At 34.7% G+C, this 72,089-nt stretch overlaps 2 protein-coding genes across 2 annotated transcripts; both read left to right on the top strand.

The window, feature by feature from the left end:
* Nucleotides 1-523: 523 nt before the first annotated feature.
* Nucleotides 524-8,278, top strand: LOC140145318 (uncharacterized; the record flags this gene model as incomplete). The annotated part of the gene is made up of 5 exons (XM_072167075.1): nucleotides 524-605; nucleotides 1,279-1,368; nucleotides 5,880-6,041; nucleotides 7,509-7,600; nucleotides 8,208-8,278. Coding segments are annotated over 4 exons (420 nt in total), but the record flags the coding sequence as incomplete, so codon positions are not given.
* Nucleotides 8,279-17,952: 9,674 nt separating this feature from the next.
* On the top strand, nucleotides 17,953-51,623 carry LOC140145317 (uncharacterized). The gene is made up of 14 exons (XM_072167074.1): nucleotides 17,953-18,008; nucleotides 19,247-19,924; nucleotides 22,889-23,008; nucleotides 23,840-23,979; nucleotides 26,000-26,180; nucleotides 28,335-28,518; nucleotides 32,237-32,452; nucleotides 34,511-34,778; nucleotides 38,022-38,162; nucleotides 39,704-39,853; nucleotides 42,120-42,170; nucleotides 45,559-45,679; nucleotides 48,891-48,959; nucleotides 50,890-51,623. The coding sequence occupies exons 4-14, from the start codon at nucleotides 23,849-23,851 to the stop codon at nucleotides 51,007-51,009; spliced, it is 1,632 nt and encodes a 543-aa protein (XP_072023175.1). The 5' UTR covers nucleotides 17,953-18,008; nucleotides 19,247-19,924; nucleotides 22,889-23,008; nucleotides 23,840-23,848; the 3' UTR covers nucleotides 51,010-51,623.
* The last annotated feature ends 20,466 nt before the right edge of the window (nucleotides 51,624-72,089 follow it).

Raw genomic sequence — 72,089 nt, forward strand, 5'->3', positions numbered from 1 at the left:
AAATAGTATGGATTAATAATTTTTAACATGGATCCATTTTGTTTGTTTACTATAAAGTTTTGCCATTTTCATGAATTTTTTTGTCCGTAAACTTACGTCTTCTAGACTTTTCATTTCTTATAAGGCTAAAAAAATACTATGTCTCAAAGCCCATGGCAGTTTCAAAAACGAATGCAGAATGAGGTTGGTTTTTTTAGAATTTTTTAAAACAAAATTTTGAATTAAGATGTCATTTTAGAGTGTTCAAAAGTACACAGCATGAAACTGTGGTTGATATACACAATTGAAGTACAAATATCAATTGTTTTATACTAAACAATGCGAGTGATGAATCAAGTAACTTTTATTCCAAATTTGTCTTAGAATAAATAAAAATAAATTTGCCATTTCAGCTGACATGGATGCGCTAAGATAAAAGAATGCATGCGTGGGCTTTGAGACATAACAATTTTTGAAGCCTAAATCTAGCATTTATTAACTGTAAAATGATGTATTTTTTTTATTATATTATTTTCATTTCTAGATTACAAAATTTGAGAGAGAATTTAAAGTGTGTATTGGAACGGTGGCCTACATCGCAGCCGATAAGAAGTTCCAGTATGCCGGTAAGTTATTTAAACAGTCATAAAACACGCACAGGCCTTTATTTTTAATCCATGTACATTTTGCATTTTATTCTTGCCTCACCCTACAATAGAGGTTATTCACTTTACTCATGTGTGACTTCTAACAAAAGGCGCTGGTTCCCGTAGTATTCCTCATTCAAACCAATTCAATGCACGACCTCGGAGTTACCTGCATGACTTTGGCGGGCTATTTTGAAACAGTCATGGTTGCACATGAAGGTACTTCTTTTGAAAGTCCTAAACAAGGTACAGCAGTCGCTGATAGCATATGCAGCTTATATAACACGGATAACCTTGACATCTTAATCTGAAGTGGGATATGAATTCCATGCATACTGTAATTTTAATTTGTTCAATTTCTTGTCATAAATCAGTCTGATTTTCACTTAATTTCACATGTTATTGTAAATACATTGTAAATACTGTATGATATTTTATTTTGTAAATATTGTGTATCGTAATATATTTTGTTACTAACTTGCTATAACATGTATGCAATGAGGGCCTGCTTGAAAAGCAGTGCTTGTCACTGAAGCAGTATAACCCTCAATAAAGAAAGAATAAATGATAATAATAATAATCAAAAGCACCTGCCCCTCTTCATTTTCCTCTAATATTTTTTAATAAGTAATTATTTGATTTGATTATGCAGGGACTTCTGAAATTGTAGCTGTGCTACAAGGTATTGAAGACCAAGTAGCAGAGGCTATGAAAAATGTTCTTGGTAGTAGGATAGGTGCTGGTAAGTAGTTATGTTATGAAAAAGGTTTATTGTTTGTAATATCCATGTGTCAACACACTTGTAGTTTCTTTGTTAATGGGTGGAGGTTATGAAAGGACCAGACTTGGGGTCAAAAACGTGATTTCAACACAAAATGCATCCTCTCTCACAAATTACGAAGGACAGTGACGCCACTTGCACACATACATTGTAATTACCCAGTGTCTATAGGGTGTACACAGATTGGGGTCAAAGGTAATAAATGAGTCACTTCCGGTATAACACAAAATACCTGAAATTTATTAAAGGTCCGTAACCCGATCAACAGCATCATCCCCCCGATTTTTCTCATTGTTGATGAGTTTTGATATCATAAAATGAATCATATTTTTCTCATTACCATCCTGCAATTTGACGCTTCAAATCGATGCATTTCCAAAGAAATCTTGAAAAAATCACCTTGTTACAGGCTACCAGTTGTTCGCATTTTACACGACACAGGAGTTTTGGGTAGTCATATAATGAAATCAGAATAGATTCGGAAGACTTCACCCCAGTACCAATTAGTCATAAAAATACATCAAATAGGCCCCTAATGTCAAACTATAGATGGCGCTATAATGATATAAAACAAAAACAAAAATAAAGAAATACATAAGAGGCGAAATAAATAAGGAAACATGACCTATATTGTCAAGCATGATACGAGGAATATGAACATAAATTATGAGAGCACCTCCCCCCATTAAAAAAAATTAGTTAAAAATAAAACAAAGAAAAATCATAAATATGTGAAAATGTGCATCATATAGCTAAAAATAAAGAAATAATTAAGCGAAGTAAATACAGCATGGGCTATCTTGTCAAGAATGATAATGAGCGCAGTGATATGTAATGTTTTTTAAGATTAATCAGTATGAATATAGGGTATAAAAGTGTACAGGGGCGAGCCGGTTTTCAGTGCCAAGGCGAACACTTCCTGTTTCCACTTGGACATGCGCTCGGCCGTTGTTTCGGGATGCCTGACCAGAATGCAATTCACGCGTGACAGTGTATTGGCTTGCTAATATGCTAATTATTCACATTTATGCTGAAATTGTTCCTGTTTTCTCACATAGATGGATAAAGGGGACAATATTTGACATTGTATGTAAGTTTGAAGAAAATCCATATCCTAAACCGATAGGGTTACCCCCCTTTAACTTAGAAAAACATAGGAGAGTGATGGTATGTTCACACATGAATTGTGTTTACTCAATGTATGGTATTTTTTTTTTTTGGGTTAAAGGTCATTAAGGGGTCACTTTTGGTATAAAACGAAATACATTTAAAATGCATCTTCTCCCACAAATTACGTAGGACAGTGACACCACTTGCACACATGCATTGTTATTACCCAGTGTCAATGTGGTGTACACAGATTTGGGGTCAAAGGTCATTAAGGGGTCACTTCTGGTATAAATCGAAATATCTTCAAAAAAATTTATTAGCTAAGAAAACCTTTAAAACACAGGAAAGTGATGGTATGTTCACACATGAATTGTTGCTCAATGTATATGTGGTTTATATGTGATATTTTTTTATTTGGAGTAAAAGGTCATTAAGGGGTCACTTCCGGTCTGAGACGAAAAACCTTCAAAATGCCCCTTCTACCACAAATAAACAGGCAAAGTGATGCCACGTGCACACATACATTGAAATTAGCCAATGTCTATGGGGTTTCATATATTTTGGGGTCAAAGGTCATTAAGGGGTCACAACACGGCTGTGTTCGTGGTCTTAGACCACAGCTAAGTCTAGTTGTTTTTTTCTGTTATCAATCAGCGCATGAACTTCTTCTTCATCTTCCTCGGTAAGTGTAACATCAAATGCATGATGACAGGCACACTTCAAGTTGCGCATGTACAAAGGATCAGGAATGCAACTTCAAAAACAGCAGTGCAAAATATGTACAGTGCGATGTGCGATAAAAAGCAGCTCTCGGTGGAGGAATATTAGTGCTGCAGAGCCCCAATGCACACTTGAAATCATTGAGGATGGCGAGATGACTGGATCTGTCTGAAGAAGATTCCAGTCCTTGGCTGTTCTCTGGAAGAAAGAGTGCAGGTAGACCTGAGTGTTCCAGTGATGAAGCTGAAATCTGGAATCATGGCCTCTGGTGTTTGCCACAGATTGGGTAAGGTACTGGTTCCATTGGATATCCACAAGGTTATATCTGATGCGACGATACATCATCAGTAGACGGCTCTGTTGCCGTCTGGCTTGTAGAGATTGCCACTGGAGGTTTTGTAACATGGCAGACACACTGCTCCTCCTGTCATAGTCACTGGTGACATAGCGAGCACACCTGCGCTGGACTTGATCAAGTCTCTTTATTATGTTCTTTTGGGTATGGGGATCCCAGACAGGTGCTGCATATTCAACTATAGGCCTGACATAAGTGGTGTGTGTTGCTTCTTTGATCTTGCGTGTGCAGTGACTGAAATTGCGACTGAGAAATGCACGTGTGGAGTTGGCTTTCTTAATGATGCTGTCGATGTGGGTGTTGAAACTGAGTTTGGAGTCAATGTGGACGCCCAGATACCTGGCAGAATCAACTTCCTCTAGTGTGTGGCCATGAATAGAGTATGAGCTCTGGTGGGGATTTCTCCTATTTGTGATATGGATGACTTGACATTTTGATGGATGGAATTTCATCATCCACTGTTGCTCCCACTCCTGCAGATTATCCAAGTCTTCTTGCAGTTTCAGACTGTCCTCATGTGATGTAATTCTTTTGTACAAGATGCAGTCATCTGCAAAGAGTCGAACAGAGGAGTTCTTGATGCAGGCTGGTAGATCATTAATAAATATGACAAACAACAACGGCCCCAGTACGCTGCCTTGGGGTACACCAGAAGTCACTTCCGCTTCAGTGCTGACCTGGCCATCGACCACTACTTGTTGGGTTCTATTTGTGAGAAAGTCTGAAATCCACGCCAAGGTTGTTCCTCTGATACCATAATGCTCTGCTTTCATCAACAAACGATGATGGGACACCTTATCAAATGCTTTTTCAAGTCAAGCAAGATAAGGTCTGTTTGCCCTCTTTAGTCCCAAGCTTCTGGCAAGATCATCAACGGTGACAATAAGTTGGGTCTCGCAGGATCTCCTTTTTCTGAATCCGTGTTGGGCGTTTGACAACACACGATGCTCAATCATATGGTTAATGATGGCAGAATGCATGATGTGCTCACACAGCTTGGACAGGATGGATTATCATGGAAATTAAAAGTGGGTAACAACCCAGTTCACCTCTAACATCATTATTGGTTGTCTTTCTGTGAACCCCTAACATTAACTTACACACTTTAATATGCAAAGTTTTACTGGGAAATTTGTCACAAACTGAGACTAAATTTGAGTTATTTAATCTGGTAAGTAACAAAGGTACCCAAACCTCACAACCATAACTTAAAATAGGCTGAATAAGTGAACTAAATAATTTCAAACCATGCATTTAAAAACTGAATCAAATAAGTTCTCTCTTATATTAAAGTAGACTTTAGACGCCTTTTCCTTTAAACATGAAATGGCTTTGGCGAATGAGCCAGAAGAAACAAAGATGAGATAACAATATTCATTGGTAACCTGAATATTCCATGACGCATCATCAGGCCGACTGATCTTGAATTGGACGACTTGTCCAAGAATTAAGAACTGACCATCAGGAAAATCCCTCGACGACTCTCGTGTGACGTCACATCTACCATCGTGACGTCACAGGTCAAGAATACAGAGCCAATTCAAGATCAGTCGGCCTGATGATGCATCATGGATATGACGTGATACCGTAGCCATCATAAATTGTAAGTCCAGTTGAATAGAATTATAATTTAGTCAACTATTTGATCTACCTGGATGATTGATAAATTCATAAATACACTGAATATTCATAGTTTAGTTCAATATTTATTTCTGTCACACACTTCATAGAAAGTCAAGCCAATTATGGCTTGGTTATGAGTGACAAATATATAATTATTCAAATACTAATTATAAAAGACACACAATTCAAAACAGTATTATAACAAAATTAATATCATCAAAAACAAAATAGTACCATACAAATATTAACAACTTTAAAAGGAAATATCGTCATTATCTTTAAACATAATGGATTGATGGAAAAACAGAATCCGGTTTGCAAATTTGGCAACCCTGAAGAAGAAGTACAGATATTTTGGACATATTGGCAGAAGAGAGACAGGATTGAAAAGCAAATACTTCAGGGTGCTGAAGAAGGAAAATGTGGTAAAGGTCGTCCATCAACATCTACGACAGATGACATGAAAAAAATTGTGTGAAAAAAAGATGTGTGCATGGTGCAGCAGAGAGAGATGGATGGCATACTCTTGTGAATAACCACAGCAGCGCTAAGAGCGACAACTGACTTAGGAGAAGAATTTTTTGGTTTTCAGGCTTTTATAAAAACATGTAAAATTGCATGAATGTTTGTACCATATTATATATTTTTACCTTTTGTCTTTTAGGTTCTTCTGCATCCACATCATCAACGGGGCCAGTAGTTCAAGGAGCACAGTCCACCTTACAGGAAAAGGCTGTGCCCTTAAAACAACTGCTTCAAATTGAGACAGACAATCTTACCAATGATCAGCTTCGGATGGTGATCCGTACAATTGTCATGGGTCCAGGTAATTATTTTGGAAATGATGATTTATCACTGACAATGGTTTTGTTGGAACAATTGAATAAAAGTGTATAAAATTAATTGCAAATTATATATTGTTCAAATCATAAATATTATGTATGACTACTTGTAACAATATAAAGGGGGTGCTTTCGACTCGCTAAATTACAGATATTCATGATAACATTCTTTTAAAAAGAATTGAGCAGCATATGCCTATTATGGCCGGTGATGGGCTGTGAATTACAGGCATTGATTGGGTAAGCGGCTGGGTATTCAATTGATCGCTTAAACGGAAGCTAATGCTAATCCCTTCTAATCTGCGTTGTTTGCAATTGATTGGGTACTACTCGACAACAAATTGATGCTGTTTTGCAATAGTGCACATTGATTTTTACAAAAACAAAGTAATTTGATTTAATACCCAATCAAAAGTGATGGGTAGAAACATTTATGGGACACTTTACCACTAGTAAATGAAAGTATGGTTTATATGGTGTCTTCTGCCAAAAAATATGGGGGTATCAAAAGTTTTAGGAATCACACAGAAGTGAAGGAGCCATATCGATGAAATTTTGTCCTTTCTTTACAGGTGGTGCTAGATGGGCGGTAGGTGCATAAACTTTTCATGATAAGATCCTCCACTTTCTTCACTGTGGCCACTTTATCCACGGTGATGGATGTCCACTGCTTGATCATCTGTGAGAAACATGTGGCCAGTTTGGAAATTCCTTTTTCAAAAGGCAACAGTGCCATACGACGGCAATCACCACCGTAGACAACCTTCATTTCATAATGGATTTTTTGGGCTTTGTAGGCCTAACCCTTCATATGCAGGAACTTAATCACGCTATGTGACTCAATTTTCTCCATCTTGCAGGTTATGCGCCTACCGCACATCTAGCACAACCTGTAAAGAAAGAAGACATAGTTATGAGACCATTTTTGGACCATAATGTACATAAGGACAGTGATAACACTGACAAAAATGTCATCGATATAGCTCCTTCACTTCTGGGTGATTTCTAAAACTTTTTGTTACCCCCTCGTACTTGGCCATGTGAATTTGCTTCTGGCTTTATAATCATTAAAATTTTTGTTTCAATTTTAACTGCTACTCAAGTGCAGATCTTATTAGCATTTACATAATAACAATTACTAGATTTATCACCAAACAGCTCCCCAGTACATAAAAGTTGAAATTTTTTAATCACCAATAGACATTTTAATTTAACTGAAACTTGTCTTCTGATAATAATAATTTAAAGTTCATTTGGCAAAATCAATAGAAAGCTTACTGTTTTTATTGACACTTTTGTTGAGTAATCTTGCAACTTCTTATAGGACTGGTTTATTGATTCTACAGCTAAAGAGCAGGGAAACCATAATCATGATAATCTTCAAGAAACCTGACAATCCTTTTCAAGTTTATACAAACATAATGTTGTTTTGATTTTTACATGTAATTTAGGCAAAACACCAAAGTTTGCATGGCAACAACCAAACCCAGCTATTGGCCCAAACATCTTCCATTTTGTTCTCCAAACAAGCAGATAGATGAAGGTATGTAAACATTTTTTCAGGGACAAAATCCACTAGTAAATACAATTGAATGACCACAACGAAGGATTTTATGAATTTGTCAAATTTCAGGGAAACAGCTAATGTATTTTTACAAAAATAAAACAAACAAACAAACAAAAAACCTAGCAAAACAACAACAAAGGAATGGTATTTTTTTCTGTTTTGCTGCAATAATGCTTAGTAAGCATTGCTTACTAGAATTTAGTCTGAATTTTTTGTTTTGTTTGTTAGTTAAAATAAGATTAAATTGTTTGCTTGTCAGAAGTTGTATACTATATAGGTTTGCCAGTCTGAATATATAAACATTTTCCTAGTAAATTTAAAGTGAGGTTCGCTAGTTTTTCTAAAAAATTGAGATTTTTATACCATTACAAGTGTATACCTATGTTATGAATGCACGTTCAGTCATAATTGCAATTACAAAGATATGTGGATTTTTCTTTCGTTGGCCATTTTATAAAGTCAACACCAATAGATATAATGCAGTGGCCTATGGGACACTCTGAGGATGATGTTAATCACAAAGCACCACATAAAATGATAACATGATAACTCTTTCTTCGTTATTTGTGTTTTATGTCTTCAGTTACAAGCAAATTCAATAAGATTGACCTAATAGATATTGTCGACAATCTAAAGGAACATATGGAATTCTCGGTGAGTTCTTTTGCTTCTTGTTTTTAAGTTAAGGTGGTACTACACCCCGATAAATTTTGTGACTAATTTTGCATTTGTCTCAAAAAAATAACTACACATTGGTAACAAATGTTATGTATATTATAGGGTCAAGGAATCCAATTACTTCACTGAAATTTCAGTGATTCAAGGCAAGTGGTTCAGTATATATGATTGGAAATGAGGTACATTCTAGTGGTACCTATTTTCTTATCATAAATAACGTTAATAACGTACTACCTTAATAATATTTTTTTGTCAATATTGTTTCAGAAATATTGATTTAGCATTATTTATGGTTGTATAACTAGTTGTTAGATTAGTAGGAATTTAAAATAAAGTTTAAAAACATTATAGATGTAGGGACCTCTATTTCAAAATTTACATTGTCATGTGGAAAACAAAGGTAGTCAATGGAAGCATGATTGTTTTTACGCATTTTGACACATTGTTCGTTGAAATCCATCACTGATTTTAAAGATATGATCATAGTCACAAACATACGGTAATCACTGTATAGCTATACAAAATGATTGTTTTAAAATTTCACCTTTTTTTTTCTTGAGGTCACATTGCTCAATGGAATTTTGTATTAGTCGTCTGAATTAATATAAATGGAATAATCAACTATGAGCAAAGTAATTCTGAAGTTCTAAATATATTTTCTTTCTATATAGTCCTTTTACAGTCATGTTGTAACTTTTGCTATTGGTACTACTTGATTCACATTTGCTAACCAAGCTACCAAATCGTCAGATATTTCAACATGTTATTAACCTTAACACCCAAAAGTACCACAAAATAGTTCGATGAAAAATTCTGTGCATGCATAAATCCCAGGGTCTGCGATGACGCAATCACCCTAAGTGTTATATGCTCACGGAATTGCTGGCCGGGCAGCGATAACCCGTGTAGCTACCGGTCTGTGATCGTGTGGTTGGCATGCGGAGGGGGGTCAAAGGTTCGAATACCGGGGGTGCCAAGTGAAAAAATTCTTCTTATCTCCTTTTTCGTATCTTCTTTGACTTCCGATATCAAAAAGCAGGGTTCAGTGTTAGGGTTAAGCTAGACTAAGGCTATCTTGAGAAGCTTAAAACTTAATTAATTTCCTTTTGTAAATTTTACAGCTCAATGAATGTATACACTATATCTCTACATATAGTGACATATATATATCTAATTGATATTGCATTTGTGTACAGTTTTGTAAGGCCTGTAAAATTTCTTGTTATTTCTTTCTCTTCTTACAAAATAGCATTTATAGCTGAGGGGAAACATCATTTGACGTAAATATTTTTCAAAACTGGGTCCAAAGTAAGCTAGGTATCCCATTTTGACTGATTAAAACTCATTCTTTTTTGGTACTGATATAAAAAAAAATTCAACTGTGCTTTTAATCTGATAATACTGTTAATTCAATTCTATAGAACAATATGTCAAGGGTCTAGTCTTTTATTTATTTCTACAAAGAGAAATGGGAGTTATTATAAATTTGAAAAGTATATTTCCATTGAAGTTGTCAAATTTCAAAACAAATTACAGGTGTGTGAAAGGCTTTTTAATTGACTGATCTTAATCTAAGACATCAAATTAGTATACTTTTATTGTTATTTGCATGCATAGTTCAAAGTGTTTAAAACTAACTAATGTAAATATTTTATGTGGGTGTTTGTGAGAGAGAATGAATGTTATGGGTTTGAAAATTAACTTTCAACAGGGCAAGTTGAATAGAATGTCTATCTGTCACTGTATAAAAATATTTGCACCATTGATCCAATAAAAAAGCATTCTTTATTTGTTTACATATGTGTAATGTCTAAATACATGAAGATCTTTGTTGTTTGGTTGGACGATAAAGAAAGACAGTTTGTGCAAAGGTTTGGCTGAGTAAGTGGAACCATCGGCTATTTTGTGTGTGAAAGTTGATGTGATACAAAAAAGTGTGTGCACCTTACTCTGTACTGAAATTACAATGTGTGACACAATGGCGTGCAGTGATATCGTACTATTTCTTTTTAAAATTGTGACTTGTTTTGTGTCTTTAGAACTTTATGTAATATGCTTAGACAATGTAGCATAAATGGCTGGTGTAGTGTACTAATAATTCATTGCAATACATTAGCATATGTAAAACTGTAACCTTTCTAATTCAGATTATTTTTGTTTCTTACCATATTTACAAATCCAGAAGAATGATGGCATAAGGATACATCACAGGTAAGTACAGAACTATTTCTTCTAAAAATTGTGACTTGTTTTGTGTCTTTAGACCTTTATGTAATATGCTTAGACAATGTAGCGTAAATGGCTGGTGTAGCGTACTAATAATTCATTACAATACATTAGCATATGTAAAACTGTAACCTTTCTAATTCAGATTATTTTTGTTTCTTACCATATTTACAAATCCAGAAGAATGATGGCAAGAAAACATCACAGGTAAGTACAGAACTATTTCTTTTTAAAATTGTGACTTGTTTTGTGTCTTTAGACCTTTATGTAATATGCTTAGACAATGTAGCATAAATGGCTGGTGTAGCGTACTAATAATTCATTGCAATACATTAGCATATGTAAAACTGTAACCTTTCTAATTCAGATTATTTTTGTTTCTTACCATATTTACAAATCCAGAAGAATGATGGCAAGAAAACATCACAGGTAAGTACAGAACTATTTCTTCTAAAAATTGTGACTTGTTTTGTGTCTTTAGACCTTTATGTAATATGCTTAGACAATGTAGCGTAAATCGCTGGTGTAGTGTACTAATAATTCATTGCAATACATTAGCATATGTAAAACTGTAACCTTTCTAATTCAGATTATTTTTGTTTCTTACCATATTTACAAATCCAGAAGAATGATGGCAAGGAAACATCACAGGTAAGTACAGAACTATTTCTTCTAAAAATTGTGACTTGTTTTGTGTCTTTAGACCTTTATGTAATATGCTTAGACAATGTAGCGTAAATGGCTGGTGTAGCGTACTAATAATTCATTGCAATACATTAGCATATGTAAAACTGTAACCTTTCTAATTCAGATTATTTTTGTTTCTTACCATATTTACAAATCCAGAAGAATGATGGCAAGAAAACATCACAGGTAAGTACAGAACTATTTCTTCTAAAAATTGTGACTTGTTTTGTGTCTTTAGACCTTTATGTAATATGCTTAGACAATGTAGCGTAAATCGCTGGTGTAGTGTACTAATAATTCATTGCAATACATTAGCATATGTAAAACTGTAACCTTTCTAATTCAGATTATTTTTGTTTCTTACCATATTTACAAATCCAGAAGAATGATGGCAAGAAAACATCACAGGTAAGTACAGAACTATTTCTTCTAAAAATTGTGACTTGTTTTGTGTCTTTAGACCTTTATGTAATATGCTTAGACAATGTAGCGTAAATCGCTGGTGTAGTGTACTAATAATTCATTGCAATACATTAGCATATGTAAAACTGTAACCTTTCTAATTCAGATTATTTTTGTTTCTTACCATATTTACAAATCCAGAAGAATGATGGCAAGAAAACATCACAGGTAAGTACAGAACTATTTCTTCTAAAAATTGTGACTTGTTTTGTGTCTTTAGACTTTTATGTAATATGCTTAGACAATGTAGCGTAAATGGCTGGTGTAGCGTACTAATAATTCATTGCAATACATTAGCATATGTAAAACTGTAACCTTTCTAATTCAGATTATTTTTGTTTCTTACCATATTTACAAATCCAGAAGAATGATGACAAGGATACATCACAGGTAAGTACAGAACTATTTCTTCTAAAAATTGTGACTTGTTTTGTGTCTTTAGACATTTATGTAATATGCTTAGACAATGTAGCGTAAATCGCTGGTGTAGTGTACTAATAATTCATTGCAATACATTAGCATATGTAAAACTGTAACCTTTCTAATTCAGATTATTTTTGTTTCTTACCATATTTACAAATCCAGAAGAATGATGGCAAGAAAACATCACAGGTAAGTACAGAACTATTTCTTCTAAAAATTGTGACTTGTTTTGTGTCTTTAGACATTTATGTAATATGCTTAGACAATGTAGCGTAAATCGCTGGTGTAGCGTACTAATAATTCATTGCAATACATTAGCATATGTAAAACTGTAACCTTTCTAATTCAGATTATTTTTGTTTCTTACCATATTTACAAATCCAGAAGAATGATGGCAAGAAAACATCACAGGTAAGTACAGAACTATTTCTTTTTAAAATTGTGACTTGTTTTGTGTCTTTAGACTTTTATGTAATATGCTTAGACAATGTAGCGTAAATCGCTGGTGTAGCGTACTAATAATTCATTGCAATACATTAGCATATGTAAAACTGTAACCTTTCTAATTCAGATTATTTTTGTTTCTTACCATATTTACAAATCCAGAAGAATGATGGCAAGAAAACATCACAGGTAAGTACAGAACTATTTCTTCTAAAAATTGTGACTTGTTTTGTGTCTTTAGACTTTTATGTAATATGCTTAGACAATGTAGCATAAATGGCTGGTGTAGTGTACTAATAATTCATTGCAATACATTAGCATATGTAAAACTGTAACCTTTCTAATTCAGATTATTTTTGTTTCTTACCATATTTACAAATCCAGAAGAATGATGACAAGGATACATCACAGGTAAGTACAGAACTATTTCTTCTAAAAATTGTGACTTGTTTTGTGTCTTTAGACCTTTATGTAATATGCTTAGACAATGTAGCGTAAATCGCTGGTGTAGCGTACTAATAATTCATTGCAATACATTAGCATATGTAAAACTGTAACCTTTCTAATTCAGATTATTTTGTTTCTTACCATATTTACAAATCCAGAAGAATGATGACAAGGATACATCACAGGTAAGTACAGAACTATTTCTTCTAAAAATTGTGACTTGTTTTGTGTCTTTAGACCTTTATGTAATATGCTTAGACAATGTAGCGTAAATCGCTGGTGTAGTGTACTAATAATTCATTGCAATACATTAGCATATGTAAAACTGTAACCTTTCTAATTCAGATTATTTTTGTTTCTTACCATATTTACAAATCCAGAAGAATGATGACAAGGATACATCACAGGTAAGTACAGAACTATTTCTTCTAAAAATTGTGACTTGTTTTGTGTCTTTAGACCTTTATGTAATATGCTTAGACAATGTAGCGTAAATGGCTGGTGTAGCGTACTAATAATTCATTGCAATACATTAGCATATGTAAAACTGTAACCTTTCTAATTCAGATTATTTTTGTTTCTTACCATATTTACAAATCCAGAAGAATGATGACAAGGAACATCACAGGTAAGTACAGAACTATTTCTTCTAAAAATTGTGACTTGTTTTGTGTCTTTAGACTTTTATGTAATATGCTTAGACAATGTAGCGTAAATGGCTGGTGTAGTGTACTAATAATTCATTGCAATACATTAGCATATGTAAAACTGTAACCTTTCTAATTTAGATTATTTTTGTTTCTTACCATATTTACAAATCCAGAAGAATGATGGCAAGAAAACATCACAGGTAAGTACAGAACTATTTCTTCTAAAAATTGTGACTTGTTTTGTGTCTTTAGACCTTTATGTAATATGCTTAGACAATGTAGCGTAAATGGCTGGTGTAGCGTACTAATAATTCATTGCAATACATTAGCATATGTAAAACTGTAACCTTTCTAATTCAGATTATTTTTGTTTCTTACCATATTTACAAATCCAGAAGAATGATGGCAAGAAAACATCACAGGTAAGTACAGAACTATTTCTTCTAAAAATTGTGACTTGTTTTGTGTCTTTAGACTTTTATGTAATATGCTTAGACAATGTAGCGTAAATGGCTGGTGTAGCGTACTAATAATTCATTGCAATACATTAGCATATGTAAAACTGTAACCTTTCTAATTCAGATTATTTTTGTTTCTTACCATATTTACAAATCCAGAAGAATGATGGCAAGAAAACATCACAGGTAAGTACAGAACTATTTCTTCTAAAAATTGTGACTTGTTTTGTGTCTTTAGACCTTTATGTAATACGCTTAGACAATGTAGCGTAAATGGCTGGTGTAGCGTACTAATAATTCATTGCAATACATTAGCATATGTAAAATGTAACCTTTCTAATTCAGATTATTTTTGTTTCTTACCATATTTACAAATCCAGAAGAATGATGGCAAGAAAACATCACAGGTAAGTACAGAACTATTTCTTCTAAAAATTGTGACTTGTTTTGTGTCTTTAGACCTTTATGTAATATGCTTAGACAATGTAGCGTAAATGGCTGGTGTAGCGTACTAATAATTCATTGCAATACATTAGCATATGTAAAACTGTAACCTTTCTAATTCAGATTATTTTTGTTTGTTACCATATTTACAAATCCAGAAGAATGATGGCAAGAAAACATCACAGGTAAGTACAGAACTATTTCTTCTAAAAATTGTGACTTGTTTTGTGTCTTTAGACCTTTATGTAATATGCTTAGACAATGTAGCGTAAATCGCTGGTGTAGTGTACTAATAATTCATTGCAATACATTAGCATATGTAAAACTGTAACCTTTCTAATTCAGATTATTTTTGTTTGTTACCATATTTACAAATCCAGAAGAATGATGGCAAGAAAACATCACAGGTAAGTACAGAACTATTTCTTCTAAAAATTGTGACTTGTTTTTTGTCTTTAGACCTTTATGTAATATGCTTAGACAATGTAGCGTAAATGGCTGGTGTAGTGTACTAATAATTCATTGCAATACATTAGCATATGTAAAACTGTAACCTTTCTAATTCAGATTATTTTTGTTTGTTACCATATTTACAAATCCAGAAGAATGATGGCAAGAAAACATCACAGGTAAGTACAGAACTATTTCTTCTAAAAATTGTGACTTGTTTTGTGTCTTTAGACCTTTATGTAATATGCTTAGACAATGTAGCATAAATGGCTGGTGTAGCGTACTAATAATTCATTGCAATACATTAGCATATGTAAAACTGTAACCTTTCTAATTCAGATTATTTTTGTTTCTTACCATATTTACAAATCCAGAAGAATGATGACAAGGATACATCACAGGTAAGTACAGAACTATTTCTTCTAAAAATTGTGACTTGTTTTGTGTCTTTAGACCTTTATGTAATATGCTTAGACAATGTAGCATAAATGGCTGGTGTAGCGTACTAATAATTCATTGCAATACATTAGCATATGTAAAACTGTAACCTTTCTAATTCAGATTATTTTTGTTTGTTACCATATTTACAAATCCAGAAGAATGATGGCAAGAAAACATCACAGGTAAGTACAGAACTATTTCTTCTAAAAATTGTGACTTGTTTTGTGTCTTTAGACCTTTATGTAATATGCTTAGACAATGTAGCATAAATGGCTGGTGTAGTGTACTAATAATTCATTGCAATACATTAGCATATGTAAAACTGTAACCTTTCTAATTCAGATTATTTTTGTTTCTTACCATATTTACAAATCCAGAAGAATGATGACAAGGATACATCACAGGTAAGTACAGAACTATTTCTTCTAAAATTGTGACTTGTTTTGTGTCTTTAGACCTTTATGTAATATGCTTAGACAATGTAGCGTAAATGGCTGGTGTAGTGTACTAATAATTCATTGCAATACATTAGCATATGTAAAACTGTAACCTTTCTAATTCAGATTATTTTTGTTTCTTACCATATTTACAAATCCAGAAGAATGATGGCAAGAAAACATCACAGCAAAGTACAGAACTATTTCTTCTAAAAATTGTGACTTGTTTTGTGTCTTTAGACCTTTATGTAATATGCTTAGACAATGTAGCATAAATGGCTGGTGTAGCGTACTAATAATTCATTGCAATACATTAGCATATGTAAAACTGTAACCTTTCTAATTCAGATTATTTTTGTTTCTTACCATATTTACAAATCCAGAAGAATGATGACAAGAAAACATCACAGGTAAGTACAGAACTATTTCTTCTAAAAATTGTGACTTGTTTTGTGTCTTTAGACCTTTATGTAATATGCTTAGACAATGTAGCATAAATGGCTGGTGTAGCGTACTAATAATTCATTGCAATACATTAGCATATGTAAAACTGTAACCTTTCTAATTCAGATTATTTTTGTTTCTTACCATATTTACAAATCCAGAAGAATGATGACAAGGATACATCACAGGTAAGTACAGAACTATTTCTTCTAAAATTGTGACTTGTTTTGTGTCTTTAGACCTTTATGTAATATGCTTAGACAATGTAGCGTAAATGGCTGGTGTAGCGTACTAATAATTCATTGCAATACATTAGCATATGTAAAACTGTTACCTTCAATAAATGATAAATTTTATAAAATAAAAATGCCCATTGCAAATGTGCATATTTTCTTGTGGACATTGTCAAAAAGCGCATCCTAATGAAGCTAACAGTTCCATTTGAAATGAACATTACTCATGATGATGCCCATGATAGGAAAATGGATAGGTAAGGCTCCCTGGTGGCTGATTTAAGAGCTAAGACCTGCTGGCTACAAGGTTGAATTCTCATGGGTTGAAATAGGATCCAGAGGGCTCATAACCCAAGATAACAGGACTAGATTCAAGTCCATGTTCAAAGTTTGCTGGTGCCAAAGCCTATCAATCTGTTTTTAGGGACTTGTCTAAACATGCATTACTTTGTAGATATGCCTTATTCAATTGCAGACACGAGCCCAAATGGATTGAATGCCCCTACATCAAAGTGTAGCATGGTAATTCTGTATCCTCTTTCCTGCTCCTCTGGTGCATCGTATCTGCGATTCAATCTTGCATGGTGCTTTGTATAAAAAATTGTGTTTTTTAAATGGTTCTCTCCCCCCCCTTAGTTTTAATTTATTTTGTTTTGTCCTTTACCCTGCCTGAGTGGGGTTTTACCCGACTGATGTTCTGGGTTTTATGTACCTGCTTTTTGTATATAATTATTTGAATAAAGTTTGATGAAAAATCAAAGATGTTCACATCCTAAAGTTTACTGCCAGCATATTCAATGGTCAATTAATATATTTTTTTTTTTAAACCCTATTGTCTGCCCAGCATGAACCATGTCATTAATAAGTATGCATTTGTGACTGTTTACAAAAGTTTCAAAACTACAACATGCCATTTATACTCGCCAAAATTCATCGTAACCACAAAACTTTCACAGCTAAAAATCAATGTAAGGAAGGAAGTCAGGATATACCCTTAATTGTAACAACAAGCATGATATAACCAGGGACAGGTGATTTGCGCGGAACTTTTTTTCTGTGCAATTGGCCTTTTTTTCTGTGCAATTGGCCTTTTTCTCCTATGGGCAGAGATACATGATTGTTTGTTTGTTTTATTTCTTCTTTTGCCTGGGTTACTCATTCAGTGGATGTTTTAAGGTATCCTCTGTTCTTCCATGAGGCCCACTGATTTTTGGTCTACATTATGCACCTTTGAAATTGCTTGCTGTCGTCATTAGTATCAGATATCCAAAACATATAATTCCAACATTCCACATGCTCAACATTATTATAATGAGAATTATAGTTGAAAGTTAAAGATGGTATCACACACAAGTTTCCTTGTCAACTGATGGATATTGTACTTTGTATCACTATCTTATTGTTCATAGGTGAATGAAAAGGGTGTGGCAATGAAGTTAGATGGAAAGAGAAAAGGTTTGGTAAGTCTGCAGATTTAAACTTAAAAACTTTCTTCAATATTGTGTTCAATTAATTGATAATGCCAATATTCTAGAGTGCCAACAGGAAAATGCTGACGAGTATTACATAATACATAATGCATAAAAACTTCATTGGAATACTCCAACACGTATATATATATATATATATATATATATAGCTATACAATAAGTTCGTGTTTACAAGTGACAGAATTGCCGTGAATATATTTCAATTACACAACCGGTATCGGGCCTAGCCCTTCTTCAGGTGAAAAAAAGCAATGCAGGATTGTAGAGAAAAAATACGAACGAAAAGCGTTTTCGTTCGTATTTTTTCTCTACAATCCTGGTGGGGCGTATAGAGGTTTAACTTGGTGGGATGGTGGTAAGGGGCAGTCTTAAGATCCCATGTGATTTTTGTCATAAAATATGCAAATTAGCTACCTCATTTGCATATTTTTATTTAAAAAACGTTTTTAGCTAGAATAGAAGGCTGACGCTATTAAAACACGTATGTAAGTGTATAATTATTTAATGATAAATGAACTACCACTAAATGTTCCTGTCAGTGCTGCAGTGCAAAACTTCTCATGCAATTCCATCTTTAACATTACATTCAAATAAATTCATTGTAAATTGGAACTGACACCAATTTTTTTTCAAGAATATCTTGTTTAAATGGGTACCCTCTATGGATTTTATTTTGGCACAAGAATATCCTAATTTTTGTTAATATTTCAAAATTGTTAATAGCAAACCCCAGATATATATTTTTAAACAGACCAAATAGTAGGAAATTTGTGGGAGTAAGTTCCTGATCGAGTGACTGATAAATATCAAGACCAAGGTATTTTATTTCAGATTTAGGAGCAATATGCATTTTCATTACCACATTAAGACATTCAGCTCTGATGGATTCGCAAGTTTATGCTTGGAACCAAACAGGGCTGACTTAGTTTTTCCAAGATGCAGAGATAACTTGTCAACCAACCATAGTCACCACCTCAAGTTCCAAGCTGAGCCTTTCCTAGATGACTGTGACATCCTTATGCGAAACCAGGGCTAAATCATCAGCATAGAGAAGTAGCTTACACTTGACTGCAGAAGCCATTGACATAGACATAGACAAGGAACAACGAAGGCCCTAATATCGAGCCATGTGGAAAACTGCATGTGACTTCCATAGGTGGTGAAAGCAATTGTCTATATAAATTTGTCCATTTTCCATTGTTTTACAGGAACAGAAAAGTGAACAACAAGTAAAAAACAGAAAAGTGAACAACAAAGTACAGTTGTAAGTGTTTTCTTCACAATGGTGTTTTGCTTTGTGCATGTTGATGTTTAATTTCAATTCAATTTTAACAAGTTTTATACTTGCAGCATGTGAACTGATATTGGACTCTGTCATATTGACATAATAAGCTTAAAAGTTACCTTTTCAGAGTCTGAGTTGAGCATAGACGTAGCTTGAGACACCACCATGGCGTCTTCATCCACAGGGTGGTCAGGTCGGAGGAGTGTAATCATTACGCTGAATGAAGAGGCCGTGATGGCGTCGCAAGCTACGTCTTTGCTCAACTCAGACTCTGAAAAGGTAACTTTTAAGCTGAAGTTTTATACTAATTGCATGATTGTTTTTTAAAATCTAATATTAATTTTAACTACTAACATCTCCTTAAAGATTGACATCTTAATTGGATTTGATTTTGATTTTAACCCTAACCTCCTTTTGGTTATTTCTGAGACTATCACCTGGGGCCGAAGAGGTGTGGGTGATGTGGCAAAAATTTTTTGTCTCGCGTGCCCACGCCTGGGAATGGACCAAGCCTGGGACCGCCGCATGCCAGGGGGCGACCACCACCACTACGCCACAATCATCTGTTCAAAAAGTCAACTTTTCCAGGGCTAGCCTACAGGTAGGCTGGGGCAATTGTGCAATCGCACATTGGTCTTTCCATGATAAATTAGAAAAATAATAGTTTGTGCTATGTATGATGTGTTGTTACCTCAGTAACACATCAAAATCAACAATACCTATTGAGTCGCATTGAGTTCTATTGAATCAATTTGACCTTGGCAAATTGTTGCTTTACTTGGGTAAGAATGCACCCAAGATAGTTACAACTATTCTTTTTCTGATTTCTTGCAACAAGACAAATAATTTGAGACCAGTTTCATTAATATCAGAGCAAGTTTCATTTTCGCCCCCAACAGGGGAAAAATTGGACCTATGACGTCACAATATTACTCTTTTGCCCATAACTCCATAACTGTACATCATAGATATTTAAACTTTCTTTACCCAGGGTAGCTCCTTCAATGTCAAAACACTGATTTCCAAGGAGGCCCTGCATTTACAATGTGAACAAGAAGCATACATATACAGTAATAAATCAGAAAATACATAATTATAAATGCCACATGAAATTGTGAACAATTGGGAAAACATGTAAATTCAGATAAAAGGCATATTACACTGGTTTTATCAAAAACAACTGCTTAAATTGAGCAATACTCATTGACTTAAAATTACATCTACTATCATTTGGAAGGCTATTCCAATTTAGTAGCACGTGAATGAAAAGTTCTTTTACCTGCATTAATATTATATGGTGGTTCAAAAAGAGCAAAGTTGGTTTGACTCCTGGTTCCTTTAGAGTGCATATCATGCATAAAAGTGAACTGAGAGGAAAGGTAATCAGGAGCCATTCCTTTCAGGCATTTGAAGGTGAGTGTTGCCATATAGTTGAACCACCTATCATTTTTAATTTATTCCAGTGAAGAGTACTCATCATGTCATCAATTGGTGTTCTGATATCAGCAGAAAGAATAAACGAGCAAGCCTATTGTGAAGAATTTGAAGGGAGTTGTAGAGCTCAACAGAACAGTTAGACCAAACAGTATTACAATAATCAAAATTAGGCATAACAATTGCATTAGCAAGCATGATGAGGGTATCTTTTGGAATATAAGGTTTGACACGTTTAATTACACCACATCGCTTAGAAATACAGGAAGACATTGCATTAATATGATCAGACCAAGCCATGGTAGGATCAAATGTAACACCAAGATACTTAAATACATCTACACGCTCAATAGTATCATTATTGTAATATAAACTAACATCTGTAAAGTTTTTTAACACCCTGCTAGTGCCAAACACCATGAACTTAGTTTTCTGAATGTTTAATGTAAGATTATTATTCTTGAACCAGTCAACAATTTTAGATAAATTACATTGAAGCTTTGATTGAAGTGTAGAAGAGTCATTAGCAGTACATAGTAATGTGGTGTCATCGGCATACATAGTACATTTACAATCAACACTATTAGAAAGACTATTAACAAATATTATAAAAAGAAGCGGGCCTAAAATAGAGCCTTGAGGAATGCCAATATTAATAATAGGTCAATGTATACTTTTTCTGAATCCTTATTACCAGATAATCATGATGTGAGTTTTGAAAAGGTCTGAGTAATTTTGAACTTGACCCTCTGTGCACAGTTCAATGACCTTTTCTGCTAGAATGAGGGTACTGTTAAAATGCCTCCATAGCCTAGATTAATTAGCACTGTAAATGTTATTCATCTGCCAAATATAACAACTTTAACATGATTTGCACAATTGTAGTGCACGTAAACTGAAATATATTGCACTATAGCCTTCAGGATTGTTTGGGTTAAAATTGATTTTTAAGTTTGGCCCATGAAGTACCATTTACCTGTGTTTTTATCAAATTATCAAGAGTAGGGCTGTTTATCTACAACAGGCATACAAGAAATGACTGAATGATGAAACCTAAAAGAAATTGGGCCATGGAAGTCAAACATTGAGGGACAGAGGGCACACAGTTGAGCCCAAACACAGCCATACACATGCAAATAATAGGCATAGCACAAACTTGTGCATGACCAATCCCAACACAATATGTCACACTTTACTGTTGTTAGGCATCTGTTGTCAAGGTAATGACTTTTCAGCACTACACAGCTGACACCCGTGACTTTATTCATGTGTTTGCATAACTTATCCAGACACAAGTCTACACCTAGTACACCGCAGAGGTTATGTTTTGCCCATCATAACCAATTAGAGGGTATTTATGATCATACCTGCATGCCTGAAATAATATTTGTTGATAGTCATTTTGTATAACACAAAATTAACATATTTTCATTGTTTGTGTATCATTTTGTTTTTGTTATATGTATGAAAACTGCTTTATCAGCTATTTCTGTGTGTATACATTCAATTGGCTGACACAATAATCTACAACCAAGTTAATTATGTCAGTAACATTCAGTTTATCCTTAGTGTAAGAGAGCACAAAATACTAATAGGATTAGGGTTAGGGTAAAGGTTAGGGTTAAGATTAGAGTTCGGATTTGTTTGGTGCTGTCATTTACGAAGGATACACCTAACATTCACACTGGAAGAATTATTGTTTCTACACAATTTGATGAAGAAATTAAATAAATCTGTGATTTAAACCTTCAAATCACATTTACAATACTGGTTACAAATGAACAAAATATATTGTACTATCACAATCTAAAGAACTATCCTCATTTAATGAACAATAAAATTGTTTTAAAGTAGGAGATATATTTTTTATGACCTACAATTTGTTTTTAGAATGGACACTACTATCTGTTCAAGTTAGACTTTGAGACAGGTGGGTAGCTATAATTTTGATACATGTTGTATTCGCCATTGTTGTCAAATGAAATGAATGAAAAACTATTAACTTTCAAATATGATTAATTAAACAATCTTCAGGAGAAACAACTTGCAAGAGAGAATGTCATGTTTTGTACATAACCTTGATTTAAAACTCGATCAGTAACTTAAAATCTTATACTTTTTCTCTTTTAAGAACAACTTGAGAGGTAGTTAATATAATTGGGTGAGATTGGTTATTCTTCAAGTGTGCAAATAACTGTAATTACTGATTCTACCGCCATTGGATAGAAGTACCTTGTGATCAGAAAAATGTGTAAGTTAGTGTGTGCTTATGTATTGTGAGTTTTTACAATTATGACAATTCTTTTTCAACTTAAATTGACTTAATGATGAGCATCATTTGGATGGAAACTCAAACTGGGCCTTTAACAATTTTCTTTATTATCATTATTATTATCATTATTATTATTCTATAACAATGTGTTTGATAATATAACCAAACATGCTCATATCAGTAACCATTTTGTTGTAATCACCATTATTTAATTCATAAATCATTAAAGGCTGTGCTACAATACCTTGCCAATAACAAGTGTAACTATGTTAAACCGTTACTGCATCATGATGCCTGTGATTGACTGGTCATACAGTCAGCTGTTACCAACTGCTCAGTTGAACTTTGACACAGCAAGCATTGTCTTGATACGCATATTTGGGTATTGTGGCACAAATGCTAACATACATGTTTAACAACACATTCAGCATGTTCAATCTGTTTCATTAAAACAAAAAGTTGCAATGAAATCAAACAGGTGAGATTTCAGTGAAGACACTTTAAATCTTGACACACAGAGACTGAGAGTAAAAACCTGCTTGATTGTGGCATTTTGCTTAAAAACAAAGAAATGTGCCTTGTGTAGTCCTGTTATATAAATTTGTTTATTTTTTTGTCCTCACGTTTCCTTATTCATGATTAATCAATGGTATTTGTACACTTCAAGATGTCTAAATAAACAAATCAGAATGTCACTAATCATATTTTGTATGCAAGCAAGAGTAATTGACTGCATTGCATATTTGGTCTCCTCAGTGTCTATATCACAGGAAAATATAATGACTTTTATCATAATAAATACTTAAACAGAAAGAGCTCATGAAACGGCTTCATCAAAGTGACGACAATGACCTGAAGAAAGAGCTGATGTTGTTAGATGCAGCAATGTTCAATCCACTGCAACAAAGACAAACAGTAACTGTGGAGCAGCTTGGTGCTCGTAACAAAAGGTAGGTAGCAGAATGCTTTTTAAATAAGTTGAACTTGTAAATTCATATACATACTTAGGATTATCAAATCACATGGCAGTCTTATTCATGAGTGCAGGGGAGATTTAACAAATTCAGATATAAACTTGTTTTCTTCTGGTAAGTAAATGTTGCAGCATTTGCATAATGGAAGAAATAAAAAAAAATTATATTAGGTTTGTTTTATTTGTGTATTGCGATTTGAAAACATGTGAATATATCATTTTTGGAACTGTGTAAACATAAATGTATGGTAAATCAAACCAAATCAGTTTTATTTCAATATCAAATATGTGACAAGCTCCAACAAAACCGGAACAAATCGCCAGGCATGTTTTTGAGTTAAAAGCCTTTAAAGATGACATTCCCATAAAAAAAAATCTAATTTTGGAATTATTAAGCAGTATGCAGACTTTTTTATTAGACATAAAATGTATCATATCTACGTTATTTAATCTTTTGCCATTCTATTTCCAGTAATGTTTAAGTTCTAACGAATGTTTGATGACGTAAAATTGATAATATATTTCTACCAGATATTATACATAACATATTATTGATTTTAAGTCATCAAACATTCGTTAGAACTTAAACATTACTGGAAATAATTTCATGGTATTTGAATCCTTGAAAACACTTATTAAAAGGGGATTATTTAATCAATAATTGACAGTTGCACTTTGCTAATCCCTATTCAACCCTCTGTAAGGCAGAAAACTAATTAGCACATTGCTGAGACTAGCAATTTGGCAAAAATATCAAAGTATCATTTACAAAATTATCCATATCTTGAAAAGTATTGATGCCATGTATATATTTTTGGCATCATTTGAAGCTTATTGTCATGTGCTTACATTGTTATTCACATCATGAAATGTCAAAAATACGACTTGTTCCTGGTTTTGTAGGAACGGGTCACATATACAAGTATACATCATAACACATTACAGAAATAAAGACAAAATTATATTAAGGCGATAACAAAAGGCCTGTAGTGACCTGAAAGGGTTATCCCCCAAGGTCTATACAGTTTGTCCACTCAAAACTACAAAGTCACAATGCGTGCATATACAGCTCATTAACATTTCGTATAGTGCTGCATTTCTGCTGCATGTATGTGTGCCTTCAAAGTCGGCACAATGTGTGCATCCGCGTCGGTACTCTGTACTTCAGTGTAGACTGACTATAGTAGGGCCTAAGTTGCATAGTAATTATACAAGGACAAAGCAAACTCGATGTGACAAAAAAATGTTCACTGTTTTGTTTGAATATCTAGGGAATTCCAAAGAGCAGGTCCTGTTATTCTTATGGCACAATCAGCGAACACTTTTTTTCTCCAGTGTGTATACTATAATTTTTGAATTTCTTGTTTGGTAGTTATGAATTTGATTGTGTTTACGAAAATAATCTGTAAAGGTTCCTGGAAATTGTTTTCTTTGGTGGTTGTACATAAAAATGCCCAGTTCAAGTTTGAGGCATATACATTTAAAATTTGGTGGGTTTTTGCAAGTACGGAGTAAAGTTTGTGAATGCACCCTTTTCAATTATGTATCATGCGTTGCAAACAATTGTGGGCAATTATGACTGCGACTTTCTACTGCATTGTTTACTCTGTACTTCAAAGGTGATGAAGTGTATTTTCTTTACGGAAACTTGATCTGCACACATCGAAGGACAAAATACAAAATTGTCAGTAAAATTCCTCTGTTAAATTGGTAATGACGGAAACCCCTTACAGATCATTTGTGAAATATGTTTAAAATGCAAAATTTGTTGATGTATAGATTGCTTCTTGAACTCAATATTTCCCTTTATTGTAAAACATATTTCTTATTAATTACCACCTGTAATCCTCTTACATTATCAACCATAATTTCTTGAATTTGAAAAGCTGTCATTGAATATCACTGTGTTAGTTTTGGAGTTACAATATTAAAAGATTTCTGATGTTTTGTTGCAAAATTTATATTGATACATAAGTTAATCTATTTGTGTCTTGCAGGTTTCCGAATGCCTTCAGGAAGGGCAAAGATAATATTATTGCAATGTCAGCAACAGGGGATGGAAACTGTTTTTTTCATAGCATATCCCTGTTGCTGTTTGGCAATGAAGACATGACAACTCTTCTGCGTTTGTTTTGTGCCTACAAGGCAGCTCAAGAGTTTGACAACTATGTCCATCATGTAAGTTTAAGTTATCTATAAAATACATTGTGATTGAACAGAGAGATTCAAGCCAGGTATACCAACTTGATGTGGGGAACAAAGACAAAGATAAAAACTAATGCAGTATGTAAACCAGAATGGTGTACACTGCTCCTGCACTAGAAAAAATCCAAAACCACAGAGATGGTAGACGAAGTTAACAAAAATACAACCAACGTTTCGAGCAGATAAACTGCATTAGTTTTTATCATGTCTTTGTCTTTGTTCCCCACACCAAGTTGTATACCTGGCTCGAATCTTTCTGTTTTTATATATTCTAGGTATCCTCTTGTATCATCCTTTGATCCTTGGTGTGTAATTGCAGAAACATTAAGAAAGTCGTATGTACCACATATGACTATATTGCACTAACCAGGAAATTCATTTTGTTACTTATTTATCTCAGCTATCATTTACTTTCTGAACATGAAACCTACATCAAAATATGCAGAATTATGCACCAAGGAGCATGTATTGCAGGAGTCTCCAACTGCATGCTTTCTTGCTCGGACCACACTGCACATTTCCCAACTTACCGTGAGCTGCTCTCATGTGTGTATGAGTTTGGACAAAAGTTATGTATGTAAAGAAATACATTACAAGATTCCTGGCGACGAAGTACCTCTGCTGCATTGGTACTTCACGGCTACTACCGCTGCTACTACTGAGTACACTAGCCCTTTGTGGCCGACGTTGGTACTACACCAAAGTACCAGCGTCAGCCACTATACGATACCCCCATAGTACTTACATCGATACTCCACCATGCGTCACCTAAGAGTTAACTGTGGTGTACCGAGTAGGTGACTTATAAGCACACCATAGTCTGGGGTACTTTGATGGCCCTACAGTAACTGTATCCACGGTGTACCCATGTGTCAGCAGTGAAGTAGCAGTAATGTTTTAGCAATAATAAAATGTTACTTAGATTGATGTTATGTGAAGATTTTTCTGTTTTAAATTGCCGTGTTCCAAAACCTGAAGATTGTTATTTATTTTCTTGTGCTTTGATTTTTGTATAGGCCTAATGGTTTTATGTTTGTTTGATTGTTTACTTGATTGCTCAGCTTGGCTGGTTGCTCATCTTGGTTGTTTTCATTTGTAATTTTTATCTTATTTAATTAATTATTTAGTAAGTTTATTATTTTTCAGAAATGTTTTGTTTTCAGAAAAAATTGCATCTTGTATTTTATTGACATGTTCGTATGTTTTTTTTATTCATTTATTATTTTATTTAGCTATTTACTGATCTATTTATTACCTATTTATTTATTTATTTATTTATTTATTTATTTATTTATTTATTTATTTATTTATTTATTTATTTAGTTAGTTAGTTAGTTGTTTACTTATTTATTTACTAATGTACTTATAAATTGACTTAGTTCTTTACTTATTTCACTATTTATTTAGTTGTTTAAATATTTACTTATTTAGATATTTATTTATTTAGTTGCTTATCTATTTACTTGGTTATTTTTCTTTTTCTTATTTCCTTGTTTATTTACTTACTCAGTTAGTTATTTACCTAATTATTTACTTACTTATTTATATTATTAGTTCTTTACCTATCTCCTTAATATTTATTTATTTACTTCTTTGGGTAATTATTTATTTAATAACTTATTTATTTGTTTACCTATTTCATTATTTATTTACTTACTCCTTTAGTTAGTTATTTACTTGCTTATTTATTTACTCAGTTGCGTACATATGTATTTGTTTATTTACTTATTTATTCACTCATTTACTAATAGGCCTACTCAACTTATTTGCTTAAAAAATGGCCAAAGAACAAATAAGAAACATAAATGAAGAACATATCAATCAATATGGCAACAGAACAAATGAGAAATGGCAACACGCTTGCCTCATTTTCTTGCCAGAGTACACACGTACGTTGGTACACAGCTGCGGAGTACCTGGCAGGCGAGTACCAGTGTCGGTACTCAGAGTACCTTTAAAGTACCTACACCACAAGGTATGCGCGAGTTGTAATGGTCTGGTGGCCGACGTAGGTACTCGAGAGTAGCAGCGCTGCTACTCAGTGTAATAATAAGTTGTGGTGTAATTTGAAAGTAATAAGCAGTGCATAATAAAAATTATTACAATGTATGTATTGTTAATTTTAAGCTCCTGTTGTTTCTGGGTGACGGAAAGAAGGCAGACCCAGGGTCTGTCCAATTTTATATTCAAGAGGTGTGCAGTGATGCACAATTTCAGAGGGCGCCAAAGGATAAGCCAACCTCTGAATCCCTAATGGAATATTGTGTGACTGAACAAATTAAGGACTGCTTGAAAGATCGCAAATATGCAGGTAATGTATATAGAAAATAATTTAAATTCGGCTGAACTCGTAATTCAGAGACGTTTCTGATATTTTGCAGAAATTGCACAGATAGGGATTGTATTTTCACAGATAAAGCTTTAGTAAACATCAGAGAAAGTTCTCAAATGAACATAATGATCTGCTAAATTAGTTTGGAGAGGGCCAAACTATAAACAATGCAAGGGTATTAGTATTTAGAGACTGGGTATTTGAATTCAGGGACCATGTATTTGATTTCAGAGACATCTCTGAATTACAAATTTCGCCGAATCTGAATTGACTCTCATGATTGAGGTCAAATACCGTATTGTTTGTAATAAATGCTCCCCCTCTAATAAATGCCCCCCTCCAATTTTTCTGTGAAAATTGACAAAAATTTCATGCTATATCGTGTGAGTAAGCTTAAAACTGGCATCAGTCAGTCTGTCTTGTCAGAGACGATCAGTAAATTGCATGGACAAAACCTGTTATGACTCGCACTTCCATCCATTTCATTGCCTAAATATGGTAGAATTTCACTAGATTCTTGCATGATGATGTACTTACGAGTGTAATTTCGATGCATTTACCACTAAAATGATATTTTTCATGGGCGTCGCCATTAGTATAGCCGTAAATCCCTCTATAATTTCTACAGGAACACCATCGAAAAATTTAACCCGATTTTAAAGTTTTTTCACTGACAATTCACCTTCAATAAACGCCCCTCTTTTGGAAAAATTTAACGCCCCTGGGGCGTATATTACAAACAATATGGTAAGTGGAAACCATATAGGTACAAAACTGTACAGGCCATGAATTATTCAATATAAGCATTTTTTCCTGTAGAATTTGGAAAATGAAAATGATTATTTTTAATCAGTTTTAGTCAAGAAAAGACACATGGTTATGAAACTGGAAATTAAGCATAATTAAACACTGCTAAAAACTTTAATTTGAACGGTCTTATCCTTATATTTTTAAAAGGTAACCATTATTTAAACAAATTGAAAAGAACTTTTCTTAGAAGCAACTAATGTAACATTTGAATTTGCATCAAAATTACTGAATTTCTCTATGAGTTGTCTTGGTTTTATATTAGGGGCACAAGAATCTACTTAACATGAAGTTTTTATGGTTATATAGACAACATAACTCCTAATGTAGTCACTATGCAGTGACAGAGCAGTGAAGATATGGTGACTTATCCTCTGACCTAATAGGTACCTAACCAGCTACAAAACCAGCTACAAAACCATGCATCTGTGCCACCTTACTTCCTAATAGTGACTGTGCTACATATACTAGGTACCTAGCCTCTACCCATGTAGTGAAGATGAAGTTGATTACTAGTAGGCATGTCCACTAAATATTGAAGTACTTTTAAATTGATTCAGACCTAACTTATTGGCTTGGGATTGATGAAAGAAACATTCTGGTGTTTAAATAATCTTAAGGGATCTAAAATGAGCGTTTATTGCGTTTCGACAGTATTTTTCCATGCAGTAAAATTGCAAATCTAAAACACCTTTAACCCTAACAGAACTAGGACTCACTAAAGCTCACTATTAAAACCGCTCTGCGTGCATGCATTCCACGGACTTGATGGCTCAGACCAAGTCATATATACCCAGGGAATCGCTTGGCCAACGCGTCACCTGTGTAGCTAGCTGGGGATCTTCTGCGCATGAGGGGTCCGAGGTTCGAATCCAGGGGTGCTGACTTTCTTCTTCATCTTCTCTCTTTTTCGATATCAAAAAAACCTCGGGTAGGGTTTATGAAACGTTGGACATTTTTTTTGAAAATCTTTCTGACAAAATCACAAATAATACAAATTTTATGACAAATTATAAAAATTTGATATTTTTCAAACTTTTGATATATAACAGTCCTCGAAGTAAATTATCTAAATCTAATGATATATTCTTAAAGTGTATGTAGTCAGGAAATAGCCGACGGTCAATTGAAAATTTTGACCTTTCATATTGAAGATATGGATTTTTATCCAAAAAAGACCTAATTTTTTTTGGTGTTTTGGGGAAAAAAATCCATATCTTTTATACGAAAGGTCACAATTTTCAATTGGTCGTCGGCTTTTCATCCCACCTACATACACTTCAAATATAAATCATCAGATTTATAAAGTTGACTTCGAGTATTGTAAAATATCAAAAATATCAATTTTTAATGATTTGCCATAAAATGTGTATTACATTGCGAATTTCAAAAATCAAAATTATTTGATATGAGAAGGACATTCTTCGTATTCAGAATGCAATTCGATAGGTCTGATGTGCTCTAATGTCCCACAATAAATACTGTCCAAACGTTCATACCCCTTCCCTTAATCGGATGTTTCATTCCAGAGATATGGCCTTTCGAGTGTCACAGTTTTATATAGGGCTGCTAGAACATGTTAAAAAGTTAAAGTCCAAAAAGGAATACTAACAGAAAGTGCAATTTTAAAGTACTTTTTCTTAATGTATTTATTAACTAGCGTTATCTGGAACATTATATTTGCTTATAACAACATGAAAATAAGATCATCCTGAAAATTTAATCGATTTTGTTGACATACAACAAAAAATATAAGACCTCAAAACACATGGTTTGTTTGGTGAAACCTCGAGCATGATCATAGATGGCCGCCATGGAAAATATCTCCATAGAGGAGATGAACAATAAGTGCATTATTTCAAATGAATAGCAGCAGTCTTAAACATTGTTCAATGTTTTAAGGTCAGCACATTTTATCTTCAAAAATGATTATATTTCATCATGGCATAAGTTTGGTAACATTAATCACTACTAATTTTGAGAAATTTGCTCCAACTCAAAGATTATCTTTACTACATTGAGCAATACACTGTGTGTGCATGGAAGCCATGATATGATGGATAGCATATGAAATCGACGTGGTAGTGAGAAGTGCATAATTTGAGATGGGTTTTGGTAGGCTTAAACATTCTTTAATTTCTTAACATCTGCACATTTTGTCTTCAAAAATAGTTAAATTTTATGAGTATGTAAGTTTGCTTGTCTGAATCAATCTAAATTCGGAGATAATTGCGTTTCAAGACCTGATGCACAGAAGGTTGTCACTTCAACCTGTTGTAGTTCTCATCTCATGAAATTTTTCTTTAAAAAAAGTTGACCTCTTGATAAAGGAAGGTGTTCTCTATTTACTGACCAATCACCGTGTGACGCAAAGCATCGACCCCCGATGCCACAGATTTGGTCTGTACTTCTAAGTGGACAGACTGTAGTAGCACATTTAATGACAGTGGACATACCTATTACTAGGTGCCTAGTAGGCAGATTTTGCAGTGTGGTGACGATGCAGTATGGTATGTAGATTCCCACATAGTCAACATGTCACCGTCCAGTCACCACCAATCATTCACTGCATCAGGACTAAACATCGGTCACTATATTGTTACCATGCACTGTAGTCACCATGTAGTTACAGTGCAATGTAGTGACTGGTGGAATTTGGCTGTGTGTTTGAAACCTGTGACACAGTAGTCATGTGATGAGGGAAATAGTGACTATCAAATAATTAATATTCCTGAGACTCCGCTTTTAGTGACTTTTTCATTTCTTTCAATATACACATGTTTTAAGATGTAAATGTTTTTGAAGGTAACTGCTGCCTTCACATCAATATCAATTATCAATAATCCAAGAATTAAGAATTATCTTTCAACAAAATTTTTATTTTGAATAGGCATTGGCCAAATTCAAATGATGGCCGCAGCCCTGGGAGAGGCAATAACCCTCTTCGAGGAACATGACGAGCGAGAGGAGATAGAGTATACTACATACTGCAAATATCCAGCAATTGGCACCACCAATGACAACCATCTTTGTGTGCTGCTGTGCAAGACATCTGATAAGAGTCGAGTGAAAAACCACTATGTCCCGGTGGTTAAAGGACGAGCTGGTAAGACAAAGCATTATTTAAACCCCCTCACCCTCTTCAAGATCAAAAGTGTTTAATGTGTGTAACTTATTATAATGATGTAGATTATTCTGCAGTCCAAATATAATATAAAATGAAGTTGAATCTAATACTGGAACTAAAATTGCAACTTGCAACGTTGCATCTGGTACCACCAGACTTCATAAAGCTAACAAGAAACAACAACCTTCGCAGCTTAATAGAAATGATCAACCACGGTGTTCCCACCCTATACAGGTGACTATACTGTATACAGCTAGTGTGGCGGAAAGGATCAAGAACGATTTCAAATCCTTTGACATCAACACTTCTTTCAAGCCCATCAACAACATCTGGGGAAAATGAGTGCATATCAAGGATAAGCCCCCCCAAGACAAACAGTGTAACTTGATCTACGGACTCACATGCGCTACTTCTGGCTGTAATGAAGCCTATATATAGGCGAAACTAAACAATCATTAACAGCAAGCCTCAACCAACACAAACAGCATTGCTCTAATGAAGCCCTGACCTCTGCAGTATTCTATCACTGCAAAACTATTTGTTCAAACATGTGGAAGCCATCATTCTTGAGAAGGAAGTCGGGTGGTTTGAACGAGGTGTAAGGGAGGCCCTCTGGGAAACAGTGGAGCTGCCCATACTCAACAAGAAGGAAGGACTACGCTTCCAGCTATCACATGTTTGGGATAAGGCGATCAGTAAACTCCCTGGTTATCATGTGACCAATCAGAGGCCTGATAAAGTCTGGTGGTACTAAATGCAACGTTGCCTTGTAAGTTGCAATTTAAGTTCATTTGACTTTATTTTATATTGCTCAACTTATTGCTTGGGGTGAAAGTATCAAGCAGTACATTGATGATGTTTTGGAAGCTAAGCAAGTTAAAGCAAGTTAAGAATGGGTTAGAAATAGCAAAATGTGCTGCATTTTGTCAGGGAATATAACTGGAGATTAAGGTTGGTCTGAACCATGGAATTATGGAAAAGATTTTAGCCTTTTAACTTCTAAATTGTGGATCTCAAGTGTATAAAAGTATACATTTTTCGAATGGAAATTACCTTATGAATCCAGTGGTGACATCAGATTCATTTAAAAATGCTCAATTTTGGAGAAAATCATCAAAAAATGTTTTAGGTAAAAAAATTTTTCTTGTTGATTTTCAAAAACTAGGTATGATGATGTTGTCGATTGGGTTATTGACCTTTAAGGGCTCTGGAATGAGTGTTTCAACAGTAATTTTTTTGGGACATGAGAGCACATCAGAGTCTTGAATTGCATTCTGAATACGAAGGAAGAATGTCCTGATCTCAAATAATTTTCATTTTTTGAAATTTGCGATATAATACAAATTTTATGATAAATTATTACAATTGAAAATTTTAACCTTTCGTATTAAAGATATACATTTTTCCCCCAAAGACCTAATATTTTTGGTGTTTTGGGGAAAAATTCAAATCTTCAATACGAAAGGTCAAAATTCTGAATTGATCGTCGGCTTTTCATCGCAGCTACATACACTGTACATATCATCAGATTTATCAAGTTTTCTAATTCGAGGACTGTTAAATATCAAAAATGTTAATTTCTAATCATTTGCCATAAAATGTGTATTACATTGCGAATTTCAAAAAGATCAAAATTATTTGCTATCAGAAGGACATTTTTCATATTCAGAATGCAATTCGATATGCTCTCTTAAGCTCTCTTAATTCTGTTATGCTCTCATGCCCCGCAAAAAATACTGAAATGCTCATGATGTTTGAAATTGGAGTTCATGAAATATAATATGGGCTATGTTTTGGGAGTCATGGGTTTGGTTTTGAACTACTACCCTGAAAATTACCTCTGTTTTACTCGTTGTGAGCACCAGTGACACTGTCTTGTTCTGGGATTGGGTGGACTGGAAGTTGGTTGGCATACTGCACAGAGAAAGAAAAAGATCACACTCTTTTTTAGATAAAGAACAAGATAAAAAACAAAAATAAAAACTAAGTTGCTGATGTTGTGTTGACCATTAAATTCATTTATGCAATTTTAACTAGGTCTGAGAAGAATCAGGAAAGCAGAAATGACAACAGCCACCACCACCAGCAAATGCCTCTCCATTGATGATTTTCTGGGCGACCAGTGCATCCAATCAAAAATAGGAATGTGTTGCGTCCCCCGTAACAAAGGGGAGGTAGACATGATTCAATGTGGGCGCTGTTTTTGCTGGTTCCACGGTGAATGTGCTGGGGTAAGCCCATCTTCATTCACAGAGAGGGAATATGTTTGCTGTGATGCTACTGATGTGTCCATTGCAAACCAAGAGTAGGTATCTTTTAACACTTGGATGATTATGGTTGTGTTTGCCAAGTAAAGCTGAATTTATACTCGATTGCTTTTGAAGAAAAGCGATTTTCACACATGCTCAATGTTTACTTACATTTCCAGAGCGTCAAGCCGATCAATCGATTCAAATCGCTGAGGCAAAAACGATGTCGCTTTTGAAAGTTGAAGAAACCTCAACTTCCCTGCGATATCGCTTGACATTTGAATGCGTCAACCAATCATATACAGCCATCTGAATCTATTATTTTGCTAATTAATTTACCTTTCTCGATTATTAATTTTTGGTGATGAATTAATTCAAAGCAATAATTATTTACAGCAACTGATGTTTTAAGAATGTATTTTGTGGCATTTAGAATATTTTAATTGTCGTCTGCAATCGCTATCGCTGTGATAAGTATAAATGCAAAAGCGATAATCTATTATTTTGCTAATTAATTTACCTTTCTCGATTATTAATTTGATGGATTAATTCAAAGCAATAATTATTGACAGCAACTGATGTTTTAAGAATGTATTTTGTGGCATTTAGAATATTTTAATTGTCGTCTGCAATCGCTATCGCTGTGATAAGTATAAATGCAAAAGCGATAATTAATTTACCTTTCTCGATTATTAATTTACCTTTCTCGATTATTAATTTTTGGTGATGAATTAATTCAAAGCAATAATTATTGACAGCAACTGATGTTTTAAGAATGTATTTTGTGGCATTTAGAATATTTTAATTGTCGTCTGCAATCGCTATCGCTGTGATAAGTATAAATGCAAAAGCGATAATCTATTATTTTGCTAATTAATTTACCTTTCTCGATTATTAATTTTTGGTGATGAATTAATTCAAAGCAATAATTATTGACAGCAACTGATGTTTTAAGAATGTATTTTGTGGCATTTAGAATATTTTAATTGTCGTCTGCAATCGCTATCGCTGTGATAAGTATAACTGCAAAAGCGATGGGCGATGCATCGCAAAATTCGGCGACTGCCCATCGCTTTTCAAAAGCGTTTAATCGCAATCGCTCGGCGATTGAGTATAAATTCAGCTTAAGAATTGTTAGTACAATTATCAGAAGATCCATATTTCATGGTATTTTGATCAATTTAAAGATGCCAACAGCTCTGCTGTTGGTCATGTTTCAAAGCTCCCATGCGTGGTTATAAAACTAGCTGTGCACATTATGCTCACCATAAAAGCAAAAAAAAATATATTGTTAGATTCTGGTCCGAAAATCACTGCAAACACAGTTAAAAAAACAAAACAATACAAAATGTGGAGATTGAGTGTGACCGTTAATAGTCAAGTATTCAGTCTTTGGCGTGCAGATGATTAGGCCTAGGTCTGCTGCGGCATTCACAGTTCTTAAAAGCTGTGGCTGATCCATTGCAATGATGACTCAAGCAGGTCAATAACATCAGCAAAGTCCAGACCATTAAGCACTTTAGGTGGATACTGTCTTGACTGACAAGGATGTGTCACAACTCCCAAATCTGCAGCCTTCCCTAAAAGGTGGTCAACCAAGCCAAATATCTATATCAAATATACAGTGAGCAAAAAATGAAATGTTACACTTTTATTTGCAAATTTTACAAGACTGTCTTGAAGATGCAATGAAGTATCAAAAATCAATAATAAACATATTATGCACTGGTAAGCTTCAATTTGAGATATTACTCATTAAAACTAATAAAATAATAATAAAGTGACGAATCAATATTCAACCTTATTTCTTTTCCCAAGTTTGCAGTTGATGATCTTTGTAAAAGCATGTCAGATTAGTTACTAATGTAATCATGATGATGTTATTGATTTTCATTGAAATTCCATGTATGTGCATTGGTCGAAGTTCTTTTCAATAGGGGTTATGTTCTGCAAAAAGACTTTTGTTATCTGGATGACGATCAATGTAAATCATTAACAGTTTCTAAAAGTGCAACTTAGACTGAGTGTAAGGTTGAATATTGATTTACAACTTTATCATTGTTTGATCAATCTAAATGAGCAATGTTTCAATTGAAAGTCCCAAGGCATGTACATTATTAAGTTTTGATATGTATTTGTATCTTTAAGACAGTGTCTACAAAATTGTAAATAAAAAAAGTTAAGGTTTCTTTTTTGTTCATTGTATATTAAAAAGATGTTATTAGAATTATAAGTTTGGTGCTACTTTCAGCATTTAAAACCATTGCGGGAGAAAACCTCAAAAGATCAAGCAACACTGATGAGCTATAGCGGGGGCACAATTTAATTAGCGAAGCTGGTGTAGTGGCACTGGCAGCATCTTGTCTCTACTCTTATCCTTGTACATATTAATTCAAACCAATTCTAGATTGCTTTTTTGTTTTTTCTTTCCACCACTGCGAACAGAGCACAGTCTCATTGCATTAATTTTTGATGCAAGTAATTTCTGAAAATAAATCCCTGGATCTGTAAACCAAATGTATTAAGCTATCAAAGGATTTAATGTGTATAAACAGTTTTGAAGAACAATTTGCAAATCATTTATTGGATAGAATTATTCTAATTTACGTATCCTACTCGGTAGCCTACATTGGACATTATAATTTATGAAAGTGATATTTCTGAAACAATAAAAACTGTGGACTCCCAAGTGCATTATTCTACAAGTGCATATATGTGCGCTATGTTGTCACACACAGCGGCATGGACCCAGGGGCGGCCACTGTTACATGCCCTTTTGCAACAGCAGCAAGATTTTGATCAGGCACCTTATGATTTCTGTTTTAAAAAAAATCATTATACAAATGTATTATAACAGTCGGTCGCTAGAGATGCCGGTTAGAGTGATAAATCTTGACTTGTTAAGATTAACCTTGGAGATATAAATATAAATAAGATGTCTGCACCTCATCCTCTGGCTAAGACCTTGATTGTCAAACTGTTCTGTTGAGCATAAAAACTCAACCTCACCATTATTAATCATGCCAGATGTCGTGAAGTACCTTTATCAATACTTTTATGTCAAGAATTGCTGATACGGATTCTCCTTAATACAAGTTGCAAGAATATCTTCAGAGCTCAATGCAGCAGTTATTATCTGGTGGTAAATCATCTTGAAATCAAATTCAAATCCGTCCAAGTGACAAACATAATTTTAAGCTGCATGTCTAATACTGCATGTGATCAATCAACATTGCAAAAGCAAGAGATACTTGTGGTTTGAAAAACACCTTGTTTGAATATTTTCTCTTTCATTACAGTGTTTTGCGTTGGCCAGCTCCAAAGCCTGGTAATAGAAGATGCCGGGAGAAAGACCTCACTGTCACTATAAAGTTAGGGGATGTGTGGTCCACTAATCCCAATTGTGGGATAAATGGTACAGTGGTAGACTTTTATGTCAGGTAAGAACAAACTCTTCCATTGGCTTTAAACTACTTCAGTTTATAAATTGTTCTTGTTTGTATCCTGGTATCTTCTGAAACACGGACATTTGCTGCCGTCTAGGTCATAATATATAATATTATTAGCATAAGTTCAGGTTGCATGGCTACAGACTGTTTCAAGTCACCATTTACGGTGGCAATCATTAGGCAAATGGTCTGTTCTCGTCATTTTTAAGTCTTGATATCCTGTGTGCGTTTAACAAACTTGCATGCACCTCAAATGCATGTGGGCCTACGAAACGGTGTGAAAAGTCTGAAAATTATAAGAACTTACCTACCTACCTACCTACCTGTTGTAAGCTGTAGCTTACTTTTAAAAATCCCTGGACATGATGTGATCAACATTTCTCAAAATCTTGTGTTTTCGTACCTTACCATTATCCTCATCATATCAATCAACAGAGAATTTTTAAGGTAAACATCACTAAAGTGTTGTTTTCAAGGAAAAATATCAGCAACTTGACCATAGCAAAAATCACACTGTACTGATTTCATGAACATATCGCAAGATATTTTATTTGGATGTGACCCGGAAGTGACATTGTTTTTGGATAGTTACAATGATTTCCCAGGGAAAACAGGTTAAAAATTGAAACAAAGCATGTGGCAAAGTTCTAGGCTGCATCTCTTGCCCTGTGCGTTCTGCGACTTTTGTCCCAAAGCGTGCATTTTGCTGTGCATATGCTACTTCGCGCAGGGTAAAAACACGCACAGCCAAATACAACATTATCGCAAGATCACCAAGGCAAGCGGGGAAATCACTTACTTTTAGAAAAGCTTATCGGAAAGGCATGATTTAATACTCAATTTTATCAAAATCTACGGCATCCTAGTTGCTGATTTTTATTGCATTAGTACAAGTATGAGCAAACAACCATTTATTTGATACAGTGGGTATTTTGTAAACTTTGTAAACCATGTCTATTGGACCTTTAAGGTATTTCTTGTTGGGTTAAAATTTGCCTCAAAATCAGGCAAATTGTTATATGAATGGGTTACTTTTCTTAGAAAATTGGGACATTTATGGGTGATACTTTTGATTTCCAAGTGCATACGTTCCTACCAAAACAAATCGTCGGTCGCAACACATAGTGGCGTACGTGAAGGACAAAATATGTTTCCGAGCAAAACATTTTTGAAGGATATGCCTCTAGTAATGGAGTCGGTACTCCTACATTGTTATCTCTCAGTGGCCCGATTCCATTTGAAATTGAAGTTTAAGGTTCAACTTCTTAAACTGTATCTTTAATAGTTAACAAGGAGTAACTATTATAGGATAATAGATACATGTAGCTCTAAATCTATACGCCTCTATGTGAAACAGAAAATTTGAAAATCACTCTACGCCACTATGTGTTGCGACCGACGAAGCGATTAGTACCTCCCCCAGACAAGGCCTGTGCAGTTTCAAGACAATTTAGTATGTCATCATTTATGGTAGTAAAACATCATCATTGTAATTTTGAATACCTGCTAATATTCTCACACTCTATCCGTAGGATCATACAAAATGATGCAGGATTGCAACAACAGTTGGTTCGTCTGTTCACATGTACAGATGGGATTACTGTGCAGAACAACACAGCAAAACAGACTCAAAGAAACATGGATGATGTGCAACAACTGTACATATTTCCTGTGAAGCCAAAGTAAGTGTTGGAAATCAATAAAACTGATTTATTTGTGGCATTTCTTCACTCTTAGTGATCCTGCGTGCCTCCTTAAACTGCTTTGATGTACTAATGAACTAAAGGAATCTGGGAGAAATACATTCAGAAGTTTGTACCCAAAGACCATCCTTTGGGAGTCAAAAACGTCCTCAAGCTTCATTAAATTCAACTCTGCAAGTCTTTCAGTGTAGCTCGGCCTACTTTCTGCATCACCGCGACATTTCCTATCAAATGAAACACAAGCAATTTTCCTTTGAATCTTCTCCAACCTGTCAATATGATTATGCTGGAAAGGAGCCCAAACACTAACACAATAAACACCATGGGGTAAAATAAGGGACCTATAAAGATTAAGAAGTGCATTAGAAGTCATTTTTCTGGTGCATCTAATAACATACCCAGAAAGCTTAGAAATTCTACAGGATTTTTGGTTGTGGTAATCTTAATATTTATTTACAAATATGCATTTTCACAAAACCTGATATATACTAATAAAAATTCCTTTTAAAAAGGAATGGGCGCCAATGGGAGATTTGATGTGATGCACAGAAATCCGGGGAAGGGCACTCCTACTTTGGAGGTGACATGTATGTACGGCTGTTAAGACCCCCTTTCTCACCATCACTATCACTCAAAGACCCCATTAGCAGCATATGCTCTGTCACCTAAAGACCCCACATATTTCCTTTAGATCTGTCACCCAAAAACAAATTCAATTTTTGAGGCTTCTTTTTGGCTCTCACCCAAAAACCCCATTTAAAATAAAGTCATATTCTCACCCAAATGGCCCCCTAATTTAGATCCAAACAGTCCGTCTCTCACCCAATGACCCCATATTTTGTACACCATTGCAATGACCCTTGCTCTCACTGGATGCCCTTACTGCCCAGCCCTACACCTATAAACCGCATGGATGCAATTTTTTTCTTTAAAACAATAATGTAACATCAGCATAGTACAGTAAGCAAAGAAAGATTAGGAAATGTAAAGCATATTTATTGCAGTGAGAGATTTAAAATCATACTGCATGGGATGAAAGAGGGTTGGTTTCAGGAATAAAGATCTTACCATTTCGGTTACTATTGTTAGGAAATCATGTTGTGGAGGGTTGTTGGAGTAGAATTATTTTATTTAGAATATAGGTTTGCATATTTAATTCTTACGGATTGTTTTCCAAGTGGACATATCTGGTAATACCTGACAATATTACATGCCTGGTTATTGATTTAACGTAAATTCGCAGCAGATATCAGGTTTAAGAGCATTTGAACTTGTTAAAATGTTTAAGCGACACAAAAGTTTATTTCAAACAAAGATGGGGGCTGTGAACTTGAAATTGACACATCCAAAGTATGGTTGTTTGCTACCATGGTAACGGTATGGATCTCCTCTTTCCATACATACCAAAATAAGAACAAACATCCCATGTGAGTCAGAATGATGTAATGAATCATGGTCGACCTCAAAATGCAGTTTTCAGTAGGATATAGGCAAAATTGATTTTTCGCTAAAAAAAGGTCCAAATATCAGATTTGACCGGGTTTTGTGCTTATAATAAGGGGAAATGATGTTTCTAACACGTACTGTAAGTTTGAGGACCATACCATAAAGATTTTTTTCAAAATGTGGCGACTTAAAATTTTTTTCGAGGTGGCACCCTGTGACAACTTAATCTAATCCCTGGTAAAGGGGCACAGTTGATTTTTTTCATCAAAATGAGCGCAATTGGTGTAAAGGAAATTACATAAAAGGCCAGTGTCGCTCTGCTTTGTGCAATAAAAGAATCTGCTAGATGCTGGAGAGTGAGAAGTTATACTGGGAACCCCCTCCCCCTGGGAAGACGAGGGTCAATACTCTGATATTGAAGCTAGAAATCATTGATATTTTTTTTATTGCATGAGAACAAACAGGGGTAACAAATTTATCATTCATCAGACTTACATTACATTAGTATACTCAGATAATGAATAAGACATAGAAATCTCTATGTGTAGTATAGTTTTATTTAGACTGTTGAGCATTAAAGTAGGATACATAGTATCTGATAATTATATAATCACTCTGCATAGAGGTTACAAATTGGTTTGATCTGTGTAGGGGATGGCGTAGGGTGTGTGATTGAACTGTTTTAAGAATGTATATTAGAAATGAGCTACTTCTTTGCATTTGTAGAAATGTTATTCATTCATTCTTTTTTTTTCATAATCATCAATACATGATGGTTTTTTTTTTCTATTTTATCTAGGAATAACTGGCACTGGGTAGCAATATGCTTCATTTGTATTGATCATGAAAAGTAAGTGTTTGTTTGTTTGTTTGTTTGTTTGTTTGTTTGTTTGTTTGTTTATCCAGGTTCCTCCACATGCTTAGTCCATGAAAACTTCATGGTCCATTCCGAACTTGATAGTACATACAGGGCTAATTTATGCATGCTGGGCCACTCTCAACAACAATTGTACAATTTTACTCCTGTAGTGTCAACTAAGCGTCTTCAGTTTTTTACTACACAGATGTTCTAGGTCACAGACTAGGTGTTGTTCCTTTTCAGAAAGATTCAGAAGTCAAAACTAATTGGATACTTGCCTTTAATAAGGAACTGATATTCAATATGTAGAGAACCAATCAGGGTTCAAATTTGGCTGTATCGCATAGCAGTTTGCTCCACATTTTTAAATAACTGATTCCCAATTTTGCCTTTGTATAGCACTTTTTATAGTGCTTTAGTATATGGAAGTATCCTGATTATGATGAATTAGCCAAAAACTGCTACACAAAATTTTTAAATGAATTTGAACCATGGAACCAAGTTTATGTTTATACTAACAGTAGCAATACAATTTTGATCTTGACATTCACATGAAGATGTTTGGTCAGCCAAATTAGCATAATACCAAGTGAGTCAAGAAAAGTGCATACATTGGTTAGCACTATTTTGTTCTCAAACCACAGTAAGTTGTTATTAGAAATAGCAATTTCCAAGACCTAGGGGTTTCAAACTGTAAAATGTTGAAAAAATTGTTGGAATCGATAAATTCGTTCTGTAAAGCTCACTAAGAAAATCAACTTGGTCCAACCTAGACAATGTCAAAAATCCATAAAATACTTTGAACTTTGAAACATACCAGAAGCTGTACACAACTTTAAAGATATTAACAAGATGTCTTATGCGCTTATGATCGACAGCAGGTGGTAAGAACTCCAAAAACATTCTTGCTTTCGTCAAATTTTTGTTAAGAATTAGCCCCTTTCCCTATTAGTTATGTAGAATGAGCAAGTGTGAGTCCTTGTTGAATGCATACACAACAAGAGAGTGTCTTAAGGGATCCAGAATGAGCGTTTATTGCATTTCTCGACAGTATTTTTTGTGGGACATGAGAGCACCTCAGACCTATCGAATTGCATTCTGAATACTGAAGCATGTCTTTCTGATATCAAATAATTTTCATTTTTGAAAATCACAATATAATACAAATTTTATGACAAATTATAAAAATTTGATATTTTTCAAATTTTTGATATATATCGAAGTAAATTATATAAATCTAATGATATATTCTTAAAGTGTATGTAGCTGGGAGAAGAAAAGCCGACGGTCAATTGAAAATTTTGACCTTTCATATTGAAGATATGGATTTTTTTTCCCAAAAAGACCTAATTAAAAATTTGGTCTTTTGGAAAAAAATCCATATCTCCAATACGAAAGGTCAAAATTTTCAATTGATCATCGGCTTTTCATCCCACCTACATACACTTTAAGTATAAATCATCAGATTTGTAAAGTTTACTTCGAGTACTGTTAAATCAATTTTTAATGATTTGCCATAAAATGTGTATTAAATTGCGAATTTCAAAAATCAAAATTATTTGATATCAGAAGGACATTCTTCGTATTCAGAATGCAATTCGATATGTCTGATGTGCTCTAATGTCCCAAAATAAATACTGTCCAAACGTTCATACCCCTTCCCTTAAAGGTGTTTTAGATTTGCAATTTTACTGCATGGAATAGTAATGATGAGTCTTCAAGAAACCTGTGTGGTCAAAGTATTTCACAAGAAATTTCTTTTGGCATAATGATGACATCTTATCAGAATAAACATCACACCACTGTGTAGTACACTGTGATAAGGATAAGCTGTCAATGTCCCGGGGTACATATAAGAGTTGACTGGCGGGTTCTTTGTCAGAGTTGATGGATGGAAAGCAATCATTTTAAGGTTTTATCACTGCCAATAAAATGCATCCTGTTAAAAGTCATAAAAGTTCCTGTATATGTGACCAGCTCCAACAAAGCCGAAAACAAGTCGCCATACATGTTTTTGAGTATATAGGCCTTTAAAGATGACATTCCCATAAAAAAATTAAATTTTGGAATTCTTAATTTCATAGTATTTTACTGTGGGACTAAGTGGACTGAGTAATTCTTGAAAGTACTTATTAAAAAGAAGTTTATTTAATCGATAATTAACAGTTGAACTATGATAATCCCTATTCAATCCTGTGTAAGGCAGGAAACTAATTGGTCCATTACTCAGAATAGCAACTTGGGAAAAATAACTAATTGGTCCATTACTCAGAATAACAACTTGGGAAAAATATCCAAGGTGTAGTTTACAAAAATATCCATATCTTGAAAAGTATTGATGCTATTTATACAATTTTGGTATCATTTCAAAGCTTATTGTCTAGTGCTTACATTTGTATTCAAATCATGAAATGTCAAAAATACGACTTGTTCCTGCTTTTGTCAGAGCGGGTCACATATGAGATCACAAGCAGCATTTCTTCTAAACGGATTGATCAATATTCCATCCCTTCTTTCAGCATTGCAAAGCTTATAAGCTCTAGTTTTTGGAATTTGTTATTGCTGATAACAACTGAATCCAGCTTGCAGACAAAATGGCGCTTACCAATGTTAACAGGTTTTTTTACTTGTATTCTTTCATATATCTTGGTTTGGTAAAGGAAATAAAACTCTGCTTAATCGGTTTCCTTAATAACCTTAATTTTTACAAAGCAAACTCCTTTCTTATTTCAAAGTTCATTGTCATTATGGGTCTCATGTGCGGTTGATGGTTGACCTGGGTATGAATCGTGTTTTAAAATAAATCAAATGCTTAAATCTAAAAACTATAGAATGGAAATAGTAAGTAAAAAAGAGCACCTTAAAATAGTAGTGTTTAGTATGAAAGCTTTTCCACTGAGCTTCCCGGTCTCACATCTTTATGTATCATGCAGCGACATGTCATCTTTAATTTCATGCAGGAGGGCGCACAATACCAACATGCTCACTTGTAGCGTATCACTTCAAAACATCAAGCTTGTTGATGCGAAACAATGTGTGTGTTAATGCTTCAAGGCCATCAGAAACCTTTCAAATTTGCATACTTTTTGTCAAAAAGGCAACTTTCAAATGCCTGTAAAAATTTTGTCCAAATTTGATTTAGGTTGATTATTGATATGTGCTATATCAGAATGCCCCGCGTTTACCAGTACCAAAGTCGCCCTTAAGAAATTAATTCTAGCTTATGGCCTTTTCAGAATTCTTATGTTCTATATATTGTTACAGAGTGAGCATTTTCCATTGCAATAAAAACCGACATTATTCTGAATTTTGTCATTTCTGCATGCATAACATTTACATTGTACTTTGGACACTGAACCATATGATTCTATTGCTACAGGTGTTTTGCATTTGTCATGGATTCCCTACATGGAAACTGGGACCCACTTGTTATGACATTTTACAACCATCTAAAGAAAATTAGACCCAGCACAGGACAGGATGTGCATGTCCAATGCAAGGTAAGTTTCTTTTTTGATTGATGCGCAACTTTGATATTTGAATTTATTGAACAATGTACACAAATGTAGCAGATTATATTTTGTATTTGGTGATATAACATTGTAGATAGGAAATGATAGTAATTAAATTAAAATAAAAGAATTGTCAAATAAATCTGCATGAGGTCACATTTTTTTATCTCTGCAATCATAAAAGGTGCAATGTTACATTTTTGATATTGTTGCCAACCATTGTTTTCCTTTATATCTTTGCTATTTTTGATGTCAGGGATGAATTAATGAATTTGGTCTTAAATTTAAGACAATTTATCAGACCATCATAAACTGGCCTCAAAAAGAAACTTATAATTTTTCACAAGGTCATATCTTAAAATCCTCTCCATAAAAATGAACAAAAATTGCACACATGATTACTTCAATACTCTACTCTAAACACATGTCAGTAACCAAGCAGTTGTCCAAGTGACACAACAGCAAACTGCACTGACATGGAACACCTTTTTGGACCAAAATTCACATCCCAACAGATTTCTCTTGTTGGGTTCCAATTATTCGCCTGTACATGAACAAAAATTACACACAGGATAACTTCAATACTCTACTCTAGACACATGTCAGTAACCAAGCAGTTGTCCAACTGACACAACAATAAAATGCACTGATACGGAACAGCTTCCGGGACCACATTCACAGGCGAATAATTGGAACCCAACAAAAGAAACCTGTTGGGATGTGAATTTTGGTCCAAAAAGGTGTTCCATGTCAGTGCAGTTTGCTGTTGTGTCACTTGGATAACTGCTTGGTTACTGACATGTGTTTAGAGTAGAGTATTGAAGTAATCCGGTGTGCAATTTTTGTTAATTTTTATGGAGAGGATTTTAAGATATGACCTTGTGAAAAATTATAAGTTTCTTTTTGAGGCCAGTTTAGATGTGTGAAAGTGTAGTTCAATGTTAACTGATAGAAATAATACTATCTACTTATTAAAGCAACATAGTCAGGGGTGGAGGAGAAAGGGTGGGGAAAGGAAGGGCAGATGGCATGTATGGTTTCAATGGCAAATTGTGTATCTTACATTCTTATTCAGTGTCTGCGGTTAAATATGTCCACAAGAAATTTAATTGGTTTTGGCCAAAGCTCCGCCCAGCCATTTCTGGACAATAGATTGATAGAGTGTGCAGCTATTACGAAGTGTTGTGTACTGTTAACTCACATAAATTGGAGCAGAATTAAATACTTTACCAGACCTATAATGAACATCTTTTCATATGTACTGGTTTAAGTCCAAAATGAGTCACAATTTCCCCAAAATACTGTGTGTAGCACTAATAGGCCCTGAGAAGAGTCTTGGCATTACAGAGATCGGCCCTGATTTGGTATAATGATCTAACTTGAAATCAAAATTGCTGTTTTGAGAAAAAGAGCTTTAAAGTTTGAACACTTGGCATTTTTCTTTTTGAATAAAATAAATTATTAAAGGGGGGTAACCCTATTGGTTTTGGATATGGATTGTCTTTAAAATTACATAATAATATCAAATATCGCCTCCTTTATGCTGCTTTGTGAAAAAACGAGAGCATTTTCAGCGTAAATGTGAATAAATAGCCAAATTTGCAATCAATACCTTGGTATCGTGAATTGCATTCTGGGCAGGCAATGACGAATGCTGACATGCTGTACAATGCCCGGCCCGTATTGAACGGAAAATGTTTTTTTTTTTTTTCGTATCAAGCGTTTCAGAAAAAAAAGGAAACAAAATATATTTCCTCTTGCAATATGTACATTTAAAATGGGTAAAAAGGAGAGGAAAAAAACCCTTCCGAGACCGGGTTTTGAACTGGGTACCTCTCGGGTAAAAAGCAAACGCGCTAGTCAATTGAGCTATTTAGCACAACACGCTTACGGTGGCGTTTTCATAAGTATATGGCGCACCGTTTGCGGTGACTGATATTTCTTCATAATTCCCTCCCAGAATTCCAAAGTATTTACCATTGTTTACAAACTGGTATACCTGTAAAAACCGCTGTGATTCATGATTTCTCCGGAAATACATCGACTTGGAGCGTTTTCAGGATAGTAATGAGAAAAATAGTATCTATTATGTGATACCAAAACCTCATCAACAATGAAAAAAATCGGGGGATGATGCTGTCGATCGGGTTACGGACCTTTAAACAGATCTAATGTCTTAGAAAATATAAAAATCTCATTATTTGGTGGCATGGTGGTGATTTTAGGATGTCACCAATGGAAAGAGCGCCCTCACACTGACGTAGATTGGGAATGGCAGGTCATCTCAACTTCTTCATTCAGCTGCATTGTGATGAATCCCTCCTTGAAAATTTTTATTTGTTGGAAGTCTGTGATGTAAATGATCTTTAGTTTCAAAAATGGAAGAAGCAAACATTGTTGAAAAGTCATGATGTACTATAAACCTAGCTCACTTTCGTTTCTAGCCTGGGAGAGGTAAAAAGTCACAGGTTCAAGCTGGATTCGAACTGAGAACTGCTATGGCATGCCACCCTGTATCACTACCCGGCCCCGTACTCATCTAGGTCCTTATTTGATGACGTAACACGTAATCGAACTTAGTTAATTTTTTAGCCTCTTTGCAAGTAGTATTTTTTAGTACTCAGGTCGGGTAGGGTAAAAGGCACATAATTGAATTTAATGATAATAATGATAACATTCAGCATTTGTATAGCATCTTTTGATCTAGGATGCAAAGGGCTGTTGCTTATTATTATTACAGTGCCAGGAAAATCGTCACAATCATTTCGCTTCATGTAGGGGTGCAACTGGCCGCGTGCACACTCTATTGGCACTTAGATTGTAATATTTCCTACGCCTAACACATTTATGAAGCAATTTGGTCAACAAACAGTTAAGACTAAGTATATTGACCAAGGACATAAACATGTTAGCACTAGCTGGGCTCAAACTCATGGTCTAGTGATTCGGAGTCCTGCACTGTTCACTATTTGCACACGCTCTTCATCAATTGTATTTGAAAATTTTATATTGTAAACTTGCATCAGCAAACATTGTGTTGTTTTGACTAGTATCTTTTGCTCCAATTTATTCTGGTTTACAGGGTATATACTCGTACATGTATATGTGTGTTGCCTCCTTATGAAGTAGTCTATTTAGTTTGATTGTATATTTATCTAACTTATCATTTATAACATTTCATTACTTATTAATGTTTTAGGTCCAAAAGCAGCAAGGGAATGACTGCGGGCTCATGATGCTCCAAAATATTCGGGAACTGACAAAAATGGTAAGATAACTGGTCATAAAATTCATCAGTTGCTTGCTTCCATATAAATGCAGAGTTTTGGCTAATCAGAATCATCCACCACAACAAGTTGTGATACTCATTTCTTGAAGAAAATACATCAGAATCAACTGAATTAAGTTATCAACATAATTATGTTTGTTGTTGAATCTTCTTTCTCTAATGTCTTAATCTAGATGGGGAAAATGGGTGGTGTTGATTCCCATCTGCTCCGGTATGGTTTAGTCACACAGTCAAATTTGAAATTTTAGATTATATGAATGCCTTCGGTAATATTACTATCTTATAAAACAGTTGAATTTAGGTGATTCCATATACAATGCGCCGCCAGCAGTCCAGTTTTTGACCTAAGGTTGTATTCTTGCCTCAGGTTGACACAGCTGTTTCAGTCACTGTTGTATTTACACACAAGTAGCAGCGAGATTTTGTATTGAAAACATGTCAATGAAAGATTCTGTTTGAGAAATTAAGATAATAGATAAGTAGAGAGAGAAACAGAATCACTGTAAATTTGCTGTTTAAATGTTAATTCGCACATGACATTGCTATATTGACAAATTAAACAAACATTGACATGTGTTTCTGTACAATGCTTGTATTATGAACATGGCTTTGACAATGTTGACTTACCCATGATACATCAGGAAAATATTTTCAAAGTAGCCCAAATGTCGCGAAATTGCAGGAGCACTTTGCTTGTTAATGGACAGAAGTCAAAAATCCCCCAATTGGACTACTAAGTTGCCAGTTTGGCAACCCTGGTTATGCTCTATAATGCACTTGTAATTCCATGTATGGACTATGCCAGCAGTGTCTGGTCTAATTGCAACTAATCAATATCAGCTTCAAGTCAGTGGCATAACTGGCAGGGGAAGGAGCCCCCCCATTTGAACCCTTGCCCCTGCTTGTCCCCCTCCCCCAAATGAAAAAGGTAAAGTAGGCCTACTTCTGAGAGTTATTAATTAACCTCATATTGGGTCATTTTAATCTAAAAAAACACAAATATTTACGCACTTTGGGTACATTTATTCCACTTTGTACCATATGTCACTAGTTTAGCTTCATTATGCCAAATTTTGCACACTTTTGTACCATAAACTTCTTTTGTCACCAAAAGGTGCTGGATTCACTATACTTCAAGATAACTTTCCAATCCCATCCCTCCCATGTCAAAAAGAAATCTGCACCACTGTTCTGGGACCACGCACCCCCACCCTGTTGATGTACTGTAATCAATTTCACTTCATAATGCTCGTGATCACAATACAAGGAGTCATTCTTCAAGGAGTTGTGGCTATTCTAATAGTGGTAAACGAACATTTATTGTAAGAGCTGCAAACTTATGGAATAACTTACCACCATCATATCGCGTAAACCTTGAAGCTCTGTCTTTGCATCAATTCAAGACAAGCATCATTTCTGCTGAATTATAATCATTTATCATTACATATGTATTTTTTAGATTTACATGTATATCGTTCATGTACTCATGTACTTTCACACTTATTATTGATGTTTTTGTATCAATTTCTAAATATCATTTTATTTTGTATAATTCTGTAAATAGCATTGTATGAGGGCCTGCTTGGAAAGCAGTGCTTGCCTCTGAAGTAGTTTAAATCCTCAAAGATTTCACAAATAAAACAAAAAAAAAACACAGAGACTTAATTAGTATTTCCTGTATGCATCTATCTACAACTTAAATCCTCAGGGGTCCTGGGTCATTTATTGTTGTTTGAAAAGTACTTGTGCATTGTGTAACTGAATAAGTAACATGTTTCTTAGATTTATTGTTTTGAATCTGTTAAATTAGGTTGAAGAGAGTAACATGTTAACTCAAGGGTCCTGGTTGAATTAATATGATGAAGGTAATAAAAATATGATCCCAATTTTACTTATTTTTTGTCTTTAGATGCCGCTTAGAGAGAGCAACCTCACCCAGCCACTCATGATCCCTTCACCATTATCTGGGGACCAGATGCGCATGCATGTCAGGAGCCTGCTGTATGAGAAGGCATCATTGATGTTGTAATGGTGGGATTTCTGACATTTTGTAGACCCTGATGTGTTTGGAGATTTATTGCTGTGAATATTACCATAGTGTGTAAAAATGGAATAAGTTTACTTAGTCATGACTGCCAAATTATGTAAGCCGGTGAGTGGCTGAAAAGGTTAAGTTCTACTCAAGATTATAATGGACTCCAACTTGGAGTTAAATGTGATATCAAGTGACAGTGAGTTGTATATGTGTCTCATTTATGTGGATTGACATGTGCCTTCTGCTGACGAAGAGTTTGTGCAATCAATCACTTGCAAGGTTGTAATGCTGTAATTGCATTCAAATTATGTTAATATACTACACTACAAATGCATTTTTTAAAGATCTTATTTGATATTCTATTAAAACTTAAAATTGAAACTAAAAATGTCATTTATTACCAAAATGGATTCTCAAAAACATTTGCAATATATATTGCTATATAGCAATATATATATATATATATTGCTACATGCAGACATGGATATGTTCATGCAACTTTCCACCAATGTGCAGGTGGCTATGGCGTACCGTCAGCTTAGTGTTTTGAAGTTTCATATTTTTTATTTATATATTTTATCCCTGGGATTTTAATGGTATATGGTAAAAGTTTACTTTTATATACAGCAATGTGTAGTTCAAAAGTAATAGCACTTGATATATGACACAATTTTAGGGCCAACACCATACACGCTTTAAAATAAAAAGGAATTTTACATGACTAATCATGACTTATCATATGAAAAGGGGGAAGGTTGGTTTAATACATATCAATATATTAGTTTGTCGGTGTGCAAAAAAAGATAGATAGAAAAGAAAGATAAACAAGAATTGAGCTCTATTTTTTACAATAAATATGCAATGCGACACCATATTAACACATGAGAGGTATCTACTTTGAACAGATTAAATACTCTTGCAGATAAAAGGAATATCACAATTTTTTTTTCTTGAGCAACAAGTGCCCCTGTTTGTGGTGATGAGTCACGATTATACAATAAGGAATGGATGTATCTGTTTCATATAACTGAGTGGGTGAAACGTAAGAATAGCCTATGCCTTGCCTCATTCCAACAAAGTTATCTTTTGTAGTGTGGTGCAGGGAATATTTCCAATGTTGTTGAATGTATCTGTCAGTTGGCGGGTTGCAGTAGTAATTAATCACAATTGTCTGAATCTGGCAAATATGATTCATAATTACTGCAGCTCTCCAATTGACAAAGGTAGTCAGATGTCCCTTTGTATTTTATTGACATTGTATAGCCAAAGGATGTATTTGACGGGTTGCGCCATGAGAACAGTCTTGAACATCAAATCTGTGATGGTCTTATTGAACAAGTCAATTTCTTTTTAAATTGTTTGTCTTTATTTCAGATCAAAGTGATCAAGAAATAGTTTTTTGGATGAATATCTACACATGTACATGAATGTCAAATATATTAGGCAGCTCTTTCCTATAATGAATCTTTTAAAATTATTGATAGTTTATTTGACAAGAAGATTTTGAACAAACCTTAAAGTATGTCTCCGGCAATCAGAACATTATGCCTTATATTTTAGAAAAATAATTATCAAGCACGAATCACATGGTTTTGTTTAAAACAGATTCATATTGACCATAAAACAGTCGGCTCTCAATACACAATATTCAAAATTCCCACGCCAGAATTGAAGTGCAATGACATAATGGTTATTTGTGCTCAATTGTTGTCAGCCTTCATTGTATTACTGGGACGTCATTGCAGTCAACAATTTTGGCACCCGTAAAAATTTTGAATATTGAGTGTTGAGAGACGAATGTTTTTATTCGTTTTTATGGTCACTGAGTTTGTTTTAAATAAAACCACATGATTCGTGCTTGATAATTATTTTTCTTACATAATGTTGCAATTCTTTGTACTGTGAGACTTCTTTTATATGATATGTTTATGTATTAAGTTTTAGCATGATAGTCCTGTTTTAATTTTGATACTACTAAACAAGATGAGATGTGTCCTGTGCGTTAAACTTGTAATGGTCCTATTGAACCAATTTGGTTCAAAATGGGACCGTTATTCTTTATTGTAGTATGAACCGATTGAGAATTATTTAATCAAGAGAAACTGATTCATTGATGTTTTTGCATGAAAGGCTCAAGTGTTTTGAAAATTTTGGTTTGGCTGAAATGTTTCAAAGGAACGTCAAGAACCAAAAATTTCTAGGTGTTTTCTCTGACTTATAAAAATGATAAAGAACGCATCCATATGGCAAGTTGAAGATTGGAAGCAATTCGCCAGCGAAGTGGTTACATAACTCCCTGGTAACTGGATCACGCATCTTTTGGAATTGGTAGTACATGCCATAGACTTTGTGTTGCGATCATTACGATCGTGGTGCAGAACTCAAAAGCGTGATCCAGTTGACATGGTGATAATCGGACTACACGTAACACTTCGCTGGCAAATAGTTTTAGGCTTAGTATTAAACCACTAATCAAAAACAATTTGCAACACTGCTACGCTTTTCAATTTTCAAATTCAGGGATCCATGAATTAGTCAGAAAATCGCTATTTTGACGAAAGTAGACCACTTTCAGCTGAGTGTTTCACAGGGTATATTTCTTTCGTTACACGGATTCCAATTATGTTAAAGTAGACATTTGATTAAAAAAATTGACAGAACACTTTATATAGTGCCTTTAAGTTGAGTAGGATTGTCCTGGCTTAATTTAGTGATGTACTAAACAAGATGAGATGAGTCCTGTGTCTTAAACTTGTAATGGTCCTATTGAACCAATTTGGTTCAAAATGGGACCGTTATATGTTATTGTAGTATAAAGTGTTTGAGGAATGTTTTAATCAAACGATACATTGTATTTGATATGTATGGATGGTTAGGTATTAAGTTGAGTAGGATTGTCCTGTTTTAATTTTGAGATGTACTAAACAAGATGATATGAGTCCTGTGCCTTAAACTTGTAATGGTCCTATTGAACCAATTTGGTTCAAAATGGGACCGTTATATGTTATTTAAGAAATAAAGGGTAATGCATTATCCTTTACACCCAAATAATGTGTCCGAGGCAGTAAAAATGTAAATAATGGGTGAGGCGCAGCCGAACCCATTATTTAAACGCTTTTACTGCCGAGGACACATTATTTGCGTAAAGGATAATGCTGCACCTTTATTTCTATTCTATTACCAGAAAATAGTGCAATTTAAAGAGAAATGTCATTTTTGGCACAAATATTTTAAGTTGTTTACTTCAAGGTGGAGCGCCAGAAGTGACGGCGCGTGTCGCGAAATATTGCACGCGTAACCAAAATGCGTAATGCTGTGCGTAGAATGTGTTATGGCACTTGACCCATTATTGCAGAATAATGGGCTCTCACATGATGCGTTTCAACAAATCACAGTGCTTGCGATTTTGAATAATGGGTCGTGGAGGTAATAGAATGTAGTATAAAGTGTCTGAGGAATGATTTAATCAAAAGATATATGATATGTATGGATGGTTAGGTATTAAGTTGAGTAGGATAGTCCTGTTTTAATTTAGTGATGTACTAAACAAGATGAGATGAGTCCTGTGCCTTAAACTTGTAATGGTCCTATTGAACCAATTTGGTTCAAAATGGGACCGTTATATGTTATTGTAGTATAAAGTGTTTGAGGAATGTTTTAATCAAACGATACATTGTATTTGATATGTATGGATGGTTAGGTATTAAGTTGAGTAGGATAGTCCTGTTTTAATTTAGTGATGTACTAAACAAGATGAGATAAGTCCTGTGCCTTAAACTTGTAATGGTCCTATTGAACCAATTTGGTTCATGGGACCGTTATATGTTATTTAGAGAATAAAAGATAGGATTTTGTCTTTTGCCTATCCAATATCGTGTCATAATAGATGGGCTAGCCAATATTTTGAGTAGAGGATGCCGGCGCAGCCGGTATCCACTACAATAAAAATATTGGCCAGCCAGGCAAAAGACAAAATCCTATCTTTTTTTCTCATTCTTATTCAGTTTTAATGTAATTTTTATGCGAGAAAAACTGCCTTTTTCAGAAAAAAAAAAGTTATTTTTGTGAGGACATACCTGTTGTTTTAAATGAACGAAACCATCACGAACATCTAAGCCGCTGAATCGCGTTTTAGTTCTTGCACGTGTATTACGAGAACGCATTATCGCGCGATCATTCAGGAGCAACAAGCGTGCCGCCGTTGGGTGGCGGCGCGGGCCCTGACTAATATCACTACCAAGTATTGGGAGATATTATACACCAGTAAACCCCGCAGTAAACCAATCAAATTATGGGAATTCTTTACAAGATGCACCCATTGAATAAGAATGTAGTATAAAGTGTTTGAGAAATGATTTAATCAAAAGATATATGATATGTATGGATGGTTAGGTATTAAGTTGAGTATGATTGTCCTGTTTTAATTTTTAGATGTACTAAACAAGATGATATGAGTCCTGTGCCTTAAAGTGGAATGGTCCTATTGAACCAATTTGGTTCAAAATGGGACCATTATATGTTATTGTAGTATAAAGTGTTTGAGGAATGATTTAATCAAACGATACATCGTATTTGATATGTATGGATGGTTAGGTATTAAGTTGAGTAGGATAGTCCTGTTTTAATTTAGTGATGTACTAAACAAGATGAGATGAGTCCTGTGCCTAAAATATGTAATGGTCCTATTGAACCAATTTGGTTCAAAATGGGACCGTTATGTTATTGTAGTATAAAGTGTTTGAGGAATGTTATCAAACGATACATTGTATTTGATATGTATGGATGGTTAGGTATTAAGTTGAGTAGGATAGTCCTGTTTTAATTTAGTGATGTAGTAAACAAGATGAGATGAGTCCTGTGCCTTAAACTTGTAATGGTCCTATTGAACCAGTTTGGTTCAAAATGGGACTGTTATATGTTATTGTAGTATGAAGTGTTTGAGGAATGATTTAATCAAACGACACATTGTATTTGATATGTATGGATGGTTAGGTATTAAGTTTAGTAGGATAGTCCTGTTTTAATTTAGTGATGTACTAAACAAGATGATATGAGTCCTGTGCCTTAAACGTGGAATGGTCCTATTGAACCAATTTGGTTCAAAATGGGACCGTTATATGTTATTGTAGTATAAAGTGTTTGAGGAATGATTTAATCAAATGATACATTGTATTTGATATGTATGGATGACAGTTAAATATTAAGTTGAGTAGGATAGTCCTGTTTTAATTTAGTGATGTACTAAACAAGATGATATGAGTCCTGTGCCTTAAACTTGTAATGGTCCTATTGAACCAATTTGGTTCAAAATGGGACCGTTATATGTTATTGTAGTGTGAAATGTTTGAGGAATGATTTAATCAAACGATACATTGTATTTGATATGTATGGATGGTTAGGTATTAAGTTGAGTAGGATAGTCCTGTTTTAATTTAGTGATGTACTAAACAAGTTGAGATGAGTCCTGTGTCTTAAACTTGTAATGGTCCTATTGAACCAACTTTGATATAAAATTGGATTGATTGAGCCCATATTTATTGGTCGAGCTATGAGTTTAAAAATATTGGATGAGACGTAGTCGAGTCCAATATTTTGAAACTCATAGCGAGACCAATAAATATTGGGTGTAAAAGCATCCAATTTTCTCATTATGTTTTGGATCCAATATTTCACACACTCATCAAAACATAATAATGTTCAAAATGGGACTGTTATACTTTACTGTAGTATAAACTGATATAGAATTGATTTTATCAATAGATATATGATTTGTATGGATGGTTAGGTATTAAGTTGAGTAGGATAGTCCTGTTTTAATTTAGTGATGTATAAACAAGATGAGATGAGTCCTGTCCCTTTTGAAACAAGTTGGTTCAAAATTGGATCATTATGCTCTATAATATAATGTAATTGTTAAATGCTTTCATTTGATTATGATGAGATTTGTTGCAAAAGCCCTTACATTCCCTTTTTTGCTTTTTGAGAAAAACAGCTTTTTTAATTGTGCAAGTATTACTTGTTCGATTTGATTCAATTTGGGTTTTGATGAATACATATAGAAACTAAAAAATAGGTTTGGTACAAATTTCAAGCGTTCCTATTTAATTTATTATTTTGTTTATATCGTGCCTTTTGTGGATGTGAGGGCGTTTGCCACAAAATAAATGTACCCCTTTTAATTTCTAGAAACCACCTCAAAACAGTTCCTTTTGGTTTTAATAGTTAAAGAACATTCAAGGCTAATATTATACATCAAAATGTTATTTTCCTAAAATTTTATATTCATTTGAAGTTCAGATTTCCAAAATTCCCTAGATTTCCCAAACAGGAAATATGTGATGTCGCCGGAAGGAAAGGGGTATGATGATCAAACCACCGCTAAAATGTGTATTTATACCCACACTATAATGTCATATCATTTCAGTCAAAAGTGGATGTAGTGATTTTGCAACAGAGCTCTTCATATAAACATGGATGTCAAATGTATAACTTTGAGTAGACTGCAGTTGGTTTCATTTAGTGGTACAAATATGTGATGTGATCAAGCAAAATTAGTCGGAACTCGGACATATTAAATTTTCAGTTCTTATAGGATAATAAAAAGCATTTACAAATGGACGATCTTGCACCTCTTACTCAAAATGGTCGTATTGAACCAATTTGATATCAAAATGGGACCATTAATTATACTCTATTTCCAATAGATATATAACATGTGTGGATGTCAAATGCATTGATTTGAGTAGAACTGTAAATTGGTTTAATTTAGAGGTGTTCTAAACAAGATGAAAACAGTCATGTAACATAAATTTGTGTTGGATGGTTATTCTTTTTATTGGAGTATGAAGTGGTGATGTACACAAACTTGTAAAATAGTCCTATTGAACCCATTTGGTTAAAAGTGGGACCGGTATTTCTTTTTTTTCTTGAGTTTAAAGTAGTTAAATGATTTTATCAATTGATACGCATGAACGTCAAATGCATTAATTTGAGTAGGATAGTCCTGGTTTGATTTAGAGATGCACTTAACAAAATGAAAACAGTCTTGCATCATAAATTTGTTAATGGTCGTATTGAACTTGGTTCAAAATGGGACTGTTATGTTCTACTGGAGTATAAAATGATTAAGAAATGATTTCATCAATATATATATTTAAACATGGATGTTAAATGCATTTGGGTAGAACTGCAATTTTTTGATTTAGAGATGTACCAGACAGGATGGTTGACAACAGCCTCGCATAATAAATTTGTAATGGTCGTATTGAACCAATGGTTTGAAATGGGGCCGTTATGCTCTTTTGAAGCACAAAGTGATGGAGAAATGATAACATCAATTGATATATAAACATAGATGTGAAGTGTATTTGAGTAGAATTTCAATTGTTTTAACGTAGAGATGTACTAAACAAGGCGAAAGTGGCCTTGTATCTATCAAACTTGGAATTTACATTAACCAGTTTGTTTCAAAATTTGACCATTATTCTTACATGTATATTCATTTTAATGTAATGTAATGTTTTTGCTTGCCAATGATAACTGAATACGTATGGAATTCAGGTTCATAAGTTTTTAGTGTGACTATTAAATTCAGAAATGTACTGCACAAGATGAGAACAGACTTGTATATGAATCTTTCTTATGGTCGTATTGAATCAAAATAAAAATTTTACAAGGTAAGAATTGGTTATAATAATAATAATAATAACATTAAGGGTAGACGAGGTATTGTTGGTCGAAGCAACCTAAAAATCCATTTTCATTATATAGATTAATATATTATTGAAAATTAACACCTTGATGTTTTGCAAAAGTTCATTCTACAAATCGTATACTTTGCAAACTTGCTTAATTTATCGCTGTTAATGAGTTACGTACGTTTTACAAAAGTGTTGTTGTTTCAGCCCTCTTTACAACGTAACTCAAGAACCGCAGCACCTATAAAATTATATTTGTGATATTTTAATTCTTCTACACGCTCGCTATGAATTGAGCAATGCAGTTTTTGCTAAAGCTCACTACCATTCGTAAGATGCTGTGAACTACCAAATCACAACAGTTGAAAATAATTAATAACCTTAATAACAATAATAATAATAATTAGCATTTATAAAGCACCTTTGCCAGAGGATTCAAAGGGCTGTGATTTCTCTGCTGGTGAATCATCACAATTAGTTTGTTTCATCTAGGATATAAAGTTATAAAGTGTTTATTTTTAGAAAAAAATCCACTAAAAATCAATGTATGGCACTTTATTTTATACGTAAAACTTTGTTTTAGAGGTAATTACCAATTCCTCCTCACCCACCCATCAAGTCTTGTGAACAAACATAACTATTTTTTTACTACTTGATGAAAATATTCAAAGATTTGCTTAAGGGCTGGGGTATGAACGTTTGGACAGTATTTATTGTGGGACATTAGAGCACACCAGATATATCGAATTGCATTCTGAATACGAAGAATGTCCTTCTGATATCAAATAATTTTGATGTTTTGAAATTCGCAATGTAATACACATTTTATGGCAAATGATTAACAATTGATATTTTTGATATTTAACAGTACTCGAAGTAAACTTTATAAATCTGATGATTTATACTTAAAGCGTATGTAGATGGGATGAAAAGCTGACGATCAATTGAAAATTTTGACCTTTCGTATTGAAGATATGATTTTTTTTTCCCAAAACACCAACAAAAATTAAAAAAAAAAAAAAAAATCCATATCTTCAATGTAAAAGGTCAACATTTTCAATTGATCGTCGGCTTTTCCTCCCAGCTACATACACTTTAAGAATATATCATTAGATTTATAAAATTTACTTCGAGGACTGTTATATATCAAAAATGTGAAAAATATCAAATTTTTATAATTTGTCATAAAATTTGTATTATATCGTGAATTTCAAAAATCAAAATGTTTGTTATCAGAAAGACATTTATTCAGAATGCAATTCGATATGTCTGATGTGCTCTCATGTCCCTCAAAAAATACTGTCAAAACGCTCATTCCAGATCCCAAATCATCTAGATACACGTATTTTGGGAATCGGTTCTAGATCTTAGTTTTCTAAGGTGGGGAGGGGGGTGGCAAATATTAAATATTTAGGCAAAAATGCATCTATGAATGAAAAACTCACACAAAAAATAGAAAACATACTGCAGTTACATGCATTGCATTTAGATGACATTCGTAATATATATATATAATTGTTATGCTTGTTGAAAAAAATGTCGGAGAAAAAATTGCAGTATTCTTAAAACGCACCATTCTAATATTAACATTTGACGCCATAGATAGATTTATGTAATTTCCCTTATTTGGTTATTTCAGAGTGTGTGTTTTTTTTCCAAAACTCACTCAGTCTACTTCAACCCATTTTGAGATCATTACGTTTTAGTTTTCACTGCTATTTATGGAAAGATTTTTTGACAATATTTAAATCTAAATGGTTAAAACCCTATAAATAACAGTTTATATACTCCTCTTAAGGGATCCAAAATGAGCGTTTATTGCGTTTTGACAGTTTTTTTTTTGGGACATGAGAGCACCAGACCTATCGAATTGCATTCTGAATACGAAGCATGTCTTTCTGATATCAAATAATTTTCATTTTTTTTCCTCCCAATCCCAATATAATACAAATTTTATGACAAATTATAAAAATTTGATATTTTTCAAATTTTGATATATATACAGTCCTCGAAGTAAATTATATAAATCTAATGACATATTCTTAAAGTGTATGTAGCAGGGAAAAAACTGTCGACGGTCAATTGAAAATTTTGACCTTTCATATTGAAGATATGGATTTTTTCCCAAAAGACCTAATTTTTTTGGTGTTTTTTAGGAAAAAAATCCATATCTTCAATACGAAAGGTCAAAATTTTCAATTGATCGTCGGCTTTTCATCCCACCTATATACACTTTTAAGTATAAATCATCAGATTGTCAGGCAAAAATGCTTGTTGAAAAAATGTCGGATCAAGTTTACTTCAAGTACTGTTAAATATCAAAAATATCAATTTTTAATGATTTGCCATAAAGAGTGTGTATTAAATTGCGAATTTCAAAAATCAAAATTATTTGATATCAGAATGACATTCTTCGTATTCAGAATGCAATTCGATATGTCTGATGTGCTCTAATATCCCACAATAAATACTGTCCAAACGTTCATACCCCAGCCCTTTAAAAAGCCTATGATACAAATTTATTAACAAAATGTTACGCAAATTCCGAGACTCTCACTTTCAGAAGTAGAAATTATCATGACTTTACTAGACCAGTTACGCAAACATTGGAAAAATTTCTTATTGGGTACCAAAACGTGTATGTTTCTCGAACAGGTTTTTTCCTGTTCCGTTTTCGCCGATATATTTTGAAATATACCATAACGCCTTCATTCTGTATCAAACAATAAAAAATATTGGTTCATATATTTGTTTTAAACGCGTTCGCCGTCGGACAAGTTTATAACTATCAGGATTTCGTCAGGACTAGCTCTGACTTCTCTCCAGGACAAAATAAGTAAGTTGAATGAGACCTGTACTAGACCCCTTATTACTGGTGGCTCTGAATAGAGCTGTTGACTGAAGACCGACGGTCAACAGAGAACAGGCAGATCTCGCAGTATCTGCTACCTGTGTAAGTAAAGGTGGCTCTCAAAAATAAAATATTTAACGACTTTTCTTTTCCATATATACCAACACTGTTGGTTTCATTTTTTTCTTTTGGTTCAAAAAACACATGGGTAAGAGATAATTCAAGGACAGGCAGAGTCTCAACTACCCACACCTTGTCTTTCACCTTACATAGTACAACTTTGGCATTTTCTGATTTAGCTTGGGTTACTGTTTCGGTGCTGACTCCAACCAACATCAAGCAAACCTGATGGATAGGGGGATTTGCTATGACATGAGGCACTTAAAGTTGAACGTCATTGTCAAACAATAACTTGTCAGTGCTGTATTTTGGTTGGTAAACTGTAAAGTGCTGTCATTGTGAAAATTAATACTTCAAAGTCAACCAAATTTTCACTTGGTGAGAATGTTCTGTGTGTAGAGGAACATGATAACTTGAGACTTGAAGTCAAAGGCCATCTAGCAGCAGTGGCAACTAGCAGATGGCGTGGGTGGACAGTGTCCAGGGGCCCCAGAGCTAAAGGGGTCCAGAGAAAGAAAAAAAGGCTAAGTGATGACAAAAAGAAAAGTCTTGGTTTTAAAGTTGGAAACATGTAATTTTGATACAGCAGATACAACATCCTTGTTATTAAAAAGCCGGTTTCTTCAAAATGCATGCAACATTGGATCCTCTTGAATCGGGCCAGAATTTATAGTTCATAGCCTTTCATCACATTAATCTAACAAAAATTAATGAATCTTAGTGTTGCATTTTGATGAGGCGGTCTTGTCCATAATCACTGAAAACTGGTGGGTAGTCGGGTACCAATCATTTTGATACAGCCTGTAGAGCAGTTAGGGGCCCAAATGTTGACAAAGCATGAGAATGTATACAACGATTCGACTGGGGAGTGTGAGGAGGGATCTGTTTCCTGAGAAGTGAGAATGTTTTTGCAAAATGAAGACCTACTTGATGCCATTTGGTGAACCATTTTGGCACTATTATTGTGTAAAGTTTTAGTTTGAAAAAGCCGACAATTCAGGGAGGTAAATAACATGATAACTGGGTGGGCAAATGCCCACCCAGTATATTATTTGCCCACCCAATAAATTTCTTTTGCCCTAAACAAATTGGGCACCATTATAATAATTATCATAAAAATACATTGTAGTACCATGTTGTATCTCTTTAAATCAACTTGCATTTTAAAATTGACGTTGAATAATGAAACTGATGTATCTTTTCTTAACATCTGTCAACTTATTTACTTACCATGTTTACAACTTCGGAATAGGAATAAATATCACACAGTACACAATGGCATAGGAAGCTAAATTAATATTATTTTGAGCAATTTCCACACAAAACCTGAAAGAATTCATAGGGCCTACATTATTTGAAATATACATTGCTCATTTCAAGTCTTTGTGAGCATGCACAAATAGGTAACAGTATTAAATTTCTTGTAATCAATCTACTTTGAAATAACACTTTTTTGTTCATTACTTTTTACACCTTTTGACTGTGATTATACGTCATGGGTCTTTATTTGTGCAACATTGGAGCCTATGTTATTTAATTTAATATAAGAATTGGCAAAATCAGGCCCGTAACCAGGATTTATTTATTTATTTTGGGGGAGGGGCTGATTTTGACAAAATGGACAAATCTCTATTTTGCTTCGCTCACTACGCTCGAAATGAGACTTTTTGGGTCAAAAAAGGGGACCTTTAGTGTATTTGGGGATAGGGGGGTCCACCCAGCCCCCTGGTTTTGGGCCTGCTGGGAAATAGGTCAATATAATTCAGGGTTGGCCATATAATTATTGCCAAATTCTAGCAAATTCATTTACCCGCTTGGATGGAAAATACCGGGGAATACCAACATAAATACCACCAAGATGTCACTCAAAAACCCTGGCACCGTGATCAAAAGTCCCAAAATGGGCTGAAGATAGCTAAAAGTGCGGACATTATGACTATAAAAAAGGAATTCAGGCATGAGAAGGAAAAGTGGCATATCTGCAATCCCGGAAAAAATGTGTTCGAACACCCACTGTAATTCCAATGTTCATAGTGCGTACGCTATATGAGTCACTGGAAACTAAGAATTATAATAGAGTTCTCTCAATGTTCATTTTAAGCATATCATGTTGAACATTGATTGGGAGAATTTAAGATATGGTGAAGATGAGCATATTGGTGGGTATGCCAACATTGTACGGGGTAGAAGGGGGACCATTTCCAATAACGCCTTTAAAGTGTTCGAACATTTTTTTCTAAGATTGTGGTTACTGGGAAATACAGTTTGTAAACATTGAGATTGAGATTACTAGTAAATACCTAGTCAGACTGGTTTAGCAATACTTTATATTTTAGAAATATAGTTGTTGTTTTTTTCGTGTTTTTAACAGATGTTCATATTTCCTATCAAATAATTTCAATACATCTTTTAGAAAATGCCACTCGTCCTAAACAGGTATAATTAAGATATCTGTGAATGATGTGTAGCTATGTGTCATGTGTGCTCGGTGACGTGAGAAGAAGTTGCACAGTAAAAAAAGTCAAAACATTATTTCCCTATAATACCAAATTTATTGTTTTATTTTTATTAGTCAATATACTGATACTATAGGTGCTTTTGTGCAATTAGCATTTCAAAAGGTTTCTATTTCGTTGTCTTCAAGAAGTCAAGTATATTGTCGAGTATATTGATAATAATCGTACTACATATCGTATGAATTCCCTCTTTCTCTTTCCCTTCTCTCCCCTCTTTTCCCTCTCTATCACCCCCTCCTTTCTCTTCCTTTCTCTTTTTTTCTGCACAAGGGGGGGGGGGGCAAAACCCGGGGGCAAATAGACAATTTTTGCTATGATACGGTATGCAATACCATTCGATAATAATCGAATGGTATTGCATATACTAAGCGTAAAACACAAAGTGTTCCCAAAAGAGAAGAGACGCCGTACGCAGGGTGTAGGGGGATGTTCCCCTCTCATAAGGTGGACAATTTTGCCAAATGAAGGTCCAAATTGAAGCCGTTTGGTGCATCATTTTGTACTTGTTTATCCATAAGCTAGAGGGGGAGGTTGTCTGGGAGGATGTTCCACCTCCGAAGTAGGAACATTTTACCAAATGAAGGTCCAAATTGAAGCCATTTGGTGTATCATTTTTAACTTGTATATCCATAAGCAGGGGGTGTCTGAGTGTGTATGTTCCCCTCAGAATTTTGCCAAATGAACATGATGAAGGTCCAATTGAAGTCATTTGCTGCATCATTTTAGTTATTTATCCATAAAAAGGGGGGTGTCTGAGGGGGGATGTTCCGCCCATAGAGGTTGAAATATGTTGCCAAATGAAGGTCAAAATTAAAGCCATTTGGTGCATCATTTTCACTTGTTTATCCATACGCATGGGGGGTCTCCTCAGAAGTTGGACAATTTTGCCAAATGAAGGTCCGAATTGAAGCCATTTGGTGCATCACTTTTTAGTTGTAGACCTATATCCATAAACAGAGGGTGTCTGATGGTGGATGTTCCCCCCTCAGAAGTTGAACAATTTTGATATAAAATTGGATTGATTGAGCCCATATTTAGGCCTATTGGTCGAGCTATGAGTTTTAAAACTACGTCTTGTCCAATATTTTAAAACTTATAGCGAGACCAATAAATATTGGGCGTAAAGCATCCAATTTTATCATTATAAATGTGTTGGATCCAATATTTTAACACACTTGGATTCATTATAACATAATAATGACAAATGAAGGTCCAATTTGAGTCATTTGTTGTATTATGCATTATTTAATTTGTCCATAATCAGGGGGGGGGGGGTCTGAGGGGGGGTGTTCCGCTCATAGAGGTTGAAAAATTTTGCCAAATGAAGGGCCAAATTGAAGCCATTTGGTGCATCATTTTCACTTGTTTATCCATACGCGGGGGGGGTGCATGAGGGGAATGTTTCCCTCATAAGTTGGAAAATAAAATTTTGCCTGGGGGTGATATCCCCCTCTCAGAAGTATGAAAATTTTGCGAAATGAAGGTCCAAGTTGAAGCCATTTGGTGCATTATATTTCACTTGTTTATCCATACGCAGGGGGAGGGGTCTGAATGGGGATGTTCTCCTGATAAGTTGAACAATTTTGCCAAATGAAGGTCCCAGCTGAAGCCATTTGGTGCATCATTTTTACACTATTATCATTGCTTTACGTGGGTGGGGGAGGCCATTTGATATTGTGTTCCCCCATCCAAAAAATGTGGAGGGGACGTCAATCCTGCCCCCACCGGGATTGACGCCCATGGTGCATGGTCTAAAAAAAATATAGACTCCCGCCTCTCGGAAGGGGCTCGGCACGATGGGCGCTGAATCCATCTAGGGCGATACGTTCCAAATTTGACTTTCATTGCCGCTTCTGCAAATGGCCCATATGTTTTTCTTCCTCTGAATTCTGGCCTTAAAACGGTCTTTCAAGGATTGGCCCGGGGGGCACTCTAACTTTGGAGGTGACGCGTATGTAGGGCTGTTAAGACCATAGACTTGTTTGTCTGGGGTTAAGACCCCCTTTTTCAGCGTCGCTGTCACGCAAAGACCCCATATTTCAGTGGCATAACATGGGCCAGGGTGCCCGGGGGCGAAAGTAGATCGGGTGCGGGGTACCCCTGACCAAGGATGGGCATAATAGTCCGACGTGTAGGACAGTGGCGTAGCTAGGGGTTGTGTAGACTATGCCATAGTCGAATTTTATTAAAAATATGTTATTATTAGTCATGATGAACCCATTTCGTTGAACTCAAAATTATACTGATGTTTATTAAAATTAAAGTATTCAATAGTAAAATGGTCACAAAGAGTTCAAAATATCAGATGATTAGTGACAATAAAAGTAATTGAATGCAACATTATCTTGCATAATTATAATGGCTCACTTTAATACTGAACAATAAATTCTGATTTTGGAATCTACCAGTTTATTGATAGCGAACCCCGAAAATCACAAACAGAGGGAGTGCGGTGACTGAAAAGATCAGATACAGATGTGAAAATCGATCAGTTGCACACAAATCAATATAAATCAGAGTTTTATGCTTAAATGTAATAGCCAGAGTATGCAAACTGGGCAAGTGGACTACGGAGTAGTCTAGGGGTTGTGGCGTCCAGGGCTAAGGATACATAATGGCACCCCTGGAGGGGGCGCGGAATCGACGCTGAACTGGTTGATTCGCCACCCCCCCCCGTAAGGGAGGCGCCCAAGGCACGTGCCCCCCCCTCGGTACGCCACTGGTGTAGGACCTATTTTCTAAGTTAACAGACTAGATGTATGCTCAGCTCAGACTATGATCACTATCTCACATGGCGCAAGAAAGACGAATCGCGAAAGTCCAGTGACCGTACCGCGCGGCCCGAAATTTTTTTGTGGGGCAGTTAGTGGATTTTCGCAGTTAATCTTTCTTGAGCGATCAACTCCAATGTTCATTTTGTACCATGATTATTTGAGCCACGGCGCTCGAGAATGTGAAAAGCGGGGTGGTAGGGTGGGGTGGGGGTAGGAGCAACAAATTATTCATGAGGATGCGTGAGATTTTACTCATTTTCCAGCTTTTTGCGTGAGATTTACTACCTAGGCGTGAGATTATACTACCTTGGCGTGAGACCGTGAGAAAGTGACCCAATGCCCTGTCTGTCACCCGTCTGTCACTAAGACCCCCTATTTTTCCATTTCATCTGTCACCCAAAGACCCCTACAAGTTCAATTTGAACAGCAACTTTTATTTATCACTGATTTTGTTACTTATTTTGAAAAAAAACCAAAGAAATTTGAAGTCATTTAGAATTAGAAAATCGATTTTCGAGGTTTCTGTGGCGTTGTTCCATTAAAAAACTAGAATTACGCGGTTCGTAATTAAGCGCCCCCACACATAGGTGTTTGTAAATAAATAAATAATACGCAATATGCAAATAGGCCTAGTGTATTAATATTCATAAATTTGTAAATAACATGACACAAAACTATACAGCACATCAGGCCACCATTTCCAATCCACATACCAAGTTTATAATATTGGATGGCTGAGCATGATACCATAACATATCGGAACGAAAATTGGAACAAATTTAATATGCAAAAAGCTAAAATGGTCAAATATGAGATTAATTTGGTCACGCAAATGTACACAGGTTTCAGTTTTGGCCCCCAAAGACCGTGGTACCTGGGCCTGTGCCCACTCTGCCGTATGGTAAATCTACCCAGTGTGCAGTTTATGTGCAAAGAAATCCAATTTATTTGCAATATTTTCTTGATTTAGTTATATTTTGATCAGATTGGTACATAATCATATTTGTAGCCTACTTTGAAGAGATATAAAATTCTATGATAAAAAGTGCCAGTATTTCTTAGACCAACACAGATGTTGCATGTTGCTGATCATCTTGAATGTTATATTAATTAATAGATATGTGTGAACTAAGTGCCATAATTTTTTCAAACAAAAACTCTGAAAACCAAAACTTGACCATTTTAAAACGCGAAAATTTTAGGTTTTGAAGAGGAAAACTTTTTTGACCCCCCCCCCCCTCTCCCTTTTTACCAGCCCCCCACCAAAGTATTTCTTAACACTCCCTAAATTATTGGCACGACATTACAGTGTGGGTAAAATACACATTTTGTTTGTTTGTTTGTTTACCCAGGTTGGTCCGTGAGGGACACATGCCATGGGAAATCCATGGACCTTTCCAAGCTCATGTACTATAAAACAAGCACAAGCCTGGATAGCCAGTGTAGGCTAATAAATGCATGCTGGCCTAGATAGCTTTGGTTAAACAAAACAGGAAATGGAAGAAAATAGCAAGGAAAATAAGAAAGAGAGAAGGCCACTCCCAAAACACAACTGTACAATTTTACTCTTAGCCCTTACTTTGTGATAAAGGAAACTTTAATTCCAATGCCTTCATACCACCTTCCCTTCCGGAGATATCGTATATTTCCCGTTTCGGAAATCTTATGGAAGTTCCGGAAATCTGTACTTAAAATGAAATAATTTTTGATGTATAATAGTACCCTTGAATGTTCTTTAACTATTATAACCAACAGGAACTGTTTTGGGGTCAATGCTTGAAAAAAATCATTGTAATTAACAAAAGTTGTTGCTTCGGAAATGCTCAAAAATGGCATTTTGCCGGATGTAATTAAAAATTCATGATTAAAAAAGTAAATGAGATATTTTAATTTTTCCAAACAAATGGGCTCAAATTTGATTGCAAAGTTGGTTTCTAGAAAAGGGGAAAATTTATGTTGTTGCAAAAGCCCTTACATCCACAAAAGGCGCGTTATAAAAGAAATAATAAAATAAATATAGGAAGGCTTGAAAATGGTACCAAACCGATTATTTTAGTTTCTTTTCATCATCAACACTTTATCCAAACCCAAATTGAGTCAAATCGAACCAGTAATCATGGTAATACTTGCACAATTAAAAAGAGCTGTTTTTCTTACAAAGTAAAAAAGTGAATGTAAGGGCTTTTGCATTGCAACAAAGCTCTTCATATATCAGTGAAGCGTTGTGCTATCAGCAGTAGAGAGTATATGCTAATATTAGTAGTTACTACACAGCATGTAAATAACGAGATCAACAGTAGGCCTAGATGTTAAGCAAAAGTGCTATCAGTAGTAGATAGCAATCTAGCAGGACTTGTCCCAGCGTTACTTTTTTCTGTACCTCGCCTCGTGTTATGCCTACTAAACACAAAATGTCGATCTTTTAATTGCATAATATGTTGGACAAAATGTTCACCTTCCAAATCACTAATTCTAGAAAAAGTACACTGAATTGACTCGGTAACAGTTTTTGACGATAGTAATTTCTGTGGCGAGATGTGTCGGACTGTCTTGTTTTCTTGGGTATTTAGCTATATATGACGTATGCCAGCTAAATACTAGTACATCATCATTGTACTTTTCCAGCAGTCACGAGATCAGAAACACAGGGTGGGCGAACTTGCCCCGAGGGCGGACTTGCCCTGTCTCCCCTACTCCTTTTATTTGCGGTATAGGCTAGATATCTATATGGGAAAATATATCTTTTCGGCCATTTTTTCTATAAAAAATAATGGATGAAACATGATTTTTGGCAAAGGGCCTAACTTGTATGAACATTCTATTTGAAACTGTACAGAAAAGGTTAGTGTCAAGAATGCAAAATTATCGATAAAATTCAAGCCTATACGGCAGGATTAAGCCATTATGCACTTGCATGTTGGCCCACCCTGAACTGGCAGCATCACCATGTTGATAAAATTATGAACCTATCGGCCCATTCTCAGATAAAGCGTCCATTCCGGGCTCAGGAAATTAAAAATTGGCTTTCGAAGAATTCGTGGCCTAATCCCTCAGAATCATGGGATTTAATAGTTTCAAACACAAAACAATGCATGGGTGATTTTTTTTTTTTTTTTCATTTTTTTAGCAATATTACTTGTACGCATTGGTGGTAATGTATCAGTGGTAACGTATCTGTTAAGCCCTTTCCCACTTTTGTCTTAATCCCTGCAAGTGTAAAAGACTTTTTTGCCAGGCTTATTGATACCCATAATCTATGTTCAGTCATCACCCAATGTATTCTCCATCTCTATGCCCCTAGTATTTCTCTTCATTTATCACTCGTTTTTCTTTTTTCCGACTAGGGGCGTAGAATTTAGGCAACGTATCTGCCCCCTGAACGCATGAACAGTAACGTCAGGGTTTTTGCCTTGTTATTACCTCGACGTTCTGGCATTTTTTAGTCCACTTTGAAACCATTGTGTGCATGGCCTACTCTGGCTATATACATATAACTATAGAGCCTGCTTGATCCATAACATATGGGAACATTCATATAGCCAGTTATTTTGACAGATTGTTATTCATTAGAAATATGGTAACGCTTCTGAACAATTTTGGCGACATAGTCTCAAAGACCTGTTGGAAAAATTTAATAACTTGCGTTGTGATGTTTTATACTTTATAATTAGGGCATGATACCACTAATGAAAAGTACCTATATTCCATTATTATGCGCGCATGTTTAACGAACAGGGACACATTATACGGAACGTACCTTGGCTGGCGACATGGAGGAAAACAATGGACATGCATAATCAGCTTTAAAAGTGAAAGTCCATGTTTTATACTTTCTAGACATTTACAACCTCTAGCCTCACACATTTTCAGATTGAAGCAACTAATTATGCCATTAAGTATTAGTTATATTAATAAAAGTCATTTCTTTCTGACGAAACAAGTCTGAATTTTACTTGACAATGGGCGACACATATTTGGCTTTTTGGACACTTTATCGGAGAATGTGCCTTACACAGAACATTATGACTAGTTCAATTCCCATTCATGTATGCTGCCAGTTCATAGGCTCTCCCGCACATAGTGCATAATGGCGGAACCGTTTTGTAGCGAATATGGCAGGATTAAACCTATTTGCCATGTTGGCCCACCCTGATATGAATGCGTTATCACCATGTCGTTGATATTCAATAGTTCATTTTGGATAAGCTTAAAGCCGAATAGCTGTTTAAAAAAAACGCGAATATCATGCACTTCCTTCAATATTCCGGTAATCATGAAATTAAAAAAAAGGGCTGATTGGGTGAAAACACGTAGGGGACAATCGGTCCAAAAATCAATGTGATATTGCATCATTACAAAAACAAAATGAGGTGATGGGTCAATTATGTGTTTATTTTTATTTCACTTAGAAATTGATTTCAATTGAAATCAATTCTCTATCTCCCTGGTAGTCTTGCTGTTCGATTCCAATTTTTTTCAGGGGGGGCATTTCAAAATCATTTCATTTCAATTTCAATCCAATGCACTTGGGGGGGCGGATTAACTCCATCTCTTTCAATTCTTCTCTCCATCTCTTTTTCCTTTTTCCTCCTTTTAAAGTTTGTCTTTTTCCAAAGCACTAGGGGCGGGGCCCAAATAGGCAAATTTTGCCAATTGCCCCCTGCCCCCCCCTGCAGCTACGCTACTGGGTACGTATTGCCTGGCTGTTAGGGATTACCTCGCGTTCACGGCATTACTCCGTAGTCCACTTGCCAATTGTGCATACTCTGGCTATTACATTTAAGCTTAAAACTCTGATTTAATTAATGTGTTTTGCACAATTGATAGATTTTCACTACTGATCTTTTAACAGTCACCGTACGCCCTCTGTTTGTTAGCTTCCCAAGTGGACTATTGACTTTGGATTGCAGTTAACATTTTTAACACGGGACTAGTATGGATTGTTAGGCCAATTTCTGGCCTAACTAAAATTTCAACAGATGATGCATCTTTAAATGAATCTGGCTTGTGATTGGCGTTGGTCGCATCTAGCGCTATTGTACCACCATGCTTAGTCTTGGTGGACTTAGATTTTGTCAAGTATGATTGACAGCGTGTTTTAGAGAACGAAGTCCAT

This window comes from Amphiura filiformis, unplaced genomic scaffold, assembly GCF_039555335.1.
Source record: "Amphiura filiformis unplaced genomic scaffold, Afil_fr2py scaffold_213, whole genome shotgun sequence".
Classification (NCBI taxonomy): domain Eukaryota; kingdom Metazoa; phylum Echinodermata; class Ophiuroidea; order Amphilepidida; family Amphiuridae; genus Amphiura; species Amphiura filiformis.

Excerpts from the sequence above, each read along its gene's own strand:
- LOC140145317 (XM_072167074.1), top strand. The coding sequence starts at position 23,849 with ATGAAACGGCTTCATCAAAGTGACGACAATGACCTGAAGAAAGAGCTG. Across the intron at positions 23,980-25,999 it reads CTTGGTGCTCGTAACAAAAG|GTTTCCGAATGCCTTCAGGA; the intron begins GTAGGTAGCAGA and ends TGTGTCTTGCAG. Across the intron at positions 48,960-50,889 it reads TTCGGGAACTGACAAAAATG|ATGCCGCTTAGAGAGAGCAA; the intron begins GTAAGATAACTG and ends TTTTGTCTTTAG.